Source organism: Schistocerca piceifrons, chromosome 3, assembly GCF_021461385.2.
Source record: "Schistocerca piceifrons isolate TAMUIC-IGC-003096 chromosome 3, iqSchPice1.1, whole genome shotgun sequence".
NCBI classification, from domain to species: Eukaryota; Metazoa; Arthropoda; class Insecta; order Orthoptera; family Acrididae; genus Schistocerca; species Schistocerca piceifrons.
Window position 1 is genome coordinate 745,334,014 of NC_060140.1, and position 72,089 is coordinate 745,406,102.

The 72,089-nt window shown below is 44.1% G+C and overlaps 1 pseudogene; it reads left to right on the forward strand.

The window, feature by feature from the left end:
* The first annotated feature begins 24,456 nt into the window (after positions 1 to 24,456).
* Positions 24,457 to 24,574, forward strand: LOC124790177 (annotated as a pseudogene).
* The last annotated feature ends 47,515 nt before the right edge of the window (positions 24,575 to 72,089 follow it).

Consider the following 72,089-nt stretch of genomic DNA (forward strand, 5'->3'; position numbering starts at 1 on the left):
TTATCGCGAACACAAGTGTTTGAGTGGTTTAAACGATTTAAAGATGGCCGCGAAGACACCAATGATGACACTCGCACTGGCAGACCATTGTCAGCAAAAACTGATGCAAACATTGAAAAAATCGGTAAACTTGTTCGACAAGATCGCCGTTTAACAATCAGAGCAGTGTCTGAGTTAACAGGAGTTGACAAGGAAAGTGTTAGGCAGATTCTTCATGAAAGTTTCAACATGAACAAAGTGTGTTCAAAAATGGTTCCAAAGTGTCTCACAATTGAACAGAAGGAACGCCGAAGAATGATTTGTTCTGACATCCTGGAAAACATTGAAAGTGATCCCACCTTCTTACAAAATGTTATTACTTGCGATGAATCGTGGTTTTTTACTTACGATCCCGAAACTAAACGCCAATCGATGCACTGGAAAACTCCTGGTTCTCCACGACAAAAAAAGCACGAATGCCAAAATCGAAATTCAAGGCAATGATAATTCTTTTTTTGACATCAAAGGGATTGTGCACATTGATTGGGTACCAGAGGGACAAACAGTGAATCAGCATTACTACATTAGCGTCCTGGCTACCCTACGTGAGCGAGTACGGAGAAAACGGAACGATTTGTGGAGAAAAATGTCATGGATCCTTCACCAAGACAATGCCCCAGCTCACAGTGCGTTGTCAGTGAAGACGTTTTTGGCAAAACACAACATTGCCATCTTAGATCATCCAACCTACTCACCTGATTTGGCCCCCTGTGACTTTTTTCTTTTCCCCAAAGTCAAGTCAGCTTTGAAAGGAACTAGATTTGAGACTGTTGAAGCAGTAAAAGAAAAAGCGACGGAAGTAATGTATGGACTTACCGAAAATGATCAGCAGCATTGCTATGAACAGTGGAAAATTCGTATGGAGCTGTGTAGAGACCGAGGAGGAGAGTACATTGAAGGAGATAACATGAAATTGTAAATAATCGTAAATAAATGTTTTTTCCAGCATCAGTCCGGTTTTTTTCTACCCGCACCTCGTATTGACCAAGCAGTAAAGGAAACAAAAGAAAAATTTGGAGTAGGAATTAAAATCCGTGGAGAAGAAATAAAAACTTTGAGGTTTGCCGACGACACTCTAATTCTGTCAGACAGCAAAGGACCCGGAAGAGCAGTTGAACGGAATGGATAATGTCTTGAAAGGAGGATATAAGATGAACATCAACAAAAGCAAAACGGGGATACTAGAATGTAGTCGAATTAAATCAGATGGTGCTTAGGGTATTGGATTAGGGAATGAGACACTTAAAGTAGTAAATGAGTTTTGCTATTTGGGGAGCAAAATAACTGATTATGGTCGAAGTAGAGAGGATATAAAATGTCGACTGGCTATGGTAAGGAAAGCGTTTCTGAAGAAGAGAAATTTGTTAACATCGAGTATAGATTTAAGTGTCAGGTAGACGTTTCTGAAAGTATTTGTATGGACTGCAGCCATGTATGGAAGTGAAACATGGACGATAAACAGTTTAGACAATAAGGGAGTAGAAGCATTTGAAATGTGGTGCTATAGAAGAATGCTGAAGATTTGATGGATAGATCACGTAACTAATGAGGAGGTACTGAACAGAATTGAGAAGAAGAGGAATTTCTGGCACAACTTGACTAGATGAAGGGATCGGTTGGTAGGTCATGTTCTGAGGCATCAAGGGGTCACCAATTTAGTGTGGGAGGGAAGCGTGGAGTGTAAAAATCGTAGAAGGAGACCAAGAGATGAATACACTAAGTAGATTCAGAAGGTTCTAGGTTGCACAAAAGAGTAGCATGGAGAGCTGCATCAAACCAGTCTGTGAACTGGAGACCACAACAACGACAACAACACACCTACGTTTGGCTGCTCCCATATTCCCTTTTATTTTCACTTGCAGACTTGACTGCTAAGCATTCATCAGTCTGTAATACTAATCGTCGTCGCTCATGTCCGTAAATTCATCTAAAAGCTTCTGCAAACGCCTTTCTTCAAGTCCACATCTTCTGCGAGACAATTTCGTGCTTCTTAGTGTCAATAGGTTACAGCACAAACAACAAAAAATGAAGACTGTCACAATAATGAAGGAAAGCAATAATGTGACTGTCCACAAATAATAATATTAAATGAGAAAAACTGACAAAAGAACCAACCGGAATTTCTGGCCGCTTAGTAAATGAAACACCTGATGCACCTACTCTAGCACACGTGAGTCATATGTAACTCGCACAAAAAACAAATACACTGTACTGTAATATTTGCGACTTTTTTACGCAAAAAAAAAGAAGTGTCTCCAGGCATAGATAACCCAAGTACGAGAGCTATTCGGAAAGTAAGGTCCGATCTGTCTAGAAATGGAGAGCACATTGTAAATCTGATGAAGCTTTGCATGGATGTGTTGGACAGTGTGTCTGTTACGCCCGTTGATCGCTTCACGTAGCTCTCTTCAGGTCTAAGCGCTCAGTGATCACGAAAATATGCCTAGAAAATACCGGCAAGTATGGGAGGGTGCGAAAGATTTCGCCTGATGTATGCAGCCCACGCAACGTGACTGTCATGCATTTTCTTCATGACAATATTCTCGGCCGCACACTGCAGGGTTAATGAGGACACACCTGCAGCGTTTTTAGTTTTCGGTGTTTGATCGCCCTCGATACGGCCCCGACTTGGCTCTCTGATTTTCATTTCTGCTTACATGAGCCGGTGGCTATGAAGACATCATTTTGGAACAGGTAAAAAGCTGCAGAGAAGCGGCAGAAACCATAGGCACCTGCCTTGTACGACGAGGGTATTGGAAAGTAGGTATTATGTTGACAAGCAACTGGAAGGTGTTACAAATAAAACATTTGTGAGTCTAATGGTGCTTTCCATTTCCGACCGATCGAACTTCACTTTCCGAATAGCCCTCGTTTGTCATAGCAGCCAAAGTGATAAAGAATCAAGGTTTTACTGTTTTAACAGAGCTTTACGGTTGAAAATCAGCATGCTGCAAGGCGACAAGTGTTTGCATCATGTGCGCTGTTGCCACATACAACCATAAAATCTGTGTAAAAAGCTATCGGAGCGTTCTGTTAATCGTTCAGTTCCTCCACGACAGAAATTCGCTCCTTGGTCTCAGGTCATTCGAGATCAGTAGCGTAAACGTCTTCATCGTCGAATTATATGCGACTGCTGCTCGCCTGCCTGGACATTACCGTCTGCGGTCGATGTGGTTGGCCTTCTTTCTGTCTGTACGCCACTGGTCAAACTGTCAGCGCCATTTCACTACGGCCTAGATGTCTCTTCCGTTTTAGTCGTTTCTCTATTACGCTACTTTGACAAAATGACACGTGGCAACAGCGTTCGTTCACAATCGCCCGCCGAGTAAAATGCTTCTCCTTCCAGACAGAAGAAGGTTCAGACACAGGGGGTAGGAGCAGGCACTTAATTCTTAAACCGACCTTCCTTCTCGCTTTTCTTCATTTAGTTTTTGCAGCCCCTCTGTGCCTGCACGCCTGCTTGGGCCTGTCTCGCCATCCTGGATGCTTCCTGATACTACGTCTTCTTGCGTTTTCTAGGTACTGGGTGGTTGAAATTAAAGTGTAGTTGATCACAGATGTCCAGTGTGGGCTGTAATTACGGTATGACAGCGAAACTTACAAGGGAACCTCCCCATCGCACCCCCCTCAGATTTAGTTATAAGTTGGCACAGTGGATAGGCCTTGAAAAACTGAATATAGATCAATCGAGAAAACAGGAAGAAGTTGTGTGGAACTATGAAAAAATAAGCAAAATATACAAACTGAATAGCCCATGCGCAAGATAGGCAACATCAAGGATAGTGTGAACTCAGGAGCGTCGTGGTCACGTGGGTAGCGTAAGCAGCTGCGGAACGAAAGGTCCTTGGTTTAAGTCTTCCCTAGAGTGAAAAGTTTACTTTCTTTATTTTTGCAAAGTTATTATCTGTCCGTTCGTTCAATGACGTCTCTGTTTACTGTAATAAGTTTAGTGTCTGTGTTTTGCGACCGCACCGCAAAACCGTGCGATTAGTAGACGAAAGGACGTGCCTCTCCAATGGGAACCGAAAACATTTGATCGCAAGGTCATAGGTCAACCGATTCCTCCACAGGAAAACGTCTGATATATTCTATACGACACTGGTGACGGCATGTGCGTCACATGACAGGAATATGTTGTCGACCCACCTAACTTGTACACTTGGCGAATGGGTAAAAAGATTCTCCTACCTTGCTCGATTTAGGTTTTCTTGTGGATGTGATAATCACTCCCAAAAAGTGATGAAAACATAAGAGTTTGTCACGTAAACCGAAAATAAAAAATTAAAATTTTCACTCGAGGGAAGGCTTGAACCAAGAACCTCTCGTTCGGCAGCTGCTCACGAAAACCACGGGACCACCGCGCTTCTCAACTCACATTTTCCTTGATATTGCCTATCTTGCTTATGGACTACTCAGTTTGTATATTTTGCTTATTTTTTCATAGTTCCACACAACTTCTTCCTGTTTTCTCGATTGATCTGTGTTCAGTTTTTCAAGGCCTATCCACTGTGCCAACTTATAACTAAATCTGAGGGGGTGCGATGGGGAGGTTCCCTTGTTAGTAGATATTCTAATGCGTTAATGCAGAACCAGTTACGCTGGAAAAAAATTAATTCCAATTTTGACTACCAGGCGTAAATCTGGAAGTGAATGCAAGAAAGACGGACAGAAATGTTTCCATATATAATGGAGCAGAAACGGGACGTGGGCAGAAGACGTCAAACAAGTGTGAAAGGCATTATGTTGATTTTATTACTTACTACTTCTCGCAGAATTTGCTCAATATTAGGACTGGAGACGTCGAAAAGGTGATGCATCCGTAAAATGATGTGATCAACAGGTGCTCGCAGCAGTGCCGGTGGAATTTGAGCAACGTGTTCCTGTATACTGCCCTTCATATCAGGTAGAGACCGAACGTGATTCTGGTAAATGCGTTCATTTAGATACCCCTAAGTCAAATGTGATACGGACTCAGATCAGGTGATCTCGCAGGCCACGAATCTGGAAAACCTCTGGAGGTAACACATTCGTGGAAGGTTGCAATAACCAGATCTTTTACTGGGAGAGCGAGATGAGGTAATGCCCCATCTTGCATAGAAACAGTGGTTTCCACACAGATACGCTCTTCCAAAACAAGAATCATGTGCTGGATAAGAAGGTCTCGAGAATGGACGCCTGACAGGCCCTCTGAATGTATTCTCTTCAAAGAAGACCAGACCCACAATAAAGGTGTTTGTCAGTCCACACCACGCAGTCACATACGACGAGTGTAGTGGCTTTTCGTACACAAAACACTGTTTAACGGTACCCCAGATCGGCTGTTATGAGTATTCACTGCATCGTGTAGTGTAAAATGCACCCCATCACTCCATAGAATATTGCCCGGTCACATGTCATCAATTTCAGTCTTTCCCAGAAACCGAAGAGCAAATTCGGAACGCTGTTGTGTATCGCGAGGTTTCAGTTGCTGCATTGTCTGGAACAACATACACTTTACTGAAAGGATCACTCCAAAGGAATCCTTCGGTTAAAATTGGGGACACAAACATCAAACGAGCACGCATTACGCGCTATCTTGGGTTACACATAGATGAAAAATTGATTTTCCACGAACACATAAGGCTAACAAGAGACAAAGCAGAAAAAATACTACACAAACTGGTGAGGCTAATTCCAAAACAGTACAGACTACCTCTACCAGTCATACGTACATACCACTGTGCGCTCTTCGAATCAGTACTCAGCTTCGCAGCTAGCACGTGGGCACATAGACTGAACGTGGTCACCAATAAAGCATCCGTCAGACGAGGGCAGAGAAGTGCCCTACTTAGGCTATTTGGAGTCTTCGGTACCACCTCAGCGGATGCACTGTGTGTGGTGCTCGGAATATGCCCCATAGATATTACGATCAAATACAGAGCTGCAAGGTACTGGTTAAAGGTGGGGAGACTAGATAAGGTACACACAATAACCGGTGTGCCCATAGAGACGATACGTCACCTTAAAAGTTGGCGTTTGGATACATGGCAAGGTGAGTGGGATGTAAGTGATAAGGGACGTAGACTGCACGACTTCCTCCCTGACATAAGGGAGCCGTTGAGAATGAGACATATCGACCCCAGCCGCGGTATGGTACATTTCTTAACCGGGCACGGACCTTATCGCACGCACTTAAACCGCGTCAGTCTGAGGCAGACACCTACATGCACATGCGGGGAGAGAGGTTCCCCAGAGCACACTGTCTTTTTCTGCGGGCAATACGCGAACAATAGACATACACTACACATAGATTACACAGATACAGACATAGATATATACACAGCAATAAGAGACGAAGAACAATGGGCACAATTAAACGCACTGATAAAGGGTATTTCAAAAACAACACATGAAGAGTATATGCAGACGCGACATTACAGACATGCCTATGTGGAGCGTAACAGCAATCTCCAGAGAATGGACAGCGATACCCACGGTGACAACGAAAATAGTGGCAATGAGGAGGAACAGGAGGAGAAAGCTGAGATGTGACAGTAAATAAGCAAAAGTGCTGGCAATCTAGCCAATAAAACACCAAATGCTGTACATGGATGGGCACCTAAAGTAGTTAATACATAGGATTAGTAATAAATAGGATAAGCGACATTATTTCTCTACTAGTAACCATTTGTGTGTGTGTGTGTGTGTGTGTGTGTGTGTGTGTGACTGGCGGTCAACGGCTCGAAGAAACCATTCCGAGGTATTCACCGTCAGTCACATTCGGTGATGGTACTAACAAATCTCTCATCTATCCTATCTTCTTTTTATATTCTTCTTAAAAAACAACAAAATTTTACTTACATTTCAACCTTAAATTATTGTTATTTTGAAAAGTATCATTCTGTGTAAATGTTGTAGATAAAACAAAAGGAAAGAAAACTGTAAAAAGATGAAAAACTAAAATTGTAAGATGTACGGCCTGTTTTAAACATCAGGTAACAGGTCTATAATTTGGCAATAAGTAAATAAATTGTGTGGATCTTGTACGGATACCAGCGTAACATAGGTTGGTTGGTTTGTGGGATTGAAGGGACCAGACTACAAGAGCCATCGGTCCCTATTTCTTCGATCATGAAACACCCACAAAGAAGCGTGACAGACTGCAAAACTTTGTGCTGTTCACCGTGGTATGGATAGTTCTCGTGACACTGCACGGGCACTACAACTACCCGGGGCACGCGCTGCATGCTTCAAATGGCTCTGAGCACTATGGGAGTCAACATCTGAGGTCATCAGTCCCCTAGAACTTAGAACTACTTAAACCTAACTAACCTAAGGACATCACACACATCCATGCCCGAAGCAGGATTCGAACCTGCGACCGTAGCGGTCGTGCGGTTCCAGATTAAGCGCCTAGAACCGCTCGGCCACACCGGCCGGCTCGTGCTACATGTTCAACTACAGCGACAATCACCTCGTCAATAAGTTCCACTGGGATAGGATGCCTTCCCCTTCCAGGTACCACACCAAGCTCATCCGTATTATCGAATTTCGTTAACAACTTCTTTAAACCATTCATTGGCATCGGGCCTCTCCTGATATCTTTCAGTCGGTGATATTCTCTCTATGCAGCACTGTAATTGCTGTCGTTCACATACAACAGTTTCACTAACTGCGCACAGCCTCCCTTCTCGATATCCAAACTGTTCATTCACGTTATGGCTCGTCAAATGACAGGTGGATGTCATACCGTCATAGTGTAGTGCCAAACTCGCATCTGTTGAGCGCAGTCGGAACTAATTTGTTTTCCAGCATAAACTGGTCCCGGATTAACGCATTAGCATACGAGTACCTGCCAAGTTTCGCTGCCATACGATAATCACAGCCCACACTGGACCCCAGCGAGTAACTGCTTTTTAATTACGAGCAACCGATACTTGTGAAGGTGTGCTGCCACGTGGCGAATCACAGCTGACGAGCCGCGTTATCAGACCGCCCGCGCCTCGCGCTTTGCCGGCAGCGTTACGCAGGCCTCCAGACGGGCACTTACGTAGCAGGCGGGCGTCGCGTGCTGGCCACGACCAAGGACGATGCCCCGAGGATGCGGCCGACCTCGCCACACACCGGCCCTCGTGCCTTGACACGCATGCAGCCGCCAATCATCGAGCCGTTTCCCTTTAGCAAGTTCCGCCTACTCGCTAGCCGCCTAGCGTGCCGAAGGAGCAGTGACGTCAATTCCATCACCAAAGGTGATTACTTCTTAATAATTATAAATGCTGTAGAACGAACATTAACGCAGATGTTTTGAGTAACTACCCAGATGTCTCCAGGAATCGTCCGAAAATAATGACTGCAGTTTTGATGCCGTGTTCCTTTACTTCCGTCAGCTCGTTCGATTCAGTTCCGCAGTATCGCCTAATAAGCATACGGAATGTCAAAGCAGCTTTGTGACTGGACTGCAGAGTTCCTAGCACAGTGGTTCAAAACATTTCTGAGGCCGTTACCCCTCAGTGCAATTAGACGTATACAGTTCTGTAAGAGGGCAACGGCTCCTTGACGTTTCGGATGACCGAGGCGGTTAAGGCAAACGTTCTAGAGAAGGGTTTGAGTCCCGGTCCAGCACAAATTTTCAACTTTCGCCACTGCATTATCACAGTGCCCTATACGGCTGGAAATCACGATTTCCCATCCATCCTTTCCATTTACATCCTCATCCTCTATTTCATATTAATCAAATTTTATCTTCCCCATATACATCAACATTAGCGCCTAACTGAACGTCGGAGTTAAAAAGAATTTTCTTTGAAGAAATCGTGAACTAACGAGTCAATGAGACAATCGGTACTACTTACTTCTATCAATTTTTTTGGTACAATGGTGAAGCAATAATTCTCAATGCATTGCGAATGCTATCTGCAACTACTCCCCAGAGAAGAAACACAACTATCCACATTGAGGATAGCCAATTGTTACAAAACATGCCTCTGCAACACTCCCTCCTTAGCGACATTTGCTTAACCCATAACCTGCAGTCCCATTTAAAATCACCCAGTTTTATTGTCTGACCGCTGCCACTAACAGAAACAATAATAATAATAAAACTTACTGTTTGTTGTACTGCCAACTTGTCCCTTTATTACTGCTAAGTGAATAATGAAGCAGTTTCTGGTCTATTGCTGGAACTACCTACAACTAGGAGAAGACATTTTCATATTTACGTATCTATGATATCAGTGTCTCAATTTTACTGTTATAGAGCATAGCACAAAGAGCAAAGTATGCGAGTAGTGGGTTGTTCGTACATACTTTCCACGAGCTGTAATCTCCACTACATTGCGTCCCGCGTTAATGCTAGTACGCTGGAAAAAATTTCATTGCTGGTAACTTACATAATTACTATTACACTCCCACCAAATAACGATAATAGTAATGATCATTTAAAAGTAGTTCATGAACGTGTTTTTACCCCTGAAAAAATTTTATTTTAACCCTCAGTGTGTAATTAGATACAGGTTGAGAATCACTTTCCCAGCAGATACAACACAGCATGTAATTCTTAACAGAGAATAATCTTCAGACGTAAAACTATCTTCGATCGTACCCTATATACGTCTATTTTTGTTTGCAACGCTTATAAATGACCTGGCGGATAACGCCGAAAGCTCCGTGAGGTTGGTCGCGTATTGAGACGCAAAGCTAGAAACTTGCAGCAAAATGTAGGAAGACCTGCAGAGGATCGGCACCCGATGCAGGGATTTATAGTTTACCCTCGACATAAGCACAGGTTTAAAAATGTCATTCTTCCACCGTCAAAAGCTGCTAGTAAGTAAAGCTTCATTAGTATTGGTTCCAAAACTCACATCATAATCACCATCACACCATCATTGTCATCAGATCATAAAGTTATTTAAAACAGTTTACATGGCAATATTAAAGCTCTGACGTCGAATAACATAAAATCTAACCTACTTCACAGCTGTCACGCAGTACGCGGTCCAGTCACGTTAATGTGACCACCGCCTATGTTCGACGTCAACTTGCAGTTACCACTCACAAATGGCAGGAGGCAGCACTAGCAGTGTGTTGTTGTTGTGGTCTTCAGTCCTGAGACAGGTTTGATGCAGCTCTCCATGCTACTCTATCCTGTGCAAGCTTCTTCATCTCCCAGTACCTACTGCAACCTACATCCTTCTGAATCTGCTTAGTGTATTCATCTCTTGGTCTCCCTCTACGATTTTTACCCTCCACGCTGCCCTCCAGTACTAAATTGGTGATCCCTTGATGCCTCAGAACATGTCCTACCAACCGATCCCTTCTCCTAGTCAAGTTGTGCCATAAACTCCTCCCCAATCCTATTCAATATCTCCTAATTATTTATGTGATCTACCCATCTAATCTTCAGCATTCTTCTGTAGCACCACGTTTCGAAATCTTCTATTCTCTTCTTGTCCAAACTATTTATCGTCCACGTTTCACTTTCATACATGGCTACACAACATACTAACACTTTCAGAAACGACTACCTGACATTTAAATCTATATTCGATGTTAACAAATTCCTCTTCTTAAGAAACGATTTCCTTGTCATTGCCAGTCTACATTTTATATCCTCTCTACTTCGACCATCATCAGTTATTTTGCTCCCCAAATAGCAAAACTCCTTTACTACTTTAAGTGTCTCATTTCCTAATTTCTAATTCCCTCAGCATCACCCGAATTAATTCGACTACATTCAATTATCCTCGTTTTGCTTTTGTTGATGTTCATCTTATATCCTCCTTTCAAGACACTGCCCATTCCGTTCAACTGCTCTTCCAAGTCCTTTGCTGTCTCTAACAGAATTACAGTGTCATCGGCGAACCTCAAAGTTTTTATTTCTTCTCCATGGATTTTAATACCTACTCCGAATTTTTCTTTTGTTTCCTTTACTGCTTGCTCAATATACAGATTGAATAACATCAGGGAGAGGCTACAACCCTGTCTCAATCCCTTCTCAACCACTGCTTCCCTTTCATGCCCCTCGACTCTTATAACTGCCATCTGGTTTCTGTACAAATTGTAAATAGCCTTTCGCACCCTGTATTTTACCTCTGCCACCTTCAGAATTTGAAAGAGAGTATTCCAGTCAACATTGTCAAAAGCTTCCTCTCAGTCTACAAATGCTAGAAACGTAGGTTTGCCTTTCCTTAATCTTTCTTCTAAGGTGAGTCGTAAGGTCAGTATTGCCTCACGTGTTCCAATATTTCTACGGAATCCAAACTGATCATCCCCTAGGTCGGCTTCTACCAGTTTTTCCATTCGTCTGTAAAGAATTCGCGATAGTATTTTGCAGCCGTGACTTATTAAACTGATAGTTCGGTAATTTTCACATCTGTCAGCACCTTCTTTCTTTGGGATTGAAATTATTATATTGTTCTTGAAGTCTGACGGTATTTCGCCTGTCTCGTACATCTTGCTCACCAGATGGTAGAGTTTTGTCAGGACTGGCTCTCCCAAGGCTGTCAGTAGTTCTAATAGAATGTTGTCTACTCCAGGGGCCTTATTTCGACTTAAGTCTTTCAGTGCTCTGTCAAACTCTTCGCGCAGTATCGTATCTCCCATTTCGTCTTCATCTACATCCTCTTCCATTTCCATAATATTGTCCTCAAGTACCTTGCCCATGTATAGACCCTCTATATACTCCTTCCACCTTTCTGCTTTCCCTTCTTTGCTTAGAACTGGGTTTCCATCTGAGCTCTTGATATTCATAGAAGTGGTTCTGTTTTTTCCAAAGGTCTCTTTAATTTTCCTGTAGGCAGTATCTATCTTACCCCTAGTGAGATAAGCCTCTAACTCCTTACATTTGTCCTCTAGCCTCTAGCAGTGTAGGGTACATAAAATTTGTCCGGGACCCACGGGAAACAATGCAGTCGTTGTCGTAAGACAAAAATGAAGCGATTAATCTAACGTCAAAAGGGTGGAAGGGTTTATGAAACGACTAAGTTTGTAAACTGTTCGTGTACCGCCGTGGTTAAAGAATACCGCGCATGGCGAAATGGCGCTATTCAAAACCGGCGCCGAGATAAATGTGGTGCACCACGCGCTATAGATGATAAGGGTGAACGACGGCTGCGAAGATGTGTATGGGCGAATAGACGTGGAACTGTTGAACAAGTCACGACCCAGAGAAATGAAACGTCCGAAAGGAAAGGGAGCCAGGCCGGAGAAGAGAGTGTTATCGTCTGGGGAATGTTTTCGTGGCATTCCCTGGGTGTTCTCGTGATTACGGAAGGCACAGTGGATTAGCGCAAGTGTGCATCTATCCTTGGCGACCGTGTCAGTGCAGTTTCTTTTTCCCCAGCACGATGGCGTCTACCAGCAGGATAATGCAAAGTGTCCCATTGCCCGTAGTGTACGTGCATGTTCGAAGAGCACCAGGCTGAGTTTGCCGTACTTTCCTGGCCACCAAACTTCCCGGATTTAAGCGCAGTCGAGAATCTGTGCCCACCAAGATCGGGCTGTTTGCGACCACGAACCCGCAACAGAGAAACCTAGCCCAGTTGCCCACTGCAATGGAGTCGGCATGGTTCCACATTCTGTCGGTCATTCCAGAACCTGTTTAACTCGCTTCCTGCACGCTTCGCAGTGGTCTGCCCTGCAAGAGATGGTTGTATTGTATTGTATGTTAACAGGGGACCTTGAAACGACGGAGAGGCTCCGTCCGCGCCGCAACCGCAGTGGTCCACAACCCCACGACGACTACCGCAGTCCACTTCGCCTCTCCGCCGCCCCACACCGAACCCAGGGTTATTGTGCGGTTCGGTCCCCGGTGGAGCCCCAGGGAACGAGTGTAGCGTGGAGAACTTGATTGCGCAGCAATCGCCGACATAGAGTAACTGAGGTGGAATAAGGGGAACCAGCCCGCATTCTCCGAGGTAGATGGAAAACCGCCTAAAAGCCATCCACAGACTGACCGGTTCATAGGACCTCTACACAAATCCGCCGGGCGGATTCGTGCCGGGGACCAGGCGCTCCTTCCCGCCCGGAAAGCCGTCCGTTAGGCCGCACGGCCAACCGGGCGGGCAAGAGATGATTACTCTTGCTTGCGACAAGTGGTCACATTAATGTGGCTGGGCAGCGCAAAATACATTAAATTGTTAATAATACAATGTACCAAACACTGTTTACTTTCATTCTATATATACAGTCTTATCCCAGCGTGTTGTGTGGAGGCACAGATCCAAATGGACGGGAGGTGGGGGCAGCCGTACGTTTCACGAATTTTTCCCCTCAAGGGCAATGGCGCTAAACAAACCAACGATATAAAGAATATTACGATATTATTTCTGTATATTTTTTAACGAACTATAGCAGGTGATTTTAGACGTGTTCTGGGCACCGAGTTATTTAGTGAATTTTTATTCCATTTGTTGCGAGTTGTCATCACTGATGGCCTGGTAATAGACGAATTCTACATCAGCAAGCGAGAGACACAATGTGTAGGATACACGCTTTCTTCAAGCTCAAAGCACGTGTAAGCGCGCACGGCTACTGTCACTTTGAGGCGGAAAAAGTGCGAAGCCCGTAAGTGCCTCGGCTTGCACAAAGCGCCATCGGACATGAATCGGACTAAAGGTCGGTCGGCTGGCCAAGGTTAGTGAAGGGCATTGGCCCTGATGTTACTGAATGAATCACCTGGACATTTGGATGAGATGATTAATGGCCACCGGGAAGCAGTGGCGGATACAGTGGCCCCTTGCGGGGGCTATTCGTTCGTTTCTTTCGTCAGTCGACTCGAAAGAATCGAGTTATCGAGTAGTTGCACTTTCCTATGTAGCACGCGCGTCCGCGTTATCGTATTTTATACATTTGTCTGGCACATAGGTATCGACTTAATGGCTTATCTCTGTTAAACACTCACCCTGACGTTGATTGTCCTATTGACGATGTAATTAACCAATTTGCCAGAAAGAACAGGCGCATAGAATTCATCATTAAAGGAAGAGAACCACAATTGTAACTTTTTTATATCACAGGATAGTCTTGTATACGTGTATAACCACTTTCAATAAAACTTTCTTAAACTTTGCATGTGACTTGATTACTTTTTTATTACGGTAGAGCCGACCGGGGTGACCGAGCGGTTCTAGGCGCTACAGTCTGGAACCGCGCGACCGCTGCGGTCGCAGGTTCGAATCCTGCCCCGGGCATGGATGTGTGTGACGTTCTTAGGTTCGTTAGGTTTAAGTAGTTCTAAGTTCTAGGGGACTGCTGACCTCAGATGTTAAGTCCCATAGTGCTCAGAGCCATTATTACGGTAGACGTAAAGATATGTTTAGCGCCCCCTCCCTGAGTTTTTTCTGTATCCGCCACTGCCAGGTAGGTCTACATCATTAATGCTGAACGGCGATTTCAATTATTTATTTGTTTATTGGCAGATTTGCCCGCTATTTTAAGGAACATTGAAGCGAATGTGGTTAGAGTTTTAAGTTTTTGTGGTTTCTCCAACTTGTTTCAGAAAATTTTAGGGACACGGTCTTAATGTGTTAACAGCGTGACTGGCTCACCCACGTTTTTTGTACGTGGTCAGCCAGTCACATTTCCCTGTGCCTTTCTTTTAACTCTTCTGCAATTTTACTTCTGTTTTAATCCCATGTATAGCATCTTTCAGCATTTGTCCGTTGTCTTAAGGCGTGTGAGAGGAATGCTTGAGTAAATACGAATGAGTTGGGAGTGAGTGAGTGAATGTTTCTCAGTTTATTTGCATCCTCTACACTGCGTAACAATAATTTCTTTTCATACGTGTGAGGGCGCTGATGACCTCGGTGTTGAGCGCCCGTAAGCTCCAAATACACACACACACACACACACACACACACACACACATACATACTCTTTGTTTATTTTGTGTGTGTGTGTCTGTCTGTCTGTCTGTGTGGTCAAATGAGACCAGTAGTGGACCTCGCAAACTGCCGACAGCGCGAGGTCATCGACAGCTCATCAGCATGAAGAGACGAAATGTAAATATTCCTTTCTACTGTTGACATGCCGCTGGAGCGCAACAATAGACAGCCCCTAACTTCTCCGACGTTTGTTGTTTCATGGAGATTGTAAATGTGTCGGTTTTTTTTTTTTTTTACGTCTTGTGATCATCAAGACTCTCTCTCTCTCTCTCTCTCTCTCTCTCTCTCTCACACACACACACACACACACACAAAACTCGATGATGAAACATACATCATACATCGAAAACGCTTTGTGGATTGTCGTCTCACCATGATAAGAGTTTTGCGGTTCTTTTCCTGCTCCTTTACATAAACTGTGTATGTTGAAAGACGATTTCTGGCATCTGTGTTATCTCATGCCGTCAAGGACTACAATGTTACCTTGAAAAAAAAAAAAAAACGCATGTGTTTCAAAAATGGCACAATAAGATATGAGGTATTGGTGGGAGAAAGATAAAGTGATAGCTCGATAGTTGCAATTGCACCAATGATAGAATCTGCGCAGAATATCGTGTCCGGTAGATGCGCAAGCGGCAAGGCACGCGTGTTCAAATGGTTCAAATGGCCCTGAGCACTATGGGACTTAACATCTGAGGTCATCAGTCCCCTAGAACTTAGAACTACTTAAACCTAACTAACCTAAGGACATCACACACATCCATGCCCGAGGCACGATTCGAACCTGTGACCGTAGCAGTCGCGCGGTTCCGGACTCCAGCGCCTAGAACAACGTGGCCACCGCGGTCGGCAAGGCACGCGTGTGGGAGAGCGTTAGTGCTGGGGGTTGTGGGAAGGCTATATAGGGGAAATGCGGTAAGCTGGGGGGGGGGGGGGGGGGAGTGCTGTTGTAAACCGAAGCCTACATTCGCATTTTTTGTAAATATTAAGTGAGACCCCCCACACCCACACTTGCATTGTGACATTCAAAAAGGTCTGTCACCTCTGCTTTGGTTAGTGTCTGAAATGAATTCCACCGAAAATGCAACGGTTTATTTATTGCCTGACTTGTTAACCATTTGGAACTTTTAGAGAAGCATCATGAACGGGGAAATTTGAGTAAAAGCTACACATTTCTCTTGTAGCCTTGTTAAAATTTGCTTCTTTTGCAAAACACAGCGGAATTTACACAGTCCCACGTCACTAATATGTAGTGCAGGCGCAGTTACGATAGAATCCTGAAAAAGTCATTTTTTAAGTTTGTTAAGTGGGGAACTGAGGAAAAGTAAGGTTAGCATCTTATGATAAATGCCATCTTCGGTACAAAGTAAATGTGTAATGTCTTCACTTATGCTGTTCGATGGCCCTTCTTTCATCGAAAAAGTCCGTAGTTAGTGAAATAACACGTTAGATAATGAAGTTTTGCATACTAACCATATGGACAAATACTCTCCTCTTTGCATGCTATCATTTGCCAAAATCTCATTTCGAGATCTCAAACCAATTATGTAATACACTAGTGGCCATTAAAATTGTTACACCAAGAAGAAATGCAGATAATAAACAGGTATTCATTGGACAAATTTATTATACTAGAACTGACATGTGATTACATTTTCACGCAGTTTGGGTGCATAGGTCCCGAGAAATCAGTACCCAGAACCACCACCTCTAAGGCGCTGCAGTCATGGTCTGTGCGGCTGATCCCGGCGGAGGTTCGAGTCCTCCCTCGGGTATGGGTGTGTCTGTTTGTCCTTAGGATAATGTAGGTTGAGTAGTGTGAAAGCTTAGGGACTGATGACCTTGGCAGCAAAGTCCCATAAGATTTCACACACATTTGAACATTTTGAACAACCACCTCTGGCCGTAATAACGGCCTTAATAGGCCTCGGAATTTAGTCAAACAGAGCTTGGATAGCTTGTACAGCTGCCCGTGCAGCTTCAACACGATACCACAGTTCATCAAAAGTAGTGACTGGCGTAATGTGACGAGCCATTTGCTCGGCCACCATTGACCAGACGTTTTCAGTTGGTGAGAGATCTGGAGAATGTGCTGGCCAGGGCAGCAGTCGAACATTTTCTGTATCCAAAAAGGCCCGTACAGGACCTGCAACATGCGGTCGTGCATTATCCGGCTGAAATGTAGGGTTTCACAGGGATCGAATGAAGGGTAGAGCCACGGGTCGTAACACATCTGAAATGTAACGTCCACTGTTCAAAGTGCCGTCGATGCAAACAAGAGGTGACCGAGACATGTAACCAATGGCACCCCATACCATCACGCCGGGTGATACGCCAGTATGGCGATGACGAATACACGCTTCAAATGTGCGTTCACCGCGATGTCGCCAAATACGTATGCGACCATCATGATGCTGTAAACAGAACCTGGATTCATCCGAAAAAGTGACGTTTTGCCATTCGTGCACCCAGGTTCGTCGTTGAGTACACCATCGCAGGCGCTCCTGTCTGTGATACAGCGTCAAGGGTAACCGCAGCCGTGGTCTCCGAGCTGATAGTCCATGCTGCTGCAAACGTCGTCGAACTGTTCGTGCAGATGGTTGTTTTCTTGCAAACGTCCCCATCTGTTGACTTAGGGATCGAGACGTGGCTGCACGATCCGTTACAGCCATGCGAATAAAATGTCTGTCATCTCGACTGCTAATGATACGAGGCCGTTGGGATCCAGCACGGCGTTCCGTATTACCCTCGTGAACCCACCGATTCCATATTCTGCTAATAGTCATTGGATCTCGAGCAACGCGAGCAGCAATGTCGCGATACGATAAACCGCTATCGCGATAGGCTACAATCCGACATTTATCGAAGTCGGAAACGTGATGGTACGCGTTTCTCCTCCTTACACGAGGCATCACAACAACGTTTCACCAGGCAACGCCGGTCAACTGCTGTTTGTGTATGAGAAATCGGTTGGAAACTTTCCTCATGTCAGCACGTTGTAGATGTCGCCACCGGCGCCAACCTTATGTGAATGCTCTGAAAAGCTAATCATTTGCATATCACAGCATCTTCTTCCTGTCGGTTAAATTTCGCGTCTGTAGAACGCTATCTTCGTGGTGTAGTAATTTTAATGGCCAGTAGTGTATGAGGAATGTTGTGGATATGTCACTCTGGCTTTATCGCTGGCGCGGCGCTATTGCAAATGAGTGCACTATCTCAGGTCAATTTTCTCGAAATTGGTGGCAGATAGACCTCCAACCAACTCTAAAGAAAATTTCAATATGTTAGCTAAACACTATGACTATTAAGGAAATGATGTGCCCTTCGTGAACCTGACATATAATGCTACAAGTAAAGCAAATATTAATTTTTTTTTACTGAATAGTCTCTGTAAAATCGTTTGAGAAAAATTGCAGAGCTTGCTTCTCGATACTGTCATCGCCGACCGACCGAAAGGTGGCAGTCACTGTCAGCCTCCCCTTCCGAACAAACGAATAAACTCGCCCAGCACTTTGGACGAAAATTGGTCACTGCGGATGGGCCACCACACCCTGTGAGGACTCTACAAACAGACCATTTTGCGTGTTTAAAAAGATGGGTAAGCAAGGGAAAATTGTGTGGGGAAGATGAATTCATCGTCATTGTTGTTTTTGTGGTCTTCAGTCCTGAGACTGGTTTGATGCAGCTCTCCATGCTACCTTATCCTGTGCAAACTTCTTCATCTCCCAGTACCTACTGCAGCCTACATCCTTCCGAATCTGCTTAGTGTATTCATCTCTTGGTCTCCCTCTACGTTTTTTACCCCCCACGCTGCCCTCCAATACTAAATTGCCTTGATGCCTCAGAACATATCCTACAAACCGATCCCTTCTTCTAGTCAAGTTGTGCCACAAACTCCTCTTCTCCCCAATTCTATTCAATACCTCCTCATTAGTTATGTGATCCACCCATCTAATCTTCAGCATTCTTCTGTAGCACCACATTTCGAAATCTTCTATTCTCTTCTTGTCTAAACTATTTATCGTCCATGTTTCACTTCCATACATGGCTACACTCCATACAAATACACTCCTGGAAATTGAAATAAGAACACCGTGAATTCATTGTCCCAGGAAGGGGAAACTTTATTGACACATTCCTGGGGTCAGATACATCACATGATCACACTGACAGAACCACAGGCACATAGACACAGGCAACAGAGCATGCACAATGTCGGCACTAGTACAGTGTATATCCACCTTTCGCAGCAATGCAGGCTGCTATTCTCCCATGGAGACGATCGTAGAGATTCTGGATATAGTCCTGTGGAACGGCTTGCCATGCCATTTCCACCTGGCGCCTCAGTTGGACCAGCGTTCGTGCTGGACGTGCAGACCGCGTGAGACGACGCTTCATCCAGTCCCAAACATGCTCAATGGGGGACAGATCCGGAGATCTTGCTGGCCAGGGTAGTTGACTTACACCTTCTAGAGCACGTTGGGTGGCACGGGATACATGCGGACGTGCATTGTCCTGTTGGAACAGCAAGTTCCCTTGCCGGTATAGGAATGGTAGAACGATGGGTTCGATGACGGTTTGGATGTACCGTGCACTATTCAGTGTTCCCTCGACGATCACCAGTGGTGTACGGCCAGTGTAGGAGATCGCTCCCCACACCATGATGCCGGGTGTTGGCCCTGTGTGCCTCGGTCGTATGCAGTCCTGATTGTGGCGCTCACCTGCACGGCGCCAAACACGCATACGACCATCATTGGCACCAAGGCAGAAGCGACTCTCATCGCTGAAGACGACACGTCTCCATTCGTCCCTCCATTCACGCCTGTCGCGACACCACTGGAGGCGGGCTGCACGATGTTGGGGCGTGAGCGGAAGACGGCCTAACGGTGTGTGGGACCGTAGCCCAGCTTCATGGAGACGGTTGCGAATGGTCCTCGCCGATACCCCAGGAGCAACAGTGTCCCTAATTTGCTGGGAAGTGGCGGTGCGGTCCCCTACGGCACCGCGTAGGATCCTACGGTCTTGGCGTGCATCCGTGCGTCGCTGCGGTCCGGTCCCAGGTCGACGGGCACGTGCACCTTCCGCCGACCACTGGCGACAACATCGATGTACTGTGGAGACCTCACGCCCCACGTGTTGAGCAATTCGGCGGTACGTCCACCCGGCCTCCCGCATGCCCACTATACGCCCTCGCTCAAAGTCTGTCAACTGCACATACGGTTCACGTCCACGCTGTCGCGGCATGCTATCAGTGTTAAAGACTGCGATGGAGCTCCGTATGCCATGGCAAACTGGCTGACACTGACGGCGGCGGTGCACAAATGCTGCGCAGCTAGCGCCATTCGACGGCCAACACCGCGGTTCCTGGTGTGTCCGCTGTGCCGTGCGTGTGATCATTGCTTGTACAGCCCTCTCGCAGTGTCCGGAGCAAGTATGGTGGGTCTGACACACCGGTGTCAATGTGTTCTTTTTTCCATTTCCAGGAGTGTACTTTCAGAAACGACTTCCTGACGCTTAGATCAATACTCGATGTTAACAAATTTCTCTTCTTCAGAAACGCTTTCCTTGCCATTGCCAGTCTACAGTTTATATCCTCTCTACTTCGACCATCATCAGTTATTTTGCTCCCCAAATAGCAAAGCTCCTTTACTACTCTAAGTGTCTCATTTCCTAATCTAATACCCTCAGCATCTTCCGAGTTAATGCGACTACATTCCATTAACCTCGTTTTGCTTTTGTGGATGTTCATCTTATACCCTCCTTTCAAGACACTGTCCATTCCGTTCAACTGTTCTTACAAGTCCTTTGACGTCTCTGACAGAATTACAATGTCATCGTTGAACCTCAAAGTTTTTGTTTCTTCTCCATGGATTTCAATTCCTACTCCGAATTTTTCTTTTGTTTCCTTTACTGCTTGCTCAATATACAGATTGAATAACATCGGGGATAGGCTAAAACCCTGTCTCAGTCCCTTCCCAACCACTGCTTCCCTTTCATGTCCCTCGACTCTTATAACTGCCATCTGGTTTCTGTACAAATTGTAAATAGCCTTTCGCTCCCTGTATTTTACCCCTGCCACCTTCAGAATTTGAAAGAGAGTATTCCAGTCAACATTGTCAAAAGCTTTCTCTAAGTCTACAAATGCTAGAATCGTAGGTTTGCTTTTCCTTAATCTTTCTTCTAAGATAAGTCGTAGGGTCAGTATTGCCTCACGTGTTCCAACATTTCGACGGAATCCAATCTGATCTTCCCCGAGGTCGGCTTCTACCAGTTTTTCCATTCGTCTGTAAAGAATTCGCGTTAGTATTTTGCAGCCGTGACTTATTAAACTGATAGTTCGGTAATTTTCACATCTGTCAGCACCTGCTTTCTTTGGCATTGGAATTATTATATTCTTCTTGACGTCTGAGGGAATTTCGCCTGTCTCATGCATCTTGCTCACCAGATGGTAGAGTTTTGTCAGGACCATTAAATTAAAAAAAAAAAAAAAAAAAAAAAACTAGCGAAGAGACAGTCTATTGAAATGCGCCTCTGTAGAACAAAAGTTATTGTACATTTAAAAATTGTTGTATTACAATTCATAGAAGCAAATGGAAGGTGAACTATTTAATTTCATGGATGATTAACTCGGACAATTGTACAGTGTTTTATGAACACCAATCATTGCTCATATTATAACCTGATGTTCTTTAAGTATGGAGAATATCAAAATTGCAACGTTGTCAATTTGATGAGTGTAGAAGCTTACATCAATTTTAGAAAAGGGTGTAGTAGTTCAGAACGTGAGTTGCTGACCATCTCTGTACTATATCTGATGGACAGAGTCCTGTTTAGAACATGTAAAATTTATTTTCAACGTTTTATGTACAAAATCTCTTCACTGTGCATTTTCTCTGTCACACACAGACACCTGAGTCTAAACCCTAAAACACTTCGATAAGAAGTATACTTTCGTGTGTCTCATGGTATTGGGTGGAACAACTTTTCGCCGTACTTTAGGTAACAATATAATCACAACAGAAGAACTGTAAGCAGCAAGCTTGTGTACTTGACCATGAGGTGCTTTAAACAGAGTGACAGAGGTTTGTTCTCAGCAGAAACAGCTGAAAGCCACAAAACTGAACGAATCGCCGTCCGCATTTCTGAAGTGGTCGGGCATTGCGCAGCATCAGCAAGCACGTGTCGCTATTCAGACGCTACTCAGATAAATGAGGTATGCTTGGGCGGAGCACTGACCTCACACATGTAATCTGGACACTCTGCTGATGCCATGCAAACGCCTGTAACAGCTACAATTCTCTCCAGACTGATTACTGCCTGGACTTATTGGTTCAACAAACCGAAATTACATCATTAAATACAGCGCAAACAACAAATTTGCAAATACAGAAAATATCCATAAAGTTGTTTTTATTCATGTGTCAGTAAAGTTATGTTGATACTGAAAATTAAAAATTTGAAATTGGAAAAAAATAAGATGGACTGATAAAGTCCTGTTAGACGTCAACAAAAGTAACCTGCCAAAAATACTACTGATTAATATTCGTCAGAGTGGAGAAACAGGGAATTAACATTAAAAAAGGCTTACTCACCTAACATGTTAACAGAGTTTTGCGACACATCTTCCGGAAAACCGAATTTCGGAAACCCTTTATCGTTGTCGCATTAACATGCAAAGGGCTGAAGCCGATTTGCTAGCCTAATTAAATAAGGTGCCCGGGAAACAGCTGTTACAGATTGCGATTTAGTCAGCAGAATTGCTATTTAACTTCAATTAAACGAGTTGTAAACAGCTTTAGTCTAATATTTCTACTTATCTTTCACTGTACAAAAAGACACTCCGTCCGTATTAGCCGAAAATCTTTAAAAATAAGACAAAACCTGACAGCCCAAGCACGTTTCAAAACCGGTAGCGTTTACATGGGAGCGAAAATCGATTGTTGTTGTTGTTGTTGTTGTGGTCTTCAGTCGTGAGACTGGTTTGATGCAGCTCCCCATGCTACTCTATCCTGTGCAAGCTTCTTCATCTCCCAGTACCTACTGCAACCTGCATCCTTCTGAATCTGCTTGGTGTATTCATCTCTTGGTCTCCCTCTACGATTTTTACCCTCTACGCTGCCCTCTAATACTAAATTGGTGATCCCTTGATGCCTCAGAACATGTCCTACCAACCGGTCCCTTCTTTTTGTCGAGTTGTGCCACAAACTTCTCTTCTCCCCAATCCTATTCAGCACCTCCTCATTAGTTATGTGATCTACCCATCTAATCTTCAGCATTCTTCTGTAGCACCACATTTCGAAAGCTTCTATTCTCTTCTTGTCTAAACTATTTATCGTCCATGTTTCACTTCCATACATGGCTACACAACATACCAATACTTTCAGAAACGACTTCCTGACACTTAAATCTATACCCGATGTTAACAAATTTTTCTTTTTCAGAAACGCGTTCCTTCCCATTGCCAGGCTACATTTTATATTCTCTCTACTTCGACCATCATCAGTTATTTTGTCCCCCAAATAGCAAAACTCCTTTACTACTTTAAGTGTCTCATTTCCTAATCTAATACCCTCAGCATCACCAGACTTAATTCGACTACATTCTATTATCCTCGTTTTGCTTTTGTTAATGTTCATCTTATATCCTCCTTTCAAGACACTATCCATTCCGTTCAACGCTCTTCCAAGTCCTTTGCTGTCTCTGACAGAATTACAATCTCATCGGCGAACCTCAAAGTTTTTATTTCTTCTCCATGGATTTTAATACCTACTCCGAATTTTTCTTTTGTTTCCTTCACTGCTTGCTCAATATACAGATTGAATAACATCGGGGAGAGGCTACAACCCTGTCTCACTCCCTTCCCAACCACTGCTTCCCTTTCATGCCCCTCGACTTTTATAACTGCCATTTGGTTTCTATACAAATTGTAAATAGCCTTTCGCTCCCTGTATTTTACCCCTGCCACCTTCAGAATTTGAAAGAGAGTATTCCAGTCAACATTGTCAAAAGCTTTCTCTAAGTCTACAAATGTTAGAAACTTGCGTTTGCCTTTCCTTAATCTAGCTTCTAAGATAAGTCTTAGGGTCAGTATTGCCTCACGTGTTCCAATATTTCTACGGAATCCAATCTGATCTTCCCCTAGGTCGGCTTCTACTAGTTTTTCCATTCGTCTGTAAAGAATTCGCGTTAGTATTTTGCAGCCGTGACTTATTAAACTGATAGTTCGGTAATTTTCACATCTGTCAACACCTGCTTTCTATAAGGAATTGGAAAACCGGCAACCAGAAGCGGATTTCCAAAATCGATTTTGAAGTGTTTATTTGACCACCTAGAAGCGGTATTGGGAAATCGGCTTACGAAATCCGGTTTCGGGAGGCCCATGTCAACTGGACTCATATAATGTGGACCAATGGACCAACGCGGAATATAGAGATTACGCAAAGGAAGGTCATGTGATCAAGACAGTAACTGTAGTCACAGTGTTAATAAAACCCAGAATAAAAATGAATACAAGGAGAGGTAGGATATGGCATATAGTAATAGGTTAATTCGACCTGGTAACGGCCTTGCCGCAGTGGATACACCGGTTCCCGTCGGATCACCGAAGTTAAGCGCTGTCGGGCGTGGGTGGCAGTTGGATGGGTGACCAGCCATGCCGCCATGCGCTGTTGTCATTTTTGGGGGTGCAATCAGCCTCGTGATGCCAATTGAGGAGCTACTCGACCTAATAGTAGCGGCTCCGGTCAAAGAAAACCATCACAACGACCGGGAGAGCGGTGTGCTGACCACACGCCCCTCCTATGCGCATCCTCAGCAGAGAGTGACACGGCGGTCGGATGGTCCCGATGGGCCACTTGTGGCCTGATGACGGAGTGCTTTTTTTTCGATGTAGCAATCCCCGACATACCACTTCTCTGGTGATTGTAAAAGTAACATAGAATTAAATATAATTCGTGTAGAAACACATAAATAATCGTTCTTCCCATGCATGATACAAAAGATAATATACCCAACCGAGTAACTGTACAACTGTTTATGCGGTACTGTGTTCTCAAGTCATTTTAAGTACTGTCAGACCACAATCTTTGATGTCTGTCTTTTTATGAGGTAGTAATCCATTGTGTAAAATATTTCATTTCACTTTATTGCCTCAAACAACTCTTGCCATTTAACGTCCTTGCTACCAGAAGCTTCGTTGTGAATTCCAAAATACATTGGTCCCTACACTGGAGATTTGTTGAAATCTAGAAAATGGCGAATTTTCTACAAACGCTGACGCTAGTCATTTCAGAAGAACGAAACATTCAGACTCATTACCGAATAGTTTCCTGCACTTCGCTTTAATAGAAGACCAAGGAAAGATACACCAAATTATTACACCTCCAAGTTAAGGTCCGTGCTTTTCCAAACGGTTTGAGGATGTAGATCTTCGCCGTATACAAAACTGTAATCGATTTTTCGGACTTCCATTCGCTTCAGCGGACTTTTCCATTGAAGCGAGTGCAATAAAGTCCGAAGAATCGATCGTGCCTCGGAAACTAGAAATGGAAGAATAAAAGAAAATCGACTAAATAATGGAAACGATATGTTATTATTTCAGATATAATTATCACTAAAGAACAGTCAACAAATGCTGCCACTTTCATCCTGGAAAATTAAAACTGAAACTGTAATCTGAACATTGGTGCAACTACAGAAGTGTTTTACTAAGCATCTTCCTACTTCCTCTCTGATGTTACCTACTTTCTCCTAATAGCTTTCCACAGTTACTTCCAACAAAAGAAATGGGGAGCAATATTTGTATATAATCACACAGATTTCGCCAGTCAGTTAAGAGATCATCTGGCAAGCTAACACAACAGTTCACATTAAACAGAAGTGTGAGAGCTCGATGCGGACGTAATACACATTATATGCAACTTTAAAGCATAGAAAAACTGTAATGAGAAGTCAGAATTCTTGTGTTTGACTGAGCTGAGTGACATATTTTAGTGAATATGAACACGACAGAATCAAAGTAGGAAAAGCATGATTGGAATAAGGAAAAATCTTCTGGGTTGTAAAGCCTCGACACGATCCTCTTTAAATTTCTTCTTCAGTGGTACATGTTTCGAACACTGCTGCAATCTTGTACAGGACTCTTCCTGCGTCCCCGATTGGCTGAATATCTGCCGACTATTGATCAAGGCTTTTGAAGAGGAACATGGTGCAGATTTACAACCTAGAAGTCTTTACGTTCAACGAGAATGGTCACGAAACCCTGCAGACTGACACTGATGAGCCTAGGCAGTGCAACCACTACCCACCGCGAGATTGAATGCTTCCTGGTAGCGTTGCGGGCCGTTAGGAAAGCGGAGCAGAGACCAGTGGGGAATCGTTCTAGCGAAGATATGGGCTGTAAAGGAGGAAGCTAACAGACATAAGCGACTTTGACAAAGGCCAGATTCTTATAGCCCGTACCTGGAAAGAGCATTTCGTGAGCATCTATGGAAGTTGGTTCAAGGACAGTGAAACCAAGACATGGTGAAATGATGTCCAAGCCGGCCGGAGTGGCCGTGCCGTTCTAGGCGCTACAGTCTGGAACCGCGAGACCGCTACGGTCGCAGGTTCGAATCCTGCCTCGGGCGTGGATGTGTGTGATGTCTTTAAGTTAGTTAGGTTTAAGTAGTTCTAAGTTCTAGGGGGCTGATGGCCTGAGAAGTTGAGTCCCATAGTGCTCAGAGCCATTTGAACCATTTTTTTGATACAAAATTGTTGTGGCTTTCGTGGCCACTTGTTGACAAAATGCCTGTTGGCTTCTGTCTCGGGTTCTTCGGCCGACGTTCATCTAATGATTTTTCTGACGTTTCGCCAGCGCGAGTGGCTGGCATTGTCAAAGCTTCACCCTCCATTGCCGGTGGTGAACTGGAGCCGAGCTCGCGGGCGCAGACTATATGTACCTGGCGCGCCAACGTCCGAGGGCTTCTCCGCGGTCATTTCCGGTGCGGTTCTCCTCTTGCTACCTGCGACGGTCGTTCGCTGCAGTACGGGAAGCCAGGATCCGTTGACCTTAAGGCTTTCCTCTTTCTTGTTCAAACTGTTCGCGTGTTTTTGTATTTCTACAGCTTCTCTGAACAAGCGCGTGTGATTGTGCTTCTCTACAGCCAGAACTTCCGTGTCGGCTGTGGCAGAACACGCACTGAATGAGACCGACCACGTAATAAAATTCGCCGACACGGAAGTTCTGGCTGTAGAGAACCACTAACACACGCGCTTGTTCAGAGAAGCTGTAGAAATACAAAAACACGCGAACAGTTTGAACAAGAAAGAGGAAAGCCTTAAGGTGAACGGATCCTGGCTTCCCGTACTGCAGCGAACGACCGTCGCAGGTAGCAAGAGGAGAACCGCACCGGAAATGACCGCGGAGAAGCCCTCGGACGTTGGCGCGCCAGGTACATATAGTCTGCGCCCGCGAGCTCGGCTCCAGTTCACCACCGGCAATGGAGGGTGAAGCTTTGACAATGCCAGCCACTCGTGCTGGCGAAACGTCAGAAAAATCATTAGATGAACGTCGGCCGAAGAACCCGAGACAGAAGCCAACAGGCAGTCTGTCATTTTTTTATGTCCGACGTCTACTGTATCATCAACACAGAACGTGGAGGTCGGTGGCTTACCCACTCTGTAACGCAGAATAGACATCTGTGACATCTCTGACGACATAGTGGAATGCTGGTGCAGGCACGAGCGTGTGGGAGCATGCCGTTCAACGTACATTGTTGCACAAGGGGCTAGGCAGTAGATGGTCCCTACTTGTTCCCCTGTTGACATCGTAAATTAGAATTGCAGTGAGCACGAGAGTCTTGGAGATGAGGAGGAGGAGCAACGGAAACATCTCGCTTAGTCTAGATGAATCATGTTTGTTGTTACACATAGTGGTTGTGTTGGGATACGCCGTGACCTAGGCGAACGGATACTCGAAACGTGCACTGCATCACTGACACAGGCCGGTGCGGGAACCATTACACTATGGGGAACATTTACCTTGGCTTCCAAAATGGCCTGTGTGGCAGTAATCGAAAGCACCATGACAGCTATGGATTACGTGTACGTAATTGCGTACCACCTGCACCACTTTATATTTGACGTCTTCCAGCAGGATAATTGAAACAGACGTCTTCCAGCAGGATAATTGAAACAGAATCGTGTTACAGTGATTACAAGAGCTTGATAGTGACCTCACATTGATGTCCTGGTCACCCGACGAAATGCATCTGGGACGCTATAAGGCACCAGGTCGGTATTCATTGGCTACGGTAGTTCAGAATCGTAGCTGAACTGCATTCCAGAGGTAGACCTATACGCTGTTAAGTTGGTGGATATACGAGGGGCGTTTAAAAAGTCCGAGAGATGGCACCACCGGCGCGTATCGAGGTCATATTTAGTTAGTAGCATCTTTGGAAAGAACGCACACCAAGTTTCAGCCATATTGGTCTATTTCTGTGTGTTTGTCATTCGTGTGAATCAAGGAAGTCGAGTGATTATAAAAAAATGGACGAAGAAGAATTTCGTGTGGTGATTAAACATTACTTTATGAAAGGCAAAACGCCTCAGGAGACTAAAGAGAAGCTTGATAAACATTACGGTGACTCTGCACCTTCGATTAGAACAGTTAATATGTGGTTTCAAAATTTTCGGAATGGGCCATATGGGCACAAGTGATGCTGAGCGTTTTTCACGCCCTGTGGAGGTTACGACTCCAGAAATCATTGATAAAATCCATGATGTGGTGATCGATGACAGAAGAGTTAAGGTGCGTGAGATTGCTAGTGCTGTGGGCATCTCGAATGAACGGGTACATAATATTTTGCACAAACACTTGGACATGAGAAAGCTATCCGCAAGATGGGTTCCGCGATTGCTCACGCTTGACCAAAAAAGGAATCGTGTGAAGTGTTGCAAGAATGTTTTGCAGCTGTTCTGGAAGAATCTGCAGGACTCTGAGCATCGTTTCGTCAATGTGCATGAAACATGGATACATTACTATACTCCTGAGACCAAACAACAATCTAAACAATGGGTTAGCAAGGGGGAATCTGCACCAAAAAAAGGCGAAGACCAGTCCTTCGGCCAGAAAGGATATGCCGACTGTCTTTTGGGATTCGCAAGGGATAATCCTCATCGACTATCTGGCAAAGGGTAAAACTATTACAGGTGCATATTATTCATCGTTACTGGATCGTGTGAAAACGGAGCTGCAAGAAAAAAACCGGCGATTGGACCGCAAAAATGTCCTTTTCCATCATGAGACTGCACCGGCACACGCCTCAGTAGTTATAATCGCAAAATTAATGGAAATAGGCCTCCAACTCGTTTCACATCCCCCCTATTCTCCAGACTTGGCTCCCACGGACTACTATTTGTTCCCCAATTTGAAGAAATGGCTGGCAGGACAAAGATTTTATTCAAACGAGGAGATGATTGCAGCAACTAAAAGCTATTTTGCAGACTTGGATAATTCCTATTATTCGGAAGGGATCAACAAATTAGAACAGCGTTGGACGAAGTGTATAAGTCTATAAGGAGATTGTCGAAAAATAAAAAAGGTTTTCCCGAAACACGTAAGCAGTTTTTATTTTTGCACGGACTTTTCAAACGCCCCTCGTAGTGCTTTGGCTCCCGAGTGTGTATGCACCTTAGCAAGTGAAACCTAACAGCTCATTTTTCATACGAATTCTAAACTAATTTGGATCGCATCATTAACTGTTGTGTCATTATGTGGGACCCATATAAGTAATTTCGTCTTTTGGGCTCTGTAGCGTAATTTTTTCACAACTCCATGTCAAAGTACTCACTAATATTACTTTCATCTATTTGTTGGAACTTATATTGTCAGTTCGTTTAGTTGCAATTAGGGCTTTTCAATTATGAACCATCGAGTAACAAAAGAGATAGCAAGTACACAGTAATTATAATGCTTGAAACCAATAACAACTCTATTTATCATACTGTCAGCTTGCTATGCTACTGGCTAACATAAAAATACTTAATTTCCTCGTAGTTACTGTAATTCATAAAACGAAACCAGATTAATGACACGAAGCTTTTATTTGGGTTGCCATATTATAAATTGAAATTCTGTTCACCCTAAAGAATAATGTATTCATATTTGAAACAGGAAACGTGGTAGGAATACTTGGGACAGTGCAGTTTCACTTTAATTAAAATCATGTAATTAGCGTTGTTTATTCGTATCATTTCACGTATTTTCCCATGAAAAGAGATATGTAACCATCTTGGTATCACATTCCATGCATTTCAATTGTAACCACCCGATGATAATATTTTTCGTAATTATCTACAACTCCTGTAATTGTAATTAAGCCGGCCGGTGTGGCCGAGCGGTTCTAGGCACTTCAGTCTGGAACCGCGCAACCGCTACGGTCGCAGGTTCGAATCCTGCCTCGGGCATGGATGTGTGTGATGCCCTTAGGTTAGTTAGGTTTAAGTTCTAGGGGACTGATGACCTCAGATGTTAAGTCCCATAGTGCTCAGAGCCATTTGAACCAATTGTATTTAGCGGATTTACTATACACAACAGTACAGCAATTGTCAGCAAGAGTATATAATAAGACCGCGAGCAATTGAGTGGGAGACCCAATATGATGTAAGATCTTGAGCAACATTCTGTAACGTAATAAATTGTACACATGAAACAATAGCTGACTTTCAACCTTTTTTTAGAAATCATGGTGTTCTCTGTCCCGTTTTCACTTAAACTTTCAGGAAACACCAACTGTAGCGATGCGACGAAATGAAGTTAAGTATTGGTTAACGTTTTTTTTTATTATTTTGAACAAACTGAGTTACACCCACCAAATTTCAAGAACATTTAGATCAGTTACCATTGACAAAATTTATATTTCGTAAAGGCGTTTACTCTGAATTATTTTCTGTTGACAAATTTATCCCCAGTAAGGTGGTTACGCCGTACACGTCTGCAACCACAACTGATTTTTTTTTGGGAGGGAGAGGGGGAGAGGCTGCAAGGGAAAGCCAAGATGCGTTAATGAGAAATAGGCATGAAATGCCGTTCATCTATAACACACTCATTTGAGGCCTATAAACCACGCGTTTTTACAAAAATGAGGTAAGAAAACACCCCAAAATCTGAGGTGCCAACCATTGCACGTGTCATAAATCAATCTTTTTTATTTCTTACATTAAGTACCTTGCCCTTGTCCGACCTGAAGAAACGGCTCATTCATTTACAAGAGCCATTGTTAACTACAGGGACAGAAATATGGAAAAATAAAAAACATAACTCATTACCGCGCTTAATACGACGCAGGAAAACCGTTGGCATTCAAAACAGCTTCCAGTCGCCTCGGAATGGGTAAATACCTGTCCAGAAACGTTTACAAGGAAATCTTATACTATTCTTCTTTCAAAATTGTGGCATGTTCTGATAACGATGATGGGGGCGGATAGCGATCAAGCACCCTTCTCTCCAAAGTAGACCACAAGCCTCAATAATACTCCGATTTGCTGACTATAGTGGCCTGGGCAGCTACGAATATTCACCCTCGTGCTTAAAAAATCAGTCCTGTACATTGCACTACGGCATGAACTTGATCAGCCAAAATAGTCACTTAACCGTTGGAAGTAATTAACCCTGCAGAGTAATCATGGGGCCCATGGAATACCACGATATGGCTGCTCAAATCATTGCCGAACTCCCAACGTGTTTCACTCTTGGTATTTAAACTCGGACTGCAGTTGGAAACAGTATCCAGCTAAACTCATACGATCAACTGATCTTCTTCCATTGCACCAAAGTCCACATTTTACCGCTTCGGCATCACGTTTTCCAATTACGGCATTTGCATTACAGATGAGTGAGCTTGGACTTCTAGCTCGCCATGCAGTACCCTGGTTATTGAGCTAGCTTCATGTTGTTTTGGTGCTGGCAGAGTTCGCGAAAGCGACACTCAGGTCTGCAGTGACTTTTGTAGCTGTCCTCCTCTTACATTTCGTCACAATCCTCTTCAATGATAGTCGGTCACGATCACTGAACGTACGCTTTCGTCTGCGTTGTGACTTAGTGGATGATGTTTTCCCGCTTTTCCTGTTTGCAGTGTATACTTCGATATGATGTCTCTTGAAACACCAGAACTCCCGCTACCTTGGTTACGGACGCACCCGCCATATGAGCACCAGCAATTTCCCCACGCTCGAATTCACTTAGCTCCAACATAGCTCACTCGCAGCTAAACAGAACAACAGGGTGAGCACAAAGTCTTGCCCTGATTATAACAATTTATTACAGAATAATCGTTTGACATAATAATTAACATTTGATGCCGTTACGTAGTGTAGTGTTACTTTTTTTTAAGACCACGTAAGTTAGTAGACCTCAACGAGTTCTCCCTTGGTAGCTCGGAGAATGTCGAGGCGGTTTTCCAATTCCTACCAGGTATTTCGTAACATGTGTTCTGTCACAGTACCAACAGCAGCTTGTATCCTAGCCTTCAGTTCGTCGAAGTCATCAACTGGTGTGACGAAGACTCTGTCCTTGATATAGCCCCAGAAAAAAAAGTCAAGGGATGTAATGTCTGGAGAGGGGGGTAATGTCTGGATCAGTGGACTGGAAGGAACGGTTCAACACCCTGGGCACCCCTCTCCAGACATTACGCCCCTTGACTTTTTTTCTGGGGCTATATCAAGGACAGAGTCTTCGTCACACCAGTTGCTGACGTTGACGAACTGAAGGCTAGTATACAAGCTACTGTGGGTACTGTGACAGAAGACACGTTACAAAACACCATGGGGGAACTGGAATACCGCCTCGACATTCTCCGAGCTACCAAGGGAGCACACGTTGACGTTTACTAACGTAAGTGGTCTTAAAAAAATATTAATACTAACCAATGTAACGGCATCAAATGTAACTTCTAATGTCAACGGTTATTCTGTTATAAATTTTTATAATCAGGGCAAGACTTTGTGCTCACCCTGTATTTTCTGTCCTCGACTGGGGACGGATTGAGGACACTGCAATAGTGCCATTCGTGGTCAAATACAGCAGCGCAACCTACGGGCTATGCTAGCATCTGCGTTTATGTTCAAGGATGCATTTCTCTCGGTGTTTCCGAATCTTTGTCCAATCCCTGTATTTTAACGTGGAGTCCGAACCGCAGTGTAGTTTAGCATTGCACTTACATCAAGTATCGGCAGAAATGGGAGTCACGATTACTACCAAAAGGAAAGTGCTTGGACCAACTGGCCACGGGGCCTCAGAACCTTTCTGTGTCACAATCTGACAGTTTCCCGCGCGATCGTTACTCATTTACCGGGACAAGTTTGAACAAGAGACCTTAGTACAATACAAAAGAGGCAGTTAAAAACTCGCGAAGGCTACAATAAAAAAGCGAACTGTGCCTGTTGCTTGTGCGTTATGTTTGTTTGAAAACTGAGACTTGATGCATAGTAAGACTCCATTCATTCTCGACGTGGTAGAGCAAAATTGTACGATTGTCAAGCAGAACAAGCTGGATATCTTTGTGAGTACAATTTTTAACACAGATGTGTCCAGTAATTTGTGTCTGCGCAAACTTCCGACAAATAAAGTAGACCATCTCGTAGTTCTTTCCGGGAAAAGGGTATTCTTTTTTTCCAGCGCTCAATGGTTTCTGTGACAGTTTGCGGTAACAGGTCGGCACGCTGCCGTCAGTTCGTAGGTGGTCCACTCCGGCTGACATGCGATATCTGTATCGCATTAACGGCAAGCAGCCACGCCGGCGGAACTGCTGAGTCACACTCGTGATGCAAGCTCCAGCCACAAGAATCTGATAGCCTTCCGAGCACGGGTCACACGAACCCTGAGTATCGTGACTCTCAACAATCTGAGCCGTCATGATGACCACGTAACCAGTCAGAACTCTCACAATACCCTAGTCACTGTGATTCACATATTTCACGAATCCGTAGTCATTCTGCGGAAGTCGTACTTGGAGCAAGGACGACCTTATGCGTCATAAACCTGCAAAGCTTCCGGAAACACCTGTTGTCTGAAACCGAACTCAAGTTCTTCGTGTGGGAAATCCATAAAAAAAGTGGATTTAGTGTTCATGGATATGCGAAAAGCTTTGAATTCAGCAGCGTATTTACGTTTGCTTAAGAAACTATTTTCTTTTGGTGTACCAAGCCAGATTTGTGAGTAGGCTGAGGAATTTCTAGTAGACAGTACCCAGCACATTATCGATGGAAAATCATCCACAGACGTACAATTAATTTTGGGTGTTTTCCAGAGAAGCGTGGTAGACTACTTTAGTTCATTTGTCTTAGCATACATATGATGCGATTTTCTCTGGGGAAGCGTTAGTCTATAAAACTGTTGTAATAGTAAAGAGATATTAACAATGTATCAATCTGTTACAAAAATTAGCAACTAGCACTTAATGCAGGGAAAGATATAGTAGTGTATTTAACAAAATGTAATAATTTAATAGCTGCTGACTGCACTATAACGAGCCTCAACTGAAGTTTGTCGTGCCATAAGATAGCTGATAGTGACAGAGCTTTGGAGTATGATGAAAATGTAGAAAATTAATTTACGATGAACGTCCATGTCATCATGGAGGTCACGAGTGATGAAGCACAGCCTCGCTTTTTGACAGCTATGAGACAGCCTGATTCCCATTGCGTCAGTAACGAATATTTTAAGCAAATACCCATTGCTTGCCTATAGTGATTTAGCCAAAATGCATAAAATTTAAATCGATTTGGTGGACGAACATTTGAACCCCGGTTCTTGAAAATACGTATCTTAACTACCCAAACGTTTCTTTTGGGCAGGAATATGAAGTGGAACGATTTCTTACGCTCACCAGCAAGCGAATCGATTGGTGAAGCAAGGATGCAAGGGAAATGCGTTAGTTCAGAAAAAAATGTTTGTAAAGCGCCGGTACATAGTTTACTGAAACACTATTCAGACGTGGTGGATATGTATACAGGGAACATCAGCTGCATCCAAAAATAGGCGGTTGAAATGGCTGTAGATTTATGTGCCTTGTCGCAGCATGTAAGGAAAATGCTAAACTGGTAGCTATTTGAAGGAAAACATGCCATAATTTGAGAAATGATGCGATCAAAAGCTGCAAATAATCCGCAGTTTTCTACATATAGCCCTCGTAGAAACCAGTAAAACAAAATTGAACTAGTACCGGCACGCTCGGAACAGAATCGAGCCTAATAGATTTGTGGCATGGAAATTTAGAGCCTTGGAGAAGGAAAGATCAGCGGTACAAATATGGAATTGGGTACCTTCTGAAAGACGAGGAAGAGAAATACATAGGACTGTGTGGAGTAGAGCAAACCATGGGCAGCAGGTTGCTAAGAGAAACTACTGGCGTATTATATGTATTACATCGCGGATGCCGTAAAACATTTGTAAAAACGTCTTATTATATTCGTGAATGGAAGGGGAGTAAAGCTTAATACAGGATTGCGCAAAGTAGGTGTCATAAAGTTTTTGTCTACTGTGGCTTAATTGTATGCTGCAAATGATATATACATATATCGTGTGACTATGGCCTCCCGCCGGGTAGAACGTTCGCCGGGTGCAAGTCTTTCGATTTGACGTCACTTCGGCGACATGCGCGTCGATGGGGATGAAATGATGATGACTAGGACAATACAACACCCAGTCCCTGAGCGGAGAAAATCTCCAACCCAGCCGGTAATCGAACTCGGGCCCTTAGGACTGACATTCTGTCGCACTGACCACTCAGCTACCGGAGGCGGACATTCTTCTTGTAATATTGTTGTATTGTAGCCCTGAAAATTCTATAGTTCACTCATAGATGTCTCTTTTCACATTTCTAAATGGAAGCACTAGCACTGGAACAGTCATCGTAAATAAATTTTATGCAAATTATGGACATATCGTGGTGATGGGACGCGCTTTCAACACCACATTTGGTCCAAGAACAGCACCGTCCTTAATGACTACTTCTGGGTGATATTAGATTCCAGAATTGAACTGAGGTGACAAAATTGAAGCATCCCTCTGGTACAGATTTTGTGGAAAACTTTTCATGTTTTGTAACAGACTGATGAGTTGTTTTGAAAATATCGGATTGCTACACGGTTACAAGAAGGAGCAGCCAGGACGACCAGACTCTGTTGTAACCCTGAAGAATGTGTAACGAGTGATAACCTTATCCAGTGAGGGAGGAGTCCACTACATCAACAAGTCATGCAGCACAGCAACTCGGTATGTCACAACGGTCCCTCCAAATGATAATGAAAGGGAAACTTAACCTTTTCCTTCACAAAATTCAACGGTACCAACGTTTGAAGGACAGGGCTGAGGAGCGGCGGTGTTTTTTTGCAAATGAGATAACTGAGGCTTTTGAAAATGGAACAGTCGATAAGGATCAGATCTGGTTTAGTGATGAAGCACACTTTCACCTCCACGGGTACGTCAACAAACAGGACTGGCACCACTAGGCTACTGAGAATCCATATGTTCAAGCTGCTGCTCCACCTCATCAAGAAAGTCACTGGTGCGCAATCAGTGCACAGTGTGTTATTGGGCCCATTTTTATTGATGGACCTGTCTCACCAGACAAATACAGACAGGTTCTGGAACCTGAGCCTGTACTGGCTGCGCCACACAGTCGAGTGCTCCAAAACTACTGGTTCGTGTAGGATGTAGCACGTACGTACCATTCTGAGGATGTCTTTAGTTTTTTTCAGGAGACATTCATAGATCATATGGTTGCCCGGGAGACGTTAGCATTGACTGGACATGGTGTGGAATGGCCCCTTATAGTCCCGATCGTAACCTTTGTGACTGTTTTTTGTGGGGTTTTCTGAGGGGCAGAGTCTCCACAGAAACACCCGAAACACTCAAGGATGTTGGTAGCGCAGTTTCCAGGGAGATTCGTGCAGTGTAAAATGTTATCCACAAGGTCATCACAGAATTAAGGCTCTGCACACTCAATGTTGCATAAGGAAAGCACTCTGAAAGCCTACTGTATTGAATTTCAGGTCGTCTGCTACAGCACAAGTATGATAACAAGAATCTATCACCCCATGTTATGCTGTCGTAAACAAAAAACTTTCTAACACCTATTTTGGGCCACCCTGTACATAATACAACAAACTGCACAATCTTCACAGTGTTTTTACATGTGACAGATGTAGTTACATATTTAGGAGTAGATACAGATTCTCGAGACGAGTTTCTAGAATGTTCCTGCCCCACAAATATCAAACAATAAGCCGACACTCCCTACTCCTAACTTCTTCAGTATACGCGTCTGTGTTCTACGTAACTGTGTAATGAAACACTGTCGTTCTACAAAGAGTTACTCGGTTCAAATACCACTAGAGAGACAAATCTGGTAAGACGTGGCGGAGGCTGTAGAGGTTAGACAAAACAAAGTGATCCATCCCTACCATGATTTGGTACCACCTCTACTATCAAAACAGTTTAGATACTTTTAGGAAACAAATACAAAGTGCAAAAAGGAATCTACGGGATTGTATAGTTTCTCGCAAAGAAACCGTTCAAATTCGTAAAAAAGTATGGGAAATGGATGTGGCGTTTAACAGGCGTTAGTTTCCCTAATATAGACCAAATGGTCTCACAGTCGTCAAACCCGACGAGTTTGGAATGCAAGGAAGACATCACACTGCATCCTCATACTCGTCCACCAGTATTGGACATTACGAGCCATGTGGCCTTGTCATCTTGGAAAATGTAATCCTGTACTGGGAACAGTGCCAGCGCCATTGCACTAAACGGTCAATTAATATGATTTAACAAACATTTCCACCTAGTTTCCCTTTCTAAGTTATTTACCTGTATTGTTTGCTCGGTTTCACAGCTCCCCAATTGCTCTGTCAACGCAGCCTCCAGTAAACGTTATACACTCCTGGAAATTGAAATAAGAACACCGTGAATTCATTGTCCCAGGAAGGGGAAACTTTATTGACACATTCCTGGGGTCAGATACATCACATGATCACACTGACAGAACCACAGGCACATAGACACAGGCAACAGAGCATGCACAATGTCGGCACTAGTACAGTGTATATCCACCTTTCGCAGCAATGCAGGCTGCTATTCTCCCATGGAGACGATCGTAGAGATGCTGGATGTAGTCCTGTGGAACGGCTTGCCATGCCATTTCCACCTGGCGCCTCAGTTGGACCAGCGTTCGTGCTGGACGTGCAGACCGCGTGAGACGACGTTTCATCCAGTCCCAAACATGCTCAATGGGGGACAGATCCGGAGATCTTGCTGGCCAGGGTAGTTGACTTACACCTTCTAGAGCACGTTGGGTGGCACGGGATACATGCGGACGTGCATTGTCCTGTTGGAACAGCAAGTTCCCTTGCCGGTCTAGGAATGGTAGAACGATGGGTTCGATGACGGTTTGGATGTACCGTGCACTATTCAGTGTCCCCTCGACGATCACCAGTGGTGTACGGCCAGTGTAGGAGATCGCTCCCCACACCATGATGCCGGGTGTTGGCCCTGTGTGCCTCGGTCGTATGCAGTCCTGATTGTGGCGCTCACCTGCACGGCGCCAAACACGCATACGACCATCATTGGCACCAAGGCAGAAGCGACTCTCATCGCTGAAGACGACACGTCTCCATTCGTCCCTCCATTCACGCCTGTCGCGACACCACTGGAGGCGGGCTGCACGATGTTGGGGCGTGAGCGGAAGACGGCCTAACGGTGTGCGGGACCGTAGCCCAGCTTCATGGAGACGGTTGCGAATGGTCCTCGCCGATACCCCAGGAGCAACAGTGTCCCTAATTTGCTGGGAAGTGGCGGTGCGGTCCCCTACGGCACTGCGTAGGATCCTACGGTCTTGGCGTGCATCCGTGCGTCGCTGCGGTCCGGTCCCAGGTCGACGGGCACGTGCACCTTCCGCCGACCACTGGCGACAACATCGATGTACTGTGGAGACCTCACGCCCCACGAGTTGAGCAATTCGGCGGTACGTCCACCCGGCCTCCCGCATGCCCACTATACGCCCTCGCTCAAAGTCCGTCAACTGCACATACAGTTCACGTCCACGCTGTCGCGGCATGCTACCAGTGTTAAAGACTGCGATGGAGCTCCGTATGCCATGGCAAACTGGCTGACACTGACGGCGGCGGTGCACAAATGCTGCGCAGCTAGCGCCATTCAACGGCCAACACCGCGGTTCCTGGTGTGTCCGCTGTGGCGTGCGTGTGATCATTGCTTGTACAGCCCTCTCGCAGTGTCCGGAGCAAGTATGGTGGGTCTGACACACCGGTGTCAATGTGTTCTTTTTTCCATTTCCAGGAGTGTATATTTCCACTGGCCAGATGTGCTGACTTCCCTTTCTTGTCAGAACTGAAATCTTTTTGAAGGTTCTTCTTTTCGGTACCTGGTTTGAAAATAGGATCTCCAACAAGAATGTTTTCTTCTTCTTCTTCGCGGATGGATCACTTAAGACCACGCGTAATCAACATTTGTTGGCCTTCCTTTTCGCCCAGTATTCCTTCATAAACAACGAAAGGGCTAGTTTCGTTGCATAGATCACGTATGTCGTTTAGTTTTTCTCTCTTCTTCCTCAAAACCACGTGTGTTTGTGATTTTTCTGATTTCATTTCTATCATGTAGATTTAGAGACCCTAATTGTCTCAGGTCTTTTTCCGTCTGTTTGTATCAGTTCGGTATTGTAGTTTTGTTCTTTAAAAATGTATGGATTTTGTGCGTTAACCTGTTTGAGTCAGTTCTTTCTAAATGCCCCATGAATTGGATTCTTCTCATGCGCATTGTGTCTGTTATTTTAGAGCCGGCCGAAGTGGCCGCGCGGTTCTGGCGCTGCAGTCTGGAACCGCGAGACCGCTACGGTCGCGGGTTCGAATCCTGCCTTGGGCATGGATGTGTGTGATGTCCTTAGGTTAGTTAGGTTTAACTAGTTCTAAGTTCTAGGGGACTAATGACCTCAGCAGTTGAGTCCCATAGTGCTCAGAGCCATTTGAACCATTTTTTGTTATTTTAGAGATACTTTTATATATTTTTGCATTGGGTTTTGGATAACGCACACCATCTTTAGTTCTTGGTCCTAGGATTTTCCTCATTATCTTACGTTCTTTCACTTCTAATTCCTCTTTTAGTGTTCTGTGTTGAAGGTTTAGTGTCTCAGATGCGTAGAGAGCTTCGGGTTTCTTTACTGTTGTGTAGTGTCGTATTTTTCAGTTCCACGAGAGACTCTTTTTGTTGTAAATGTTTTTTGTTAACTGAAACGCCGCCTCTATTTTCTGGACTCTTGATCTGACAGATTTCTTTTCATTACAATTTTCTGCAATCCATTCACCTAAATATTTAAATTCTTTTACTCGAGAGATGTAGTTATTACCAATTTTGAGATCAGAAGGTGCGTCTTTGATGTCAGTCATAAATTTTGTTTTTTCAAATGAAATTTGTAATCCTATTTTTGCTGCCTGCTCTTGTAGTAATTCTAGCTCTTTCTGTGCATCGGTAATGACTTGTACGATCAGTGCCATGTCATCAGCAAATGCTAAACAGTCTAATTCTATGCCCTTACGTCTTGGTCAAGAATGTTTTATTTATGTCATCGCACAGTCTTCATTGGAAATTGCGCTCTAGACATGTATGAAGCTCAGTGGTCAGCTTCGTAGCAGTGGTCATCCTGTGAAGGATAACAGACCTTTTTAACAGCTCTCGTACGTATTTTAATATATTCAGCTATTCAACCACTGTTGTGTTAGCACATGAAGATTCCCGACGAACTCATGCTCTCATGACGCTGCACACGGCAGCTTTATATAGTTTTATAGTACGATTGAAATTAGTTTGCATCTGACGTTGGATGTGCGAAGTTGCGACTCTGGTGTGAACGCGCTCCGTTCTCCGCGGCGACAGATGGTTCAAATGGCTCTAAGCACTATGGGACGTAACATCTGACGTCATCAGTCCCCTAAACTTAGAACTACTTAAACCTAATAACCTCAGGACATCACACACGTCCATGCCCGAGGCAGGATTCGAACCTGCGACTGTAGCAACAGCGCGGTTCCAGACTGAAGCGCCTAGAACCGCTCGGTCACAACGGCCGGCTTGCGGCGACAGAAAATCGAATCAAAGTCTCTGTGTCCCGTAGCAAGTACGTAAAGAATCGCAAATTCACTTGTGGCATAGGTGTCTATAGTATCTCAAGGCAGTTAAAAATCTATTGTTAATTTTGTTTGGGGCCAAAGCTGTGTCAGTATCCTTGAAACTGGTGGGACTTCCCCGAAAACAGTTTCAAACCTAGCACATCAGATATCCTAAAGTACTGAACTCACTGAAATACTTTCTTTCTCTACGGTTACCAAAATACCTCGCTCGGCAACAGATCTTTCCAAGAGTGCGTATGGTATTGCATTCGCTGTGTATAAGCTTCGATAAAACGCCTCCTTTTTTTACAGATTTGTCGATATTCAGCTTGTAACAAGAAAGAAATTTGAAGTGCCTATCTCCTGCAAAAATTACGTAAAAATTCTGATATTCAGATGTGGTACAGATCTATGTAGTCTGTTCTTAATTTAAGTATAGAGCTACATTTTCCTTGAAACAGACGAAATTTTCGCGGCCGGAAAATTTTCTTGTTGAGAACTGACATGCACAATCCTTGCGGAGCGAGATTGGCAACACATTGGGAGACGACAAAGCCAGGTTGCCGTTGGTATGTACGCTAGCTGTTAAATTCCAACTACCTCAAATTGGACCATAGTGCTCTGGCGACTTCTGTCGCAGATATCCAAGCAGAAACCAATAATCTGACACCAGTGATGGTGTGTGGTCCGCTATAACCGTAGATCAATATAACAGCGCAACTGGCACAGACGCTATGGCGGCTCATAAAAACTCAAGAGAGGGCATACAAGAAAGCAAAAACAAAAGACGATACCACTGCCACTAAATCAGAAGACGTGTTTCGGAAATAAAGTGTCTACGCTAGGATCACATAATTTTGTGCATTATCGTATATTCTAACCAAAATGTTATTCGACAATGCCGTATGTTCATTCTCGCACATCCTCCACAAATAATAATATTCATGTTAACCCGAGTGCGTTGGAGTCTGCGAAGTTCTGCGCTCATGTAATATGAAGAACCAAGTTCACCACATGTGCTTTTTTTTCGGTTTAAGTTATCTGTTCCTTGGTTTGATTACCAGCCTATGTTTCTGACTCGAGAATAAATAAATTTCCTAAACTTTTGTGCAATTTCTTTTGGAATGATAGCTTAACATATACTTCGATGATATCAGGCCCTTCTGATGGGAACGCTTAAAATTCAGCAACTCACTTTTTGTGTTTCGAGAGGCATTTTCTGCAGCGGTATCGGTATTCAGTCCCACAATCCGTCTTCCCTTCCTTTGTTTCCATATTCCCCCTCTCGTCTAAATGCCAGAAAACAATTATTTAGTCATTTAAACGGTACAGTTAGACCTCTAACACACTCATAGGTGACGAGAGCCTCAAATCGTTCCGTCACACACTCGCACTGTTCGTCAGTGACGGGGCTAAACTAACCGATAATAGGAACTAAAGTATCACCAGAATATCTCCCGGATTTGTTTCTATGACGGTGGACAAAGCTTCTTAGTGCGTTCTGTTGAGAATACGGCGCAATTTCCTGTGTCTGCTAATCACTGAGATCGTAGATAAGATACCTCAAATTACACGTCACGATATCACATTAAGGCAGTGAGTCAGATGTTCATTGAAAATCGTACGTTAACAGTGTGTCGATGACGCGTCAGCATAAGCATCAGGTATTCCTATTTATGGAGATGCGAATAAGTACTTTATTAGGCAAAAGAGGCTGTAACAGCAATAACTTGTAATCGCGAGACAGCAAGATGGCTTTCTCGGCTGACTGACAAATATTGACGTACACTCATGATCCAAAATACAATGATCACCTGCTAAAAACCGTTTTGGTCCACCTCCGAAACGCAATACAGTAGTGATTTGCTAGGCATGGATTCGACATGGCCTTGGTAGGTTTCCGAGGGTATGTATTACCATGCGGCTACAAGCAGGTTAAAAAAAAATGGCTCTGAGCACTATGGGACTTAACATCTGAGTTCATCAGTCCCCTAGAACTTAGAACTACTTACACCTAACTAACCTAAGGACATCACACACATCCATGCCCGAGGCAGGATTCGAACCTGCGACCGTAGCGGTCGCACGGTTCCAGACTGAAGCGCATAGGACCGCTCGGCCACAGCGGCCGGTCATGCAGGTTCCATAAATTACAAGTAGCGATTATTCATAGCATGGATTGAACAAGTCATTGGTAAGTTTTCATAGGTATGTGGCACCAGATATCAACACACTCCTCATCCGCTACAAAACGGTTCGGGCTTTCTAACACTGACATTTATCGTGCTGGAAGATGCCTCGCCGTCGAGGAAGACATGAAGTATTGAAGGGGTGCAGGTAGTCCAGGATAATGCTCACATAGTCCACAGCTATCACGGTGCCTTCAGTTACAACCACAGGTCTCGTGAGAGCCCAGAGCATAATACTGCTCCCACCGGCATGCGTCCGAAAAGTGATGCATGTTTCGTGCAGCCATTCGCCTGGGTGACGGCGCATCCGGACACTATCATCGACCCCGTGTTAGGGATAGGAAAAACCGACATCTTAAGATCGATACCAGTATTTTACTTCTGAATAACCGGGGAGGGGGGGGGGTGTAAAATGAATAAATGAATGTGCGAAACTGAACGCGAAAATGAAGATTTGGTCCTGTCTGACCACCCCCTGAAACAGATCTTAGGACGTAATGATGAGATTATCTCCTCCTTCTTGCTGTTTAACATATAAATTACAACATCAACATAAGTGAATAATTAAGGGCACTAGTAACTGCAAATGATAAATGCTGTTTTTGCTTATACATTTACTGTGGATTAAAACCCCTTCATATATTACAAATGTTTATCACACATCACACATCAAAAAATGTTTTGCATTACTCTGGTTCCCAGAACTCCTGAAAATAGTCATTGACTGTGGATGTTGTACCACAGACACAGTCCCTTTGACTGTTCAGAGATGCCACTAAACCCGTCCAAAGATGTAAACAACCATACATGAGCAGCGCCTGTTAGACGGAGGGGGTCCGACAGCAGATCAGTTCCAGTCACTCCACGAGGAAGGAGGTACAAGGCTCATGTTGTCTGTAGTTCAACCATGCCTAGACGGTCAATACCGCGGTTAGATCGCGTCCGCATTGTTATTTTGTGCCAGGAAGGGCTCACAACAAGTAAAGTGTCCAGGTGTCTCGGAGTGAAGCAAAGCGATGTTGTTCGGACATGGAGGAGATACAGAGAGACAGGAACTGTCGATGACATGCCTCGCTCAGGCCGCCCAAGGGCTACTACTGCAGGGGATGACCGCTACCTACGGATTATGGCTCGGAGGAACCCTGACAGTAATGCCACCATGTTCAATAATGCTTTCCGTGCAGCCACAGGACGTCGTGTTACGACTCAGTATGCGCAATAGGATGTATGATACGCAACTTCACTCCCGACGTCCATAGCGAGGTCCATCTTTTCAACCACGGCACCATGCAGCGCGGTACAGAGGGGCCCAACAACATGCCGAATGGATCCCTCAGGATTGGCATCACGTCCTCTTCACCGATGTGTGTCGCATATGCCTTCTGCCAGACAATCGTCGGAGACGTGTTTGGAGGCCACCCGGTCAGGCTGAACGCCTTACATACACTGTCCGGCGAATGCAGCAAGGTGGAGGTTCCCTGGTGTTTTGGGGTGGCATTATGTGGGGCCGACGTACGCCGCTGGTGGCCATGGAAGGCGTCGTAACGGCTGTACGATATGTGAATGCCATCCTCCGACTATTAGTGCAACCAAATCGGCATCATATTGGCGAGGTATTCGTCTTCATGGACCACAATGTGCGCCCCCATCGTGCAAATCCTAAATACTGTGAATGACTTGCTTTGGAATGGCGCTATCGACAGTTTGGAAGTATTTTACAAAGTGCGGTAGCAATGAAGTGCAGCGTTCTATTTGGTGTAAAATATTTAAATCGTGATGAGGCACAACAAACTTGTGTTATCATATAAGCCGAAACCATCCACAATGTTTCTTGAAAGAAAAAGTAAATTTGGTTTGACGTACCTATAATTTTACGGACATGCTGTAAACTCGGTATAATAACTCAACCCCTAATTTTGCGGTCGCTTTGGTGTGAAAAACCGATACCACCCAAAAGTGTCGGTGCAGTGAAAGCATCACCTTGTGACTTTTCGCTCCAGCTGTCGCCGCGCCCGCCTCATTCACCTTCGATATCTTTTCTTGCTGGAGACACTGAGACCGATTTCTGCCACAGACTCATCCCCATATTGATCGCGATCTCCTACTCATTAGCCCTCATTAGAATTTTTCAATCTTTGTTCGAAATCTGCGATTATTACTGGAATTAACAGCAATAAAAAACCGAAAATTGGTTATTTCAGAAACCGGTTATTTTTAGCGGTTTAAACACTGGGGTTAAGCTGAAGACGAAAAGAACTGGTGTGACTGAAAACCGGTTGTCTTAGCGATAACCGTCATCCCTTCCCCGTGTATCGTAAGCGACACGTGTCGTTGGGTCAACTGAGGAATATGTAGGGACCGTCTGCCGCGGAGCACTTTGTTCAACAATGTGCACTGAACAGTGCGCCCTGAAACCTGTCTACCCGAGCATTGTACTCTCTCCCCAGATCTGCTATAGTTTATGATGGAAGGGGCCCTCCTTGGTAAATACAGTAAGGAAACAGATACCATTGCGTAGTAGGTGTAGATCGAAGTGTAGACGTATAAATGGAGACACGCTGAATGAAACGCATTCGACTGTCAAGAGAGCAATGTATGATGCCTTCGATGACTACCATAGCAAAATATTCTCGAAAGATCTCTCACAAAACTCGAAAAAATTCTGATCGTAGCAAATCGAAAGGGTTTGGCTGTCGTAATGCATATTACTGTGTAGCTTATTGGGTGATTTGATAATGAACTGAGGCTCGGAACTTCTCATCGAGTAGTAAAAGAAGTAAATATTGCAACTTTGATTGTTCTCTACAATTTACTGCATAATATAGAAAAGCAGAAATGGTTATTTCCGTTTGCATGTGCTCGTTTTCACAGGCAAACTAGTAGTTCTCCCCTCCTCCCCCCTCACCAATTTAATTCTCGTACCGCTGCAGTGGAGAATGAAATCGATGGTCGTGCCAGTGGCGTTGAGAAAGAGCTGCAATCATTAAACTAAACAAAACCCCAGGATCCGATGGAATTCCTATCAGATTCTATACCGAATTTTCGGCTGAGTTAGATCTCTTTTGAGCATGATGCACCGAAGATCTCACGAACAAAAAACTGTACCCACAGTCGGAAGAAAACACAGGTAACGCTAATCTACAAGAAGAGGAACAGAAGTGGTCCACAAAACTACCGTTCAGTTTCCTTACATCCATATAATACTGCATCTTAGAATATATTCTGAGCTCAAATGTAATGACGTATCTCGAACAGAGTGATCTCGTCCGTGCCACCTAGCATCGATTTCGAAAACATCAGTCTTGTGAAACCTAAGTCGCACTTTTCTCACATGACATCCTGAAAGCCATGGATCAGGGCAGTCGGTGATTCTTGACGCCACAGAGGCATTTGGCTCAGTCCCACATATATGCTTATTATCGAAATTGCGATCGTATGGGATTGGTGACTACTGGGTGGGAATGACACAGCATGTTATATTAGATCCAAAGTCATCAACAGATATAGAAGTAACTTCAGGTGTGCCTCAGGGAAGTGTGCTGGAACCCTTGCTTTACAGGTTCTATATTCATGATCTTGCAGATAATACTACTAGTAATCTTACATTTTCGGAGGTGATGCCGTTATATAATGAGGTACTATCTGAAAAAAGCTGCACCAATATTCAGTCGGATCTTGATAAGAATTGAAAGTTTTGAAAAGATTGGAAAGTTCCCTTAAATATTCAGAAATCTAAAATTGTGCACTGCACAAAAAGAGAATAACTTATTATCCTGTGATTTCTCTATCAACAAGTCACAGTTGGAATCAGTCAACTCATACAAATACCTGGGTGTAACAGTTTGTAGGGGAATGAAATGGAACAATCGTGTAGGTCCAGTGGTCTGTAAAGGCGATGACAGACTTGGGTTCATTGGAAGAACACTGCAGAAATGCATTCAGTCTGCAGCAGAGACTGCTTACAAATCACTCGTGCGACCCATCCTACAATATTGTGCAAGTGTGTGGGACCCATACTAAATAGGACTAACGGGGGGTATTGAAAGTACTGATAGCACAAAGTAGAGAGGATGTCAAATTTATGATAAAGAATTTAATGAAAGCATTTGAATGAGGTAGACTTAGAATAAATGTGAGCAAAACGGAATGTCTTGTAGTGGGAAAAGATGGAAGGGACATAGTTCTGCCTCAAGCTGTAAAGCGGTTTAAACACTTAGGTTCGATTATCCATTCTTCGGGAAGTTGTGAAGCAGATGTGAGACGCAGCATCCATCAGGCAAGAGGAGCACTTAAAATGGAGTTCTGTGGAGCCGGGATATATATATATATATATATATATATATATATATATATATATATATATATATATATATATATATATATATAAAAGAGGATTCTGCAAACAGTAGCGGAAAGTACGATGTGCGACAATAAAGTATTGAAAGTGATTTTCTTTGCAAGATGTGACAACCCTGCAGGCTTGCGTAGGCACAATATCTTTGACCTTGGTCTATAAGCTGCTTCTAGTCCAAGCGGCACATCGATGCAACTGCTCAGTCTTGAGTTGTGCTGTAATAAGTTAATATGTGTTTGTGTCTCTCATCACGGAAATGGAACCACATAATATTGCGCAACGGTATGCCATTTCTTTTTGCGTTAAATTGGGTGAAAATGCGACGACAAATTAAGGTAAGCTTCAGAAGGCTTTTGGAGAGGAGATTATGTCAAGAGCTCAAGTTTTTCGTTGGCATAAAATGTTTAGTGAAGGCAGAAGGAATGTTGAGGATGAAGACCGAAGTGGACGACCATCAACCTTGCGGACGGATGTCAACTTGGCCAGGGTGCGTGAACTCGTATGATCTGATCGAAGATTATCCGTGAAAATGATTGCAGAAGAACTGAACATCAATCGAGAAACGATTCGTCTAATAATAACTGAAGATCTTGGTATGAGAAAGATTTGTGCAAAAATGGTCCCCAAAAATCTCACATCATAATAGCGAGAACCACGGGAAAATATGGCAGCCGATCTGTTAGAGCAAACGGAAATCAATCCATAATTGTTGAGCTGTGTTATCACTGGTGATGAAAGTTGGTTTTTCAGTACAATCTAGAGACAAAACGCCAAAGTTCGCAATGGTGCTCAAAGGGATCACCCAGACCAAAAAAAGCTCGCATGTCAAAGTCAAAAGTGAAATGCATGCCTGTGTGCTTCTTTGATTCCAAGGGAATTGTTCATGAAGAGTGGGTGCCTCCTGGACAAACAGTTAACCAATATTACTACAAAGAAACTTTAGAAAGACTTCGTAAAAGAGTTCTTTGTGTCTGTGCCAACATTGCTGATAATTGGATTCTGCATCACGATAATGCTCCATCCCATACTGCTCTATCAGTACAGTAATTTTTAACCTCAAAACAAATTTCAGTACTACCACAGCCAACTTGTTCACCAGATATCGCTCTGTGCGACTTTTTTCTATTTCCAAGAGTCAAAACTGCGGTCAAGGGACACCATTTTCAAACAACACAAGGTGTCCAAAAAGCTGTGGCGAGGGTCTTGGAGGACATTACAGAAGATGACTTCCATAAATGTTCCCATCAGTGGCAGAAGCGCTGGAAAAAGTGTGTGCAATCAGAAGGGAACTACTTTGAAGCAGACAACACAAAACCTGACTAAAACGGAAAGCAACATTTTTTTTACATCAGTCTCATTACTTTATTGTCGCACCTCGTATACCAACATACGGTGCAGAACGATGGACCTTGGGGGAGCGGCAGAGAAGCAGAGTACAGGAAGTAGAGTTTGATAGAATACGGACAGCAGGCAGATTATCCAGAACAGAGCGGAGAAGAAATGAGGAAATTAGGGAGGTGCCCAGGATCATATATAGACTCAGATCACAATCTAGTAGTGATGAAGTTTAAGACACTAGTCAAAAAAAAAAAAAAATCGGTGCCCAAAGCGCGATACAGAAGTACTAAGGAAGGAGGAGATAAGCTTGAAGTTCTCTGAAGCATAGATACTGCGATAATGAGTAGTTCAGTAGGCAGATCACTTGAAGAGGAATGATCATCTTTAAAAAGAACAATCACAGAAGTCTGAAAGGAAAATATAGTTACAAAGAAGGTAACTGTGAAGAAACCATGGATAACATAAGAAATTCTCCAGTTGATCGATGAAACAAGGAAATACAAAAATAGTCAAGGGAAATCAGGAATACAGAAATACAAGTCACATAAGAATGAAACAAACAGAAAGTGCAGGGAAACTAAGACAAAATAGCTGCAGAAAAAATATGAAGAAATTGAAAGAGAAATGGTTGTCAGAAGGACTGTCTCAACATACAGAAGAGTCAAAACAACCTTCGGTGAAATTAAAAGCAAGGGTGGTAATATAAAGAGTGCTGTGAGAATTCCACAGTTAAATGCAGAGGCGAGAGCGGATAGATGGAAAGAGTACATTGAAGGCCACTGTGAGGGGGAAGACTTGTCTGATGACGTGATAGAAGAAGGAACAGAAGGAAGTCAGGGATATAGTCTTTCGCCTCTACTATTCAATGTCTGTATTGAAGAAACAATTACGGAAATAAAAGAAAGGTTTGTGAGTGGAATTTAAATTCCAGGCGAAAGGATATCAACGATAAGATTCGCTGATTGCTATCCTCAGTGAAAGTGAAGACGAATTACAGTTTAATTAGAACGGAATACGACTGAGAGTAAATCGAAGAAAAACGAAAGTAATGAGAAGTAGCAGAAATGAGAACAGGAATAAACTTAACATCAGGGTTGGTGGTCACGAAGTAGTAGAAGTTGAGGAATTCTGCTACCTAGTCAGCAAAATAACGCATGATGGACGGAGAAGGAGGACATAAAAAGCAGATTAGCACTGGCAAGAAGAGGATTCCTGGTCAAGAAACGTCTATTAGTGTCAGACAGAGGTATTAATGTGAGGAAGAAATCTCTGAGAATGTTAGTTTGGAGCATAGCATTGTATGGTAGTGGAACGTGGACTGTAAGGTAAGGAATAAGGAGGTTCTCTAGAGAATCGACGATGAAAGAAGTATATGTAAAACACCAACAAGAAAAAGGGAAAGGAGGTAGGACATCAGTAAAGATATCACAGAATAACTTCCATGGTACTGGTGGGGACTGTAAAAGATAAAAACTGCAGAAGAAAACAGAGATTGCAATACATCCAGTAGATAACTGAGGCCGTAGATTTGAAGTGCTACTGTGAGATGAAGAGGTTATCACAGGAGAGAAATTCGTGGTGGGCTGCATCAAACCAGTCGGAATGTTGAAAAAAATTTAAAAAGTAAAGGGAGATAATGGATATGGAACAACCAATTGTGCAAAGAACTGGTATTAGAGTTCTTCAATAGTATGGCCATGAACGACGAATGGAGCAAGGACAATGGCCAAAAGCAGTCCTGGAATGGTCGGCAGCGTGAAGGAGGAAGCATGGACGGCCGAGATTACATGGAGAGCGGGAGTAATTACAATGATGAAGAAGAGACATCTGAAAGAAGAAGACTGCCACGATCGTCAGAGTTGGCGAATGGGAATACTGGGCAACTGCCGAGGAATGAAACCTGTGACTGTTCATGCTGCTGTTCTTAACAGCAGCATGAACAGTCACAGGTTTGTTATTTGGATGGAGACGGTTGATTGGTTGGTTGATTTGTGGGAAGAGACCAAACAGCGAGGTCATCGGTCTCATTGGATTAGGGAAGGATGCGGAAGGAATTCGGCTGTGCCCTTTCAAAGGAACCATCCTGGCAGTTGCCTGAAGCGATTCAAGGGAATCACGGGAAGCCTAAATCAGGATGGCAGGAGGCGGGTTTGAACCGTCGTCCTTCCGAATTCGAGTCCAGTGTGCTTAACCACTGCGCCACCTCACTCGGTCAGGGAGACGCTGAAGGAACGGAAATGGCAGAAGCTATAGTACCTTACTTTGAGTAATGACTCTCTGGATATGCTGAAAATGCCTACACATCGCTCCCACAGGGATTGTGAAGATAGGACGAAACGAATTACCATTTAAGCATTAAGCCATTTAAGCAATGTACCCTCTGTTGTACACTTCATACTGCTGTGCAGAGTCTCCAATTTCCATGGTCTGTTAGAGGCGTAGACTTCCAATTCCTTATCACTTACTCGCGGTTCAACTGTCCATCAACCGTTTCCCACAGATGCTCACAAAGTAGCACGCGAACAGCCGATCAGCTTCTCGGTTTCCGAGATGTTCATTCCCAGGTGCTGGCCAATAACAATCTGCCCTTTATCAAAGTCACTTACGTCAGTGGATTTACTCATCTGCGGAATGATTTCCCATTCGTCTCTGCTCACTCGTATACTTTCCTTACTGCCTCACATGCCTACAAAGTCACTAGACGCGATCCAGTCACACAGTGAGCAGATGTGATAATGTTGGCACTGGTCAGTTGTAAGTAGGCTGTTTATGTTTTCTCTATGTAAGTAGGCTGTTTATGTTTTCTCTATGTAAGTAGGCTGTTTAGGTTTTTTATTGGTAACGCCACCTCTGTATGACAATCACTGGCTGTGCTGTGTGCAGTCTGTGGCTGCTTTGCATTGTTGTAATACTCGCCATTGTAGTGTTAGGCAGCTGGGCTGTTAACAGCACGTAGCGTTGCGCAGTTGGAGGTGAGCCGCCAGCAGTGGTGGATGTGGGGAGAGAGATGGCGGAGATTTGTAATTTGTCATGAACTGATATATATATTATGACTTGTGATGATATTAAGGTAAATACATTGTTTGTTCTCTGTTAATATCTTTCATTTGCTAACTATCCCTATCAGTAGTTAGTGCCTTCAGTAGTTTGAATCTTTTATTTAGCTGGCAGTAGTGGCGCTCGCTGTATTGCAGTAGCTTGAGCAGCGAAGATTTTTGTGAGGTAAGTGATTTGTGAAAGGTATAGGTTAATGTTAGTCAGGGCCCATTCTTTAGTACGAATTATTGAAAGTCAGATTGCGTTGCGCTAACAAAATATTGTGTGTCAGGTTAAGCACAGTCATGTAGAAATGTTCAAAGGGGAAGTTTCACAGTGTTAACAAAGAGTAAAGTTCATAACAGTACAAGCAAATCGCTGCCTCGAATTTTATGTAGATCTAAAGCAGGGCCGGTCACAGCGAGACAAACTGCACGCAGGTCGAGCGTGCGGGCCAAGGCTCTGCCTGTCTCAGCATCGCTCGTTCCTTCATGGTTCAAATGGCTCTGAGCACTATGGGACTTAACATCTGAGGTCATCAGTCTCCCAGACTTAGAACTACTTAAACCTAACTAACCTAAGGATAGCACACACATCCATCCGCAAGGCAGGATTCGAACCTGAAACCGTAGCAGCAGCGCTGTTCCGGGCTCAAGCGCCTAGAACCGCTTGGCCACAGCGGCCAGCCCTTCGCGGAAGTACTCGGTATAGTGAGGCATTTCACTTAATATTGTGGTGTGGCGCTTTTCGGGCGGTAAACCACTCTTCAGTTCGGCGGAATCGTGGTGTCACTAATGTTTACCCTCCACTATTTGTTCGTGGTACGAAAGACGTTCATCAGTTCAATAGCTGCTTGCACAAAAAGAAGCAGAGGGATGAGAATCCTCAATATACAGGGTTATTCTGAATGATGGCCCATTTTCAAAAATTCGTATGTATTCAAGTAAGTCCAAAACGAACAACCTCTATACGAATGAAAAGAGGAAGTTTCAAAGTTTCTGGCGGGCGGGCGGAGATAGTTTCTGAAGCGGCCGGTAGAGTTCGCGCGGCAAGAGGGTCGTCATTCCATTTCACTGTCATCTCAGTTGTGAGTGAGATGGCGACAGTGGAGCACAAGGTTTTCTTGAGTTCGCGCAAAGTGAGTCGCAAATTTCAGTGCAACGGGCATTTCGTACCAATTTCGATATTCAACCACCAACTCGCAAAAGCATTAAAAAGACGGGGGGAAAAAGTAAAGACCGACCGCTTGTGTCCGTGGATGATGTCCGACGGATTCAAGAAAGTTCTGTGCGCTGTCCCGGTAAGTCTACCAACAGCGCCAATCGAGAACTTGGAATACCCCAACCTACTGTACGGAAAGTTCTGAAGCGCTGTTTGCTGTACAAGCTCTACCGGGTTACAACTTGTGCAGGCTGTTAACCCCAATGACAAAGAGAAGCGTCTCGCATTTTGTGGTTATGTGCTAGCAAAGATGGAGGATGACGCATTTTACAGCATGTGATTTTTAGCGATGAAGCGACGTTCCACCTCAGTAGAACGTCGACAATGTTGACGTATGGGGTTCGGGAAATCCACATTCACCACTGCAACATGAAAGACACTCACTGCAGATCAACGTGTTCTGTGCCGTATCCTGTACAGAGGTTTATGGACCATTTTTCATTGTGGAAAGAACTGTGACACGAATCATGTATCTGGAAATGTTGGAACAGTGGCTATTCCCTCAAGTTTTGGAAGATTCCCAGGACTTTTCCAACAGCATGGAGCTCTGCTTCATTGGCACCGTGATGTACGAGGCTTTTTGAATGACTCCCTTCCTAAGCGCTGGATCGGTAGCAGGGGACTTGAAGACCTGGTTCTGCACTTCTGGCCATCGAGATCGCCTGATCTCACACCCTGCGACTGTTTCTTATGGGGTTATGTGAAGGAAGTCTTTTACGTCCCGCCTCTACCAACCACTCTGAATGATATGCGGAACCGGATCACAGCTGCCGTGCACTTAGTAATAGCAGATATGCTTTCGGGCGAGTGGGACGAGTTTGGCTAATGCGTCGATGTTTGCCGTGCAGCCAACAGTGGCCACATTGAACATTTATAACATTTATCACATTTCTAATTATTGAAAACTAATTAATTACAGATTATTACAAATTATTAAATTTATTAAATTGATATCAAAAATTATGAAAAAAGTTTTGAAACTCCCTCTTTTCATTGGTATAAAGCTTGTTCATTTTGGACTTGTACTTCAATAAATATGAAGTTCTGAAAATGGAACCATCATTTAGAATAACCCTATATGTAGTCACATAAGCGACAGGTACTGCAGATTTCCTATGAAACGATGCCGCAGTACGATACAGAAAGAATTTAAAGATTTAGCTGACAGTAAAAGGGGAAAAAAATTACAACGATCAAGGGACGGGATTCATTGTTCTGCGCAACAAGAAGCACATTATGCTTAAGTTGCAGGCATGCAGCACATGAAGAATTTAATGGTATAAACACTAAAATTTCGGAATTCCCTCGTATTAATATACTTTCAGCTCCAAGAGTGTTCGATAGAACTGGACGAAGAGTATCGAGACTTTATATATTACTGCAAAGTGTGTTGCTCACATTAAGGGACAAGCCTGAAACGATTTCGCTATTGTGAAATTATGAAGGAAAAAGGAAAGCACAGACTACAATTAGAACACCTAGAATGGATTGCACACCTTGCATTTTAACACTAGAACACTGAAGGGGATAAGTGTTACATTAAATTACCTTCCATCATAAATTTTACTAATCCATATTTCATCGAAGGACGTCATGATTGCCGGCCGCGGTGGCCGAGTGGTTCTAGGCGCTTCAGTCTGGAACCACGCGACTGCTACGGTCGGAGGTTCGAATCCTGCCTCGGGTATGGATGTGTGTGATGTCCTTAGGTTAGTTAGGTTTAAGTAGTTCTGAGTTCTAGGGGACTGATGACCTCAGAAGTTAAGTCCCATTGTGCTCAGAGCCATTTGAACCATTTGACGTCATAACCCTGCAATGCTACTGGTGGGTCTCCCGGACTCTGACTTGTGTGAGTGTTTCGTTTTCGTTAGGTTCACAACACTACACACGAGCAGCGTTCCTTGTAGCTTCCTACCGTACACAGCTGTGCCATTTGCTCGTCGTGACGGCGAAAGTCCACTGTCTAGGAATGCTTGTACCGTGTTTGGGTCTTCCAGACCGATCATAGCAAGTACGTAAGTACTTGTTGGGGCTATAGGGCCCATAGTATCATTTGTCCCAAAACAAATACGTTTGTAGCACACATTCAAATTGCTGAATCAGCAATTCACGAGGGTTATAATGGATGTAACATAAGATCTCTGTAACGATGCACTGCGAAATGAAATCGTTAGTGACGAATCAGGTGACAAAGGTGGAGACATATACGTCGAACACTATATGGAAATCGACGAAAGTGGGGATGACAGTGATTGATATCCGAATAATAAGAAATATTTTGTTGGTAAGGACAAGCGTACTAAATGGGTGAAAGACGTACCTACTACTCGTATCAGAACAAGGTCTCACAATATCGTGTCACATATTCCTGGTGTGAGGGGACTGGCAAAGAATAAAATGACAGATGCAGAAATATGGCGGCTGTTTTTCACGGATGAAATAACGGATGAAGTAGTGATACATATTAACCAATGAATCAAATCCGCTAAGTCGAGATACGATGGGTAACTGGTTACGAGCTATGAACGGCCTCTGTTACTTCTGATAGACCATAAATTAAAACTTTTGGGAACAGTAAAGAAGAACAAGACGGAAATTCCTCCAGAATTCGTGAACACAAAAGGTAGAAATGCTTTTACAAGTATCTTTGGCTTTCAGAAGACGTGCACATAGGTGAGTTATGCAACAAAGAAAAACAGGTGCCTACTTCTCATGATTACTATGCGCCATGACAACAAAATAGATGCAACAACTGGGGAAGAAATGAAGCCGGAGGTGATAACTCTGTACGATGCTACTAAGGGTGGGGTCGATTTAGTAGATCAGATGTGTGCCGCCTATGATGTAGCAAGAACAACTAGAAGATGGCCGTTGGCCTTATTATTTTGCTTACTGCATGTAGCAGGCATAAATAGTCTTTGTCATCTTCAGAGCTAACAACTAGGGGAAGACCAAGAGGAGAAACTTTCTGAAATCGCTTGGGAAGGCTCTTGTCAGAGGCCAATTACTACACAGGACTGGCAGTGAGCATATCAACCGACCTCTCGAAAGATCTGTCAACAGACTGGCGGGGTCGAACAGCAAGACGATGGCAGTGTGAACCAGAGTACGGTGCCTAAGAGAGGTCGGTGCTATGGGTGTGGAGATAGCAAAACGCAATATATTTGTTGCAAATGCTCTGAATTTGTGTGTCTCAAAAAACACTCAAGTGTAATTTGTAAAGACTGTATGTAGTGGCCTGGTGTGCTTTCATTGTTCTACTTTGTGTGCTATGACACACGACAGTCACATTGTGCAACCATTTTTGTCCTGTATGGTATGTAAATATTAGAATCACCGTCTAATTTGCTTACGTAGTAATGAAGGACAGCCGGCCGCGGTGGCCATGCGGTTCTGGGCGCGTCAGTCCAGAACCGCGCGACTGCTACGGTCGCAGGTTCGAATCCTGCCTCGGGCGTGGATGTGTGTGATGTCCTTAGGTTAGTTAGGTTTAACTAGTTCTAAGTTCTAGGGGACTGATGACCTAAGATGTTAGGTCCCATAGTGCTCAGAGCCAATAAAGGACAACTATTTACTCAAACCCAAAGCAAAAAGTGTTTGTTTACTTCATCTAGACAACATACTTGAGTGTGAAGCTCTTTTGTGTTCCCTATCCTTAACAAATCAGACTGATACGCAGGTCGGGTCTGTGAGACCCTTCGTAGTAACGGTGGTACAAACGAACACAATAGCAACGCAGGGTTAATTACAATGACAAGGGCGCCAGTGGTATGTCACAAAGTAAACACGAATTGTCCTGTTTTACACCCTATACTGGCAATACCACACTGGGGGGAACCGCGAATTGGAACCAACTGCAATCGTAAATACGACATGTGTTTAGTAATGTAAGATTAAGTGGACTTGACTGCTCACTGCCCACAATAAGTCATTACAAGATGAGAAACAATTTATTTCTGATTCCAGCATAGGATTATGCAGCTAACTGGTTGCAAACAACTGTTAGGCACATTGATCTAGCTTTCGACACCTACTAAGGGCGATTCATCAGAACAAAATTTTGATAAATTCTATAAAATAATAAGATTTTCGAGAATGTTTTAATTTCAGTAATATAAATGTGACATAAAGTCATGCAGGAGGCATGCGACCGTTATTAATATTTTTCGGGTGATATAATTACAAACTGACAATTTTCGGATTTTTTCCTTTGCTTGTACTGTGAAACCCATCTTCTTGCCACATTTCGTGATTCTAGGTCAAAGGGACGCACCGTATACTTTTTGATGAGTGAGAGTATCAAAATATGTGACATAAATGATTGTATCTTTTGACTGCATTTACATAGAATCTTCTACGTTTTACACCACCAAGAGATCATAGACAGTATGCAACCTAAAATTTCAACTTGATACTTCTATCCGTTCCTGAAAAAATGGGACCGATAGTCTGATAACAAATAACAAAAAAATTCTTATTTTATAATTACAGATTTAGAGTTATCGGATTTTTTCCTTCGGTTGTTCTGTGAAACCTTGGTTCATACCAAATTTCATGATTCTAGGCCAACGGGAAGTAACCTACAGGTTTTTATGAGTGAGTTAGCGAGTGTTAAAATATGTCACCTAAATAGCCCGTATACTTTCGTTGCATTGACTTAGAAACTTACATTTATTACATCGCCAAGGGCTTATAGACCTTAGTATGCGCCATGAAGCTCAACGTGAAACGTCTATCCATTCCAGATGAAAAAGGATGTTAACAGACGGACAGGTTGAGAGAAAGTCTGATAACAAACGAAAAAAATTTTTTTTCTTCTTATATGATTACAAATTTACAGTCTGCGAATTTTTCCCGTTGGTTTTACTGTGAAACCTTCCCCTTTACCCAATTTCATGATTGTAGGTCAACAAGAAGTACCATGTAGGTTTCGATGAATGAGTTTGCGAGAGTCAAAATATCTGGTAGGAATGGCCGTATCGTTTGACAGCACTGACCTAGAAGCTTCAAAGTTTTACACAGGCAAGGGGTAGTAGGCCTTAAAATGTGACATTAATTTCAATTTGATACGTCTACCCTTTCCTAAGAAATAGGGATCTTAACAGACGGACGAAGGGAAAGAAAGACAAAAATGACAAAAAATTTGTTTTCGCGTGTAATCAATACAAACTTACAGTTTCGGATTTTTTCCCTTTTATTATTCTATGGAACCTTCCTTTTGCCTAATGTCATGATTCTAGGCCAACGGAAAATACCCTACAGATTTTGATTACGGAATGCACTGAAGAGCAAAAGAAAGTGCCTAATATCGTGTAGGACCCCACGAGCACGCAGAAGTGCCGGAACACGACTTGGCATGGACTCGACTGCTGAAGGGAACTGACACCATGAATCCGGCAGGGCTGACAAATCCATAAGAGTGCGAGATCTCTTCTGAACAGCACCTTGTAAGGCATCCCAGATATGCTCAATAATGTTCATGTCTGGGGAGTTTGGTGGCCAACGCAAGTGTTTAAAATCAGAGGAGTGTGGGGTGTCGAGTTGTCCTGCTGGAATTGCACAAGTCCGTCGTAAGGCACAATGGACATGAATGAATGCATGTGATCAGATAGGATGCTTACGTACGTGTCATCTGTCAGAGTCGTATCTAGATGTATTAGGGATCCCATATCACTCCAGCTGCACACGCCCCACACCATTACAGAGCTTCCACCAGCTTGAACAGTCCCTTGCTGATATGTAGGATCCATGGATTCATGAGGTTGTCTACATACCCGTACACGTCCATACGCTCTATACAATTTGAAAGGAAACTATTCCGACTAGGTAACATGTAATCAATCATCAACAGTCCAGCGTCGATGTTGACGGCCCCAGGCGAGACGCAAAGCTTTTTGTCGTGCAGTTATCAAGGGTACACGAGTGGGCCTTCGGCTCCGAAAGCCCATATCGATGACGTTTCTCTGTATGGTTCGCACCCTGACACTTGCTAATGGCCCAGCATTGAAATCCGCTGCAATTTGCGGAAGGGTTGCACTTCTGTCACGTTAAACGATTCTCTTCAGTCATTGTAACAGCAGTAACCAATCTAACAACTGCGCCAGACACTTGTTGTCTTATATAGACGTTGCCGACCGCAGCGTCGTATTCTGCCTGTTTACGTCTCTTTGTATTCGAACATTTGTGCCTATACCAGTTTCTTTGGCACTTCATTGTATCTCATAACGTGGAATGGGATCGCGTTTCGCTGTAAAGTTTTGCTGCTGGCAATTCAATGTTAATACTAGGTAATTACCTCCACGTCGACACGACCTTGCCTTCCTTTTTTTGACGATTGGACCCAGCTGTATCTGTACAGTGCCAGATAAGTTTCGCCGCTGCTCCATCACACGCAGACTTCTTCTTGCCTACTGCCATAGGAGCAACATTAAAGGAGGCAGATAAATTTTAGGCAGTGTCTTTGAATAGCGTTTACCAGTTTCTGGAAAAGTTTGAAATGAAAATAATCAAGATTCCATACAGTGTTGTCTGTTATTATGTCAGAATACGAGACTGGCCGAGTGCTGTTTAATCATAGACCGGTGAGGTAACGCACTGACGAAAAGGAGGATGAAACACGTGTATGAATTCGTCATTGCATGACGTGCCAGTTTCAGACTGTTGTAACGAGAGAAATATCTATATGTTAACATGGGCGAATCGCATCAAAATGAGTAACCGGAAATGATTCATAACGCGTGGGATTTTTTTATCATTAAGTGCTTTGAAAGCCGATATTTCGCTCTTCAGCCCCACACACTCGATTGTGTAAGTCAAACGTGGTACTCCAACGTAAAATGTAATGAACGCTAACAGGATTTTCTCAGCAATAAATTTGAACAGTTTGCCTTATCAGATCGCCGATAAACAGTGCTGCCGTCCACAAGAATGCGTCCGTTATGTGAGATGACTGAAATCCGTATCATCGGGCAGATAATGTTATCAAGAGGGAGTCATACATCCTGCTGCTGTTCTGACAATGAAACAATAGCAGCATTCTACGTTAAATATCGTATTCCAGTATGAAACTTCTAAAGACTAATAGATTGGAAATCACACCCCACTTAATCTTGCGCGCATGTGGTAATACACCCACTCTACAAGGACCAGACGGAGCTGTCTACTCCGCAGAGGAGAAGCCGGAAATAATATCAAGAACGCTAGCAGAGTCCTTCACACCGAATCTGGTTCTCTCAGACCCAGTATTCACCCGTGAAATGGACCAGGAGGTTACACGAATTGTAGCCCAGCACGTACGCAGCGAAACCAGACGTTCTAGCGCAGATGAAATCACAAGGGCTGTTAAGCACTGCTCAGCCAGGGCAGTTCCATCCTACGACACCAACACTGCCCTGCCTTTTGGAGGGCGGCCAAGGTCCAGACGTTCAGGAAGCCAGGGAGAGACCACTGCCTCCCACACAATAAGCGACCCATCAGCCTGCTGAGCTCTCTCAGCGTGATTGTCGAGAAGGTGATCAAAAACGACACCCTGAGCCGGAGCAACTCAACTTCACAAATCATCACTCTACAAAGCAGCAACTCCTCCGCGTACAAGTACGTATAACAGACGGCTACAACACCAGCAAAGCATCGAGGAGCCTGTGTTTCTGGAAATCGAAGCCTTCGATTGTCTCTGAGACATCGGCCTCAGCCGAAAACAGCGACACTGGTTTCCCCGACGGACTCGTAAATATCTGATACACTCATATCTCAGATACAGAAGTTTCAACACTGACTTTCAGGACAAACAATCAACGACAATGGTATACAAGCTGGAGTACCCCAGGGCAGCATCTTGGACCCACTCTTGTTTTGCTTCTGTATTAATGATATTCCAACAATACATAACACGATGGTTGCCATCTACGCAGATGACACTGCCACCCTTGTGCAAGACAGTACTCAGAACTATGGAGCCTTGGTTGGAGAAATGCCGTATCAAAGTAAATTTCGACAAATGTGAGGTATTCGTACTTACTTACAGACCGAAACATCTGGACAAACACCAACACTGAACACACACGTCCAATATGTTTCTATGAAACTATCAGATACATAGGTGTCTGGATGGATAGGAAACTCAGGTGGGGGGCTACATTCAACATGCCGCCAACAATGCACACGCGACGCTCAAACAAGTGAAGCTTAACAGGCAAAGCACACTGATTAGGAGGATGCCGAGGTCCGCGCACATAACACTTTCAGACCTCTGATAACATACGCAGCTCCAGTGTGGGGTTACTCAGCTCCAACACGTCTGCGCCGCCTGCAGGTCATACAGGACAACCTGTTACGGATCCAAGATAACATACGCGCCGCGGATTTACGTAACGAACTCCACCTCGATACCCTCGCGTAGATATTTAAAAAAAATCTCCCTACATAACTATACAAGAACTTGAAATGTAACATAGCCAACTGGTTGCAATCCCTATTGATCTCAAGTAAGTATACTGTTTTTGTGGGTGTAGTAGTTAGTAGAAAATCCTCGTCTTAGTTTTTTGCGGACTCCTATGCTGTAAAATAATTGTATCTGCTCCACCAAATTTGCTGCGACTTCCTCACCTCTTCACAGGGTAGCTAATGATTTGGTACGCCAAGTGATATTTCAAGTCGTCATGTTAAAACGAATTTTCACTTTTGAAATTACATATTTATTCCTTTACTGGCACAAATGTCCCGCACAGAAGCTGTTACAAAATTGGCTGTTTCATGGCTGATTCGCCTCTGCTTGTATATCGTTTCAATAATTGCAGGTGATGTTGTCCATAATTGCAGACAGAAACTTCGAGGATTACAATCAAAATCATGTTCGCACTTACAAACTGATATCGAAATATTAAACACCAGTTCGCTCCTACCAGGCTGCAACAACAATAATGTTCTTGGTTCTTAGTTTCTTAGTACCGAAATTATAAAATATTTTCGCCAATAATGGGTTTTATAAAATCACTTGTATCATGAAAGTTACTGTCTGGAAAATGTTCAAAACATGTACATAAGTTCTTTACATAAATCCAAACGAAAAACTAGTTTCACTTCGTGTGAAGAGTATTCTAGAATTACAAAATGGAAACTGTTTATGATTTTTGTTTAAGTATCGATTAGTAACAATCGAACCAGAACAGATGGTTTTACTTTCGATAAAACTGAAGTGAAACTAATGACGAAATTTGAAGCAGTATATTAAATTGAGTTTTAAAATGACCAGTTAAAGAAAATAAGTATGTTACAAAATTTATGTAAGTCTGTAAATATTTAAGCTTGACACCTGAATCTACATTTCAAGTATATTTATCCTAAGGATCATATATTGGTACGTTTCGAAATCGAGACACTCGAACAACCTCTTCGTAATGAAGCTGGGAAACTACGATCATAAACACAATTGGAAGCATAAACGCCCAAAAATATTTTTCCTTAGGGGAGACTAACAACGTATGGAAGGATTAAATGAAGTACGCACATGACGCTGTATCAGTGAACTCCTGTATTGCACCAAACCTGACTGGCAACGACAGCTATAATCACACAGCCAACTAGTCGGCTCAAGACGGGAAGTCGAACACACAAGACATAAACAAACCCCACATAACAAGTGGTCAATTTTTTAATCAAGTTGACCACTCAGATGACAACCTGGCATATGACAGGTGCGCTGACGCTGCAGTTGGTTCAAAATGGTTCAGATGGCTCTAAGCACTATGGGACTTAACATCTGAGGTCATCAGTCCCCTAGAACTTAGAACTACTTAAACCTAACTAACCTAAGGACATCATCACACACATCCATGCCCTAGGCAGGATTCGAACCTGCGATCGTAACAGCAGCGCGGTTCCGGACTGAAGCGCCTAGAACCGCTCGGCCACGGCGGCCGGCTGCTGCAGCTGGTCCAGGAGATTTTGTCGGAGACCAGCAACAACGGTAACACATCTTCACTAACATTTTCCAACACCCAAATACTAGCTGTCGTTACTGCCACAAATCCTCCAGCAGCCCTACTACCCGCCCGGACGAAATCAGAAATATTTTCCCATGCAGCACGCTGTGGAACTTCTCCTTGTGCCTTTAAAACCGCTACCCTTCAATCGCTTTCTTTGAACTATGAGACACCATGGAATCTTCTTAGTGTATGATCGCACCCAGACGTACGGACAACATCACAGACCTGCATCCCGTGACTCCTGGATTCGAATAGCAACGGTATTCGAGAGATGACAGTTGAACTTTTTGTGATGAGCACCATTCTAGTGCGGGTGCGGAAGAGCTCCACTTCTTTTTTGCTAATGACATAAAAAGAGACTTATCGATACTGCAATTTTCGCAGACGTTTGGTCATTCAGACAGAAGGTGCTTTTGACACCCCCCTCACCGACAAATTACTCCAGCTCCGAAAAATGCTGACAATCGAGAAAATTAATATAGATTAAGCAACAAATCTAATGAGTACGACGGATTTGTAAGAGCTTTGTAGTAAACTTTCCTAGCAAGATAATTACGATAGTGTTAGTATATAACGCCAGTTCCTTCTACCACAACGGTTCAAAACTTTCTACTTCAAGAAAGAAAAGAATGCCATAGTTTGATATCGCGTCTACGTCGAAAGGATTACGTGTGGAATACTACAGCAGTTCGGACAAATCAGAATGTAGAACTGAAAAAACCAGTCTAGCATTCTCCTGCAGTACTTTAGGGAGGGCACACTTTCATTCGAGTTGTAAAAGTCCAGCGTCTTATCAGAACACTTGGTGGGTGGGTAGTGACATCCTTCTACGTGTACATCTACATACACTGTCCAGTCACATTAATGTGACCACCTCTCAGAGGCCTGAGTAACCAACTTTTGCAGAGCGGGCAGCTGCGAGACGCGCAGAAAGACAGTCAGTTGGGTTCTGTTAGATACCAACAGGAATGTGGAGCCATGTCGACTCCAGTGCTGTGACCAGCTGTGCTAGATTTCTCGGTTGATCGAAATGGACCCACAGATTCTCAAATGGGTTTAAATTCCCATAGTTCGGTGGCCAGGGGAATATGGTTAACGCATCCTGGTGCTCTTCGAACCATGCGCATAATCTGATACCTTTGTGACGTGTTGCCTTGTCCTGCTGGTAGATGCCAGTGTGTCGAGGAAGAAGCAAACTGTGTGTTGAGGTGGAAATGGTCCCCAAGGAAAGATGTGTACTTTTTTGGTCCATTGTACCTTCTAGAATGACGAGATCACCCAGGGAATGCCACTAAAACATTCCCCAGACCATAACACTCCCTCCTCCGGAGTGGATCCTTCTGACGATTGTTTTCCATCTGTACGATGGGGCATCAAAGGTGACCCACCTGAAAGGCGCCTGTCGCCACTCAGTGGACATCCAGTTGCGGTACTGGCGTGCAAATTCGAGCCTTCATTGCCGATGAAGAGCAGTCAGCATGAGTGCATGGACCAGGGGCCTGCTGTGGAACCCCTACGCAGCAACGTCCGCTGAGCAGTTGTCGAGGAGACACTGTTGGTAGCCTCTTGTTTCATTCGGGTAGTGAATTGTTCAAAAGTTGCATGTCTGTTCGGCCGTACACGTCTCTGCTTCGACCGTTCATACCTGTCATCTGTGGCCTGTGGTGCACCACATTTGCCTCGCGCCGCTTTTGGATAGCGCCATTTTGTCATGCACGGTATACTTCAACCACGGCAGCACGCGAACTGTTTCGAAACTTAGCTAATGATCATGCCTTTTTGTATGTAAGATAACTCGCTCCGTTTCCGCATTACGACAATGACTGCACTGTTTTCTGTGTCCCCCGACACGCTTTGTATACCCTCCACTGCTAGGTCTGCCGTCTGTGAGTGGTTGTTGCACACTGACGTCGAATATAGGCGGTGAGCACATTAGTATGACTTGATAGTGTATATACTCCTCAAAACTGAAGTGTGTATGCCAGGCTGTTCTTCGTACAAATATTTGTAAGTTTCTTTCGTATTTCATTCACGTATTCAACGAGAATAAATGACTGTCTATTTACCTCTGTATGTGTCTTAACCTCTCTTATCCAACTGTCATGATTGCTACGCCAAATATACGATGGTGGCAACAGAAATGTTTCACAATCTTCCTCAGAAACCGGATCTCTAAATTTATCCAACAAGTTTTGGAAAGAACATCACCTTTGTGCCAGATATTCTCATTTAAGTTCTCAAAGTATTTTCGTTCTGTATACTGAGCCTAATCCGCATTAGTTACTGTTGGAGCTCTGAAATATATGTGCGACCACATATACATTCTGCTACGTGGAGGAGTTGCTGCTTTGTAGAGTGATGATTTGTGAAGTTGAGTTGCTCCAGTAGTCCAGTCAAATTGCAGATATACCCTGCAAAAGGTGGGGTAGAAGAGTTCATTTTTTCAACTCGTTCATATGGTTGGAAAGATTAGAAAACCGAGTTCTGCCAACAAAATTTCGCTTGGGAAAACTTTCTGCTGTCAAAAAACTTGGAAAATTTCGGCCTTTTTTCAGTTTTTTTCAAAATATCTCAGTTTCATTTGCTCCTATCGCTTTAACGTCTATTTTCTTTTTTAAAGAGCACAAAATTCTCTACAAATTTGATTTTTTCCATTTTATTCTACTCCCAGTATCTAAGGCGCTACAGCACGTCAAAAAATACAATTTTTTTTCAAATTTCGAGCAAAGTGGCAAATTACCTAGAAGTCCGAAATTTTCGAAGTTTTTTGACTGCAGGAAGTTTTCCCAAGAGAAATTTTGTTGGCAAAACTTCGTTTTCTAACCTTTCCAACAATATGAACGAGTTAAAAAAAATAAATTCTTCTACCCCACCTTTTGCAAGGTACAGGCTTTTTTTCTGACAGTTTCACTGGACTACAGCTCAGAGTGTCATTTTTGATACAGTGCATAGTGAGTCGTTTTAAAATCACCTTCTCGACAATCATGCTGAGAGAGCTCAGTAGGCTGATGGGTCGCTTATTGTATGGGAGGGAGTGGTCTGTCCCTGGCTTCCTGAACGTCAGGATTTTGGCCGCCCTCCAAAAGGCAGGGGAGTGTTGGTGTCATAGGACAGAGCTGCCCTCGCTGAGGAGTGCTTAATGTATTTGCTTGTTACGTGTCATTGCACTCATGATGTGGCCACTGCAGACAATAGAAACACCATCACACTGAAAACAATAACTTTAGAGTTCAACTCGTTATATTTTAGGAATTTTTTAGATCATTTCACGCGCAGAAAAATCAGTAGTATACCTAAAATACTTTAAAAATGGATTAGTAACAGTCTTGCCCACCATAAAATATTTATTTGTAATGGTAACCGCGTTCGGTCAGAATGTGAGCATCTTCATACCATTTATACCTTAATGGTATGTGACCATCTTCATTTATACCTTGATGATATAAGTGGTTTGAAGAGGGACACATTGTGATTGAAACCGGTTACCATTGAACGGAAATACACTCCTGGAAATTGAAATAAGAACACCGTGAATTCATTGTCCCAGGAAGGGGAAACTTTATTGACACATTCCTGGGGTCAGATACATCACATGATCGCACTGACAGAACCACAGGCACATAGACACAGGCAACAGAGCATGCACAATGTCGGCACTAGTACAGTGTATATCCACCTTTCGCAGCAATGCAGGCTGCTATTCTCCCATGGAGACGATCGTAGAGATGCTGGATGTAGTCCTGTGGAACGACTTGCCATGCCATTTCCACCTGGCGCCTCAGTTGGACCAGCGTTCCTGCTGGACGTGCAGACCGCGTGAGACGACGCTTCATCCAGTCCCAAACATGCTCAATGGGGGACAGATCCGGAGATCTTGCTGGCCAGGGTAGTTGACTTACACCTTCTAGAGCACGTTGGGTGGCACGGGATACATGCGGACGTGCATTGTCCTGTTGGAACAGCAAGTTCCCTTGCCGGTCTAGGAATGGTAGAACGATGGGTTCGATGACGGTTTGGATGTACCGTGCACTATTCAGTGTCCCCTCGACGATCACCAGTGGTGTACGGCCAGTGTAGGAGATCGCTCCCCACACCATGATGCCGGGTGTTGGCCCTGTGTGCCTCGGTCGTATGCAGTCCTGATTGTGGCGCTCACCTGCACGGCGCCAAACACGCATACGACCATCATTGGCACCAAGGCAGAAGCGACTCTCATCGCTGAAGACGACACGTCTCCATTCGTCCCTCCATTCACGCCTGTCGCGACACCACTGGAGGCGGGCTGCACGATGTTGGGGCGTGAGCGGAAGACGGCCTAACGGTGTGCGGGACCGTAGCCCAGCTTCATGGAGACGGTTGCGAATGGTCCTCGCCGATACCCCAGGAGCAACAGTGTCCCTAATTTGCTGGGAAGTGGCGGTGCGGTCCCCTACGGCACTGCGTAGGATCCTACGGTCTTGGCGTGCATCCGTGCGTCGCTGCGGTCCGGTCCCAGGTCGACGGGCACGTGCACCTTCCGCCGACCACTGGCGACAACATCGATGTACTGTGGAGACCTCACGCCCCACGTGTTGAGCAATTCGGCGGTATGTCCACCCGGCCTCCCGCATGCCCACTATACGCCCTCGCTCAAAGTCCGTCAACTGCACATACGGTTCACGTCCACGCTGTCGCGGCATGCTACCAGTGTTAAAGACTGCGATGGGGCTCCGTATGCCACGGAAAACTGGCTGACACTGACGGCGGCGGTGCACAAATGCTGCGCAGCTAGCGCCATTCGACGGCCAACACCGCGGTTCCTGGTGTGTCCGCTGTGCCGTGCGTGTGATCATTGCTTGTACAGCCCTCTCGCAGTGTCCGGAGCAAGTATGGTGGGTCTGACACACCGGTGTCAATGTGTTCTTTTTTCTATTTCCAGGAGTGTATTTTATTGCGGTCAAGACAGTTCATAATCCAGTTTCAAAATGGTTGTAGTTACTTAGATATGTGTCGTCTAACTATATGGAGGTTGTGGGAAATAGGATTCATAAAAGAAAATCAGTTTCACATTTACCAAACTTTTATTCAATTTAAAAGCCAACATATCCAAATGGACAGTATGGTCTGAATCTTTCTGTATTTCATTAACATCCCCCAGCGACGATACTTTCTGCAAGCAACAGAGAAAATCGTCAGCGAACAAACTGATGCTGCAGCTGATGCTATCGTTTGACAACTTTAGAGACCCTATTATCCTTCGTTGTTCGACGCGCAAGTCGCCGAAGTGGCCTCAACTCAAAAGACTTGCACCAGGCGACCGGTCTATCCGACGGGAGGCCCCAGCCACACGACATTTCATGTCATCCTTTGTTGCAGTATTCCCGATGTTATTTACATCTCTGTTGAAGAGTTGCCGCCGGAATGATGTACCGATTTATATTAGTCAAATGGCTCTGAGCACTACGCGACTTAACTTCTGGGATCATCAGCCGCCTAGAACTTAGAACTAATTAAACCTAACTAACCCAAGGACATCACACACATCCATGCCCGAGGCAGGATTCGAACCTGCGACCGTACCGGTCGCTCGGTTCCAGACTGTAGCGCCTAGAACTGCACGGCCACTCCGGCCGGTGGTTCATATTAGTCAAAAATTATTTGAGACACAGAGGCTATACTTGGACGACTTACACACTTGTTTGGCAGAAGGCGCAGCGAGTCGGAGACTGGGGTACGGAGTTCCTAAGGAGGTGGCATGGCATACCTGTCATATAACAGACGACACTTAGATTCACTGCCGTTGGTGAAATAATATACCATCCATGAAGTAACCATGCCAATTAGCAGCAGCAGCAGATCGGAGAGTTACTATGTTCAGTTTCCCTGAGCTAGTAGTCGTTTGAAGGCTGTAGCGTATCATAACGCTGTAAAGGCGAGATCCAGTACTGCTCGCGACATGTTTCACGACTACAGTTCAGGAGGACATCGTCATCGGGAAAAAGCAAAACTGACATTCTATGGGGCGGAGCGTTGAATGTTAGGTCCCTCAACCCAGTAGGCAGGTTAGAGAATTTAAAAAGGGAGATCGATAGGCCGAAGTCAGATATTGTGGGAATTAGTGACGTACGGTGGCAGGAAGAACAAGATTTCTGGTCAGCTCAGTACGAGGTTATAGTTATAAAATCAAATAGGAGTAATGCAGGCCTAGGTCTAACAGTGCATTAGAAAGCAGTAATATTTGTAAGGTGCTATGAACAGCGTAGTGAAAGAATTATCGCAGTCAAGATAACCACAGAGACAACATCCACCACACTAGCACTAGCGAAGTAGCTCCACAAGTGATGAAGAGACTGAAAGAACATATGATAAGGTACAGGAAATTTTTTAGGTATTTAACGGAGACGAAAATTTAATTGTTATGGGTGACTGGTGTTTGGTAGAAGAGAACAGAAAGGAAAAATATTAGGAGTACATCGACTAGGGAAAAATGGAAGTAGTATCGCCTGACAGAATTTTGCACAGAGAATAATTTAATGATCGCTAATACTTCGTTTAAGAATAATGGAAGACATGTGGAAGAGACTTAGGGCCAATGTACGGTTTGACAATGATTATATAGGATGTTAGGGTAATAAATGCAGATATTGTGATCATTAGTACCTTAGTATGTACCCACTTCGTGTATTAGTTGTTATTTCTCTGCATCTAACAGTCTTCCCGCAAACACATCACAAAATTTACAATCTGATGCTTTCTGCCCGGTCGTACCTGCATTCCTAAGTGAACTACGCTTGTTAGCATGGTTCAAAAATGGTTCAAATGGCTCTGAGCACTATGGGACTTAACTTCTGAGGTCATCAGTCCTCTAGAACTTAGAACTACTTAAACCTAACTAACCTAAGGACATCACACACATTCATGCCCGAGGCAGGATTCGAACCTGCGACCGTAGCAGTCGCGCGGTTGCAGACTGTAGCGCCTAGAACCGCTCGGCCACTCCGGCCGGCAAAGAGTTACAATGACAATTTTCTAAACGTTTTTGAGAACACAGTCAATCTTACATCTGCTTTAGAAGTGTTTTCGAGAGCGTTTTCCATGTCAGTTGGAAGCGCCGTTGTGCATGTGCAGATGTAAGTGCTTGATCTGCAGTTTGAAGCCCGTTTTAAAGAAAAATCCCCTTACTTTAAAAGTGTCCAGGACATCTATTTTTTTTTTCCTTAGGAAGAGTTTCTACTTCTCCATAATGAGTTTGCAAACGTGATACAATATTTCGATCAGAATAAGTGTGTCAAAGGCTTTCTTTTTTCTATCACGAAACTAGGTAAGTCACAGTTACGTGGGAAACTCAGTGCTAAAATCTGTGAAACTGTCTCCTTCTGTCAGTATGCCGACAGTTTGTACGAGATAAAAACTGTATTGTGCCTTCATCGTGCCAAAAATAAATAAGCAATAGTGGACATTTGTTTTGTTTCCGATCTGTGTTGTTGAGAAATATGAAACCAAATACGGCTGCGTTGCCATTTAAATACGGTGCGTTCGCCCTGTACCTCTCTCCCATCTTAGCCAGCGTGGCGTGGCGGTGGGGGAAATGCACTCAGACTCACTGAGCGCTAAAGCTCACGGATCTCGCCGAGGGTCACGAGACGAATTTTTGGCCACCCCAGCTCGACGGGGTCTCGTCATCAATGGATGGCTTCAGCTGTATATGGCCTTCCTGCAGCAACTCGTGGATTCTCTTCCTCGCCGACACAGGACGTTATCAAGCCTAGATGCAGTGTTACACGGTGTTAGCGTCCCGTCTCCTAGGGGAGACTAATTTTTGCCACGTGTCCTCAGCTTCGTCGAGCTTCACCAGTAGCGCGAGGTAATGCGTTACGAGTATGACTAGTTTTTGCAGCTACTCGTGGCGGTCAAAAGGCGGCTGAAGCTACTGCTCGAGAAGAGCCACAACAGAAGCATTACGTCAGCCCTGAGATATACGTCGTTAGGAACACTTGGCCACGTCGTAAATATTCTCCTGACGGCCTCTGGTGTCACAGGGCGTGGCCCTCGGGCTCCCCTTTGACGACTCTTTAGAGAGCAGTGCTGTACATGGCGCCTACACCACGAAGCGTCGGATACGCCCTCCTTCGGTTATGCAACGAGAAGATACGGAGGGACTTCGCGAATTGTATTTCACATTAACCTAATCCTTATCATGTTGCAACTGATAACTGTTCATTATTTCTGAAGGTACATCCTATAACCAATTTCCGTGTCTGGTGTGCTTGTCAGTTGTAGCATATGTTGGGTAGGTGCGTAAGTTCGTAGTACTTTTCCCTAAGTTTAATAAACACAGCACATACACGTAACAGAGACTTTAATCATCAATAATATATTCTCCTTCATTCTTTAGAACAGTCGGCCAAAGCTGGGGTGACTTTTCGATTCCGCGAGTACAGAAATGACGCGGTTTTGAAGGGAAGAACGCGTCGAGCCACGTTCGGAGAGCATTTTCGCCCGGAAAGGAGTTCCCAGAGTTGTTCAATAGAGAGCGGAAAAGGAGAAAATAAGGTGGGTGCGGAGTGACTTCCCAACACGATTCCTGTATGGTGTTCGTTGTCAGTCTAGCAGAATGCGGGCGGGAATTTTCGTGAAGAGCATCACTTCACGCAGACTTCCTGGGCGTTGTTCTTGGACCGGTTCTGCGAGACATCTTACGTGCTACGATAAATGTCAGCAGTGATGGTTACGCATTGGGGAGCAATTCTTAGTACACCACACCGTCGCTGTTCCACCAGATGCGTAACATTATCTCCTGTAGACGCGCACTGGTCTTTATGCGAGGAGTTGCTGCTCTGTCTGAGCTCAACCATTCCTTTTTTCCTCTTATGTTAGCATAAGGACGCCATTTCTCGCCATCAGTAACGATACAAGATAGCAACGGTCGGCT